Source organism: Rattus norvegicus, chromosome 7 (assembly GCF_021556685.1).
Source record: "Rattus norvegicus strain SHRSP/BbbUtx chromosome 7, alternate assembly SHRSP_T2T, whole genome shotgun sequence".
Classification (NCBI taxonomy): Eukaryota; Metazoa; Chordata; class Mammalia; order Rodentia; family Muridae; genus Rattus; species Rattus norvegicus.
This window is the reverse complement of record NC_141540.1, coordinates 71,366,286-71,438,374: the sequence shown is the minus strand read 5'-3', so window position 1 is coordinate 71,438,374 and position 72,089 is coordinate 71,366,286. Positions and strand designations below refer to the sequence as shown.

The following is a 72,089-nucleotide window of genomic DNA, read 5'->3' as shown; positions in this document are numbered from 1 at the left end:
GAATCTTCTGCTCCTGATATTCTCTCTTCCATCTCTTGTATTCTGTTGGTGAAGCTTGTATCTACAGCTCCTTGTCTCTTCTTTTGGTTTTCTATATCCAGGGTTGTTTCCATGTGTTCTTTCTTGATTGCTTCTATTTCCATTTTTAATTCCTTCAACTGTTTGATTGTGTTTTCCTGGAATTCTTTCAGGGATTTTTGTGTTTCCTCTCTATGGTCTTCTACTTGTTTATTTATGTTTTCCTGGAATTCTTTCATGGATTTTTGTGTCTCCTCTCTATGGGCTTCTACTTGTTTATTTATGTTTTCCTGGAATTCTTTCAGGGATTTTTGCGAGTCTTTCAGGCATTTTTGCGATTCCTCTCTGTAGGCTTCTACTTGTTCTCTAAGGGAGTTCTTCACGTCTTTCTTGAAGTCCTCCAGCATCATGATCAAAAATGATTTTGGAACTAGATCTTGCTTTTCTGGTGTGTTTGGATATTCCATGTTTGTTTTGATGGGAGAATTGGGCTCCGATGGTGCCATGTAGTCTTGGTTTCTGTTGCTTGGGTTCCTGCGCTTGCCTCTCGCCATCAGATTATCTCTAGTGTTACTTTGTTCTGCTATTTCTGACAGTGGCTAGACTGTCCTATAAGCCTGTGTGTCAGGAGTGCTGTAGACCTGTTTTCCTCTCTTTCAGTCAGGTATGGGGACAGAGTGTTCTGCTTTCCGGCGTGTGGTTTTTCCTCTCTACAGGTCTTCAGCTGTTCCTGTGGGCCTGTGTCTTGAGTTCACCAGGCAGCTTTCTTGCAGCAGAAAAGTTGGTCTTACCTGTAGTCCCGAGGCTCAAGTTCGCTCATGGGGTGCTACCCACGGGCTCTCTGCAGCGGCAGCAACCAGGAATACCTGTGCCGCCCTTTCCGGGAGCTTCAGTGCACCAGGGTTCCAGATGGTCTTTGGCTTTTTCCTCTGGCGTCCGAGATGTGTGTGCAGAGAGCAGTCTCTTCTGGTTTCCCAGGCTTGTCTGCCTCTCTGAAGGTTCAGCTCTCCCTCCCACGGGATTTGGGTGCAGAGAACTGTTTATCCGGTCTGTTTCCTTCTGGTTCTGGTGGTGTCTTAGGCACAGGGGTCCTGCCGCTCCTGGGCCCTCCCCCACGGGAGCCCAGAGGCCTTATACAGTTTCCTCTTGGGCCAGGGATGTGGGCAGGGGTGAGCAGTGTTGGTGGTCTCTTCCTCTCTGCAGCCTCAGGAGTGCCCACCTGACCAGGCGGTTGGGTCTCTCTCTCACCATATGTGGCTCTTTTGAAGAGACAGACCATAGGCTCCTGTAAAGTTTCACAGAGCATTATAATCCCCGAGTATGTGAGGCACTTTATAACTGGAACACATGCTGTGTGTGTTGGTGTGTATGTGTGTGTTGTGGTGTGTGTGTGTGTGTGTGTGTGTGTGTGTGTACTGGGGTGTATTGTGTGTATTGGAATGTATGTGTGTGTGTTGGGGTGTATGTGTGTGTTTTGGGGTGTATGTGTGTGTGTTGGGGTGTATGTGTGTGTGTTGGGGTGTGTGCATGTGTTGGTATGTATGTGTGTGCATGTTGGAGTATATGTTTGCACGCTTATGTATATATGTATGTGTTGGAGTATATGTGTGTGTTGATGTATGTGTATGTTGGTATGTGTATGTGTGTGTTGAGGTGTATGTGTGTGTTGGTGTATGTGTGTATGTTTGGGTGTATGTGTGTATATTGGGGTGTATGTGTATTGGTGTATATGTATATTTTGGGGTGTGTATATGTGTGTTGGTGTGTGTGTAGGCACATGCACAGGCACGTGTATGCACACTCTTGAGGAGGTCAGAGGTCAATATTAAGTCTCCTTTGGTTCTCTCACTATTTTCTAAGGCAAGATCTTTCACTGAACTCATCAGTTTGGTCTGACTAGCTGGTCAGCAAACCCCAGGGCTCCCCCAGTCTTCCCCATAGCAATATTGTTACAGACCATCACCTGGGTGCTGAGGACCTGAACTCCTGTCTTCATTCCTGTCCTTGGGGTGCACTTCACAGTCTGGCTCATCTCGTCCGCCCTGGTAAGTGGTACTGTTAATAGTGATTGACAAGACTCAGAAAACAAGATGAAGAGCAGAGTAGACGTTACGTTTACCAAACCTGTGTGGTTACTGGTACTCAGCCCCCAGGTTAGCTCCTCAGAAAAGGGAGCCTTGGTCAGTATCTTAACTTTTATTTCTGATCAGAGGAATTGTAACTCCCCCTCAGCAGCAACCTTTTTCAGGTTTGAAATTTTAGAACTTCCTCACAGCTGAGACGGGGGCACACTGAGGGGGACATACTGAGGGAGGTGCACTGAAGAGAGAACACACTGAGGAGGACACTGAGAACACACTGAGGAGAGCACACTGAGGAGAGAACACACTGAGGAGAGCACACTGAGAAGAGAGCACACTGAGGAGAGAGCACACTGAGGAGAGATCATTGAGGAGGGCATACTGAGGAGAGAACACACTGAGGAGGGCACACTGAGGAGAGAGCACACTGAGGAGGGCACACTGAGGAGAGAGCACACTGAGGAGAGAGCACACTGAAGAGAGAGCACACTGAGGAGAGAGCACACTGAGAAGAGAGCACACTGAAGAGAGAGCACACTGAGGAGAGAGCACACTGAGGAGAGAGCACACTGAGGAGAGAGCACACTGAGAAGAGAGCACACTGAAGAGAGAGCACACTGAGGAGAGAGCACACTGAGGAGAGATCACACTGAGGAGAGAGCACACTGAGGAGAGAGCACACTGAAGAGAGAGCACACTGAGGAGGGCACACTGAGGAGAGAGCACACTGAGGAGAGATCATTGAGGAGGGCACACTGAGGAGAGAGCACACTGAGGAGGGAACACTGAGGAGGAAACACTGAAGAGAGCAGGGTGAGGGTTCTGAGTCAGTCTTCATCAACAGCCTTCTTAACAGGATGGTGTTAGATTCAGTCAAAATTACTATAGAGTAATTCAAAGAATTAAAAATTTTAAACTGCTACACTGGAGAACTGCCTTCATGATTTGCTTCCAAGCTCAAACACTCCCCACCCCCCCAGGAATCCCTGGGTGATACTGCTGTTATTCCTCTGTGGATGCAGAAAGGTCTGGTCTCTCAGTGAACTTTACCTTTGTTATTCAATGGGGCCTCTGATAGCCCTACTTCCTCTGCTAACTGCTGGCTTAATGCACAGCAATGCATGTTTTAGTTGTTTCAAAACTCTACCATTGTCTTGAGTACAAATTTTAAAGGCAGAACATTTTGGGCTTACACTTCCCATTTTTAATGTGTTATTTCTTAAAGTCATTCTTTCCTTGCATCCTTAGAGAGAATGTCTTTACAGAAACCCAGGCCACAGATCTGATGGTGAGAATCCCATGCCTCACATCTCATGGTGAGGATCCCACTTTTCCACAGCTCAAACCAGATCAGGTCCTTTTGAATTTTGGGCCACAAGTCATGACACACATTTAAATAACAGTCTTACCTGGTAATTTAAAAAGTCAGTGAATGCACAGTGGTTCTTTTTGAGAGGAAGAACCAGAGAAGCATTGCATCCCCTGCCTGTGCCTAAGGACACAGTTAATAACGGGCCCTGGGGATATTTTCTTAAAATGTACTGTAAATGTAGAAAAAGGAATGCATAGCAAGGGGTTACGTGTGTGTGTGTGTGTGTGTGTGTGTGTGTGTGTGTGTGTGTGTGTATGGTGGAATTCTCCTAATATAAAACCAGGTGATAGGAGGCCTCTGAGAATTCACGGAAATGCAAAGTTAGGTTCACATTACTTAAATTTCTAGACATTAAATATTTAAGAGGGTAATACATATACTTCACGAAGTGTAACATACAGAAATGGGAAAAGCAGGACTGCAAAGAGGAAAAGATGTGTAGCTTACTACGAGGAGATATGTGTTTCCAGACTAATTTTGTGAGAGCCAGGGACACTTTTGAGATGTTAAGAAGACAGGAGTAATAGCAGTTAATCATGGCATACTGAACATTGTTGTATTTCACAGAGTGATCTCAAGCCATATCTGGATATAAAGGATACAGCAGCTATCCACTGTGTCCCCTGGGTGAGAGTATTGTATTATATCATTATTTTATATATTGCCTATTTTATTAAATATATTTATATTAAAATACCAAAATATATGATAATGTGTAAATATGCATATATATGCATTCATGTATATTGTAAATCTGTACGTATGCATGTGTTTTATGGATGGACTTGGGATCTGTGAGGGCTTCACACATGCTTGCCAAGTGCTGCAACTCTGGCTGTTCTGTACTAAGGCTGTTTTATATGATGGATTCTGTGTAGAAAACTTAAATCGCATTCTTCTTTTACTGGTGTAGTTAAAACAGAACAGAGAATCCTTGTGACTTTAAGGTTAACCTGGGTGACATAGTAGGTCAGCTTGGGCTGCCGTGTGAAATCTACTTCAAAAAACAAAGTTAAAAACCAAAAGTTAGTGGATCCCATTTTCATCTAAATGAGCATACATTTTCATGTAGCTACTAAGACCTGGAAGGAAAACTGCGAGAGAGAGCAAATGTGGTCAGAAGGGTGGGAGTTAGGGCATGTGTAGATTATGATACAGGAGGCTCTGAAAATTATGCACTGGTGGGCAAATTAGCATGAGTCTTACCTTGAAAAGAGAAAAATAAAAAAATTCCTTGCTTAACTTACACCAGAAAGGAATATTCTATTCTGTGGGCCCCACAAAAGTACGAAAAAGGAGCAAATACACGCAGGGTTTAATAGAAAATACAGAATATATCAGTAGAAATTGGTTTTGTAAAAAAAAAAGAAAGAAAGAAAGAAAGAAAAAAAAAGGAAAGAAAAAAGACATCAAAATTCACCAAGTCTGTGCTTACATACAATGTCCAGCAATGTGTTGGATATTGAAGACAAACAATATTAGAATAAAAGTCTGTTCCCCAATTGCTTCTGAGCCATGTGCTTGATATTAAACAAAAACAAAACAAAACAGCTTTACAAGAGGCAAAGAAGGGCGAAAGCTACAGGATTTGTAGAGCCCAGGAGCACAATCATGTAGGGTACAGCCTGGCAAGATATAGAACAACCCGTTGTGAGTGAGAGAAGCAACAGACAGGAAGTGGAGCAATAGGCAGGAAGTACTGGGATTAGGGAGAGCATTGGTCTTAAAGGATGCTCAAGGGATTAGGATGGCTACAGACGGATAAGCAGACATGACACAGGCCATGATCCTGTCTGTTCATTCGAGGTTCACAAGAAAAATTAAGGCAAGGGAGTGGGTAAGAAACAGAGCTGTGAGGATCAGCTGCTTGGTCTACATTTCTGCTTTTTCATTTAAAAATGGTATGTGTGCACATAATATGTGTGCAAGTTTGTGTGTGTACAAGTTGTGTGCAAATACAGGTACGTGTACCATGGCACATACATAGAGAAAACAGGACAACCTCAACTGCCCTTCCTGTCTGCTACCACATTTGGGCGTCAGACATTTTGTTTTCCTCTTCTTACACTAGGAAGTTCCCCCCAGAGCTCCCAAGGACTCTCGCATCGTCTGTCTGATCTCACCATAGGAGCCCTGGGCATACAGAAGCACACAGTCGATTTTACATGGCGACTCGGGGTTCTAAGTCACATCCTTGCATCTGTGCAGTGAGGTCTTTACCCACTGACCATTTCTCCAGCCCCTCCTCCACTTTAAAATGACAACCAAGGCCTCTATTATTAGGACCATACCAGAACGGTATCAAAGACCAGATGTAAATTGTTTAGACTAGTGTTGCCCTGTGACAGCTGAAAGAGAGGAGCCTACTTGTGCACGCTCGGATGAAGATCTATTTTCATCTTTCTGGCAATGTCTGCCGCCTTTCTTTCCATTCTGCTGTGTATATAGTTCTGAACCATAACTTTATTTCTCGAAACGCTCTTGCCATTTCCCCAGTATTTTAGAAATTTGCAATTGTGTAGAAGGATGCCAGATGCCAGAGGTATTTTCTCAGTGTGGAGAATATACTTTTTCCTTTTTCCTGCATCTTCCCTTGAATTCCAAGAATTTGGGTGTTTGCATCGTGGTTAACCTGCAACCTGGGAGACCTCTCGGTCTGCATGTGGCTTCTCTCTCTAGGTTCATTTTTGTTCAGATATTGTGTTCTAAGAATTGTTCTTTGGTGTTGCAGGAGTGTGGGAGGAGGCTTGTGTGTATGAGAAGCACCCCCCCCCGTGTGTGTGTGTATGTGTGTGTGTGTGTGTGTGTGTGTGTGTATAGAGGGCCTGGTTAACTCCATTGTTCTTTTGTTTCTTTTTGGTTTTGGTTTTCTGAGACAAGGCTTCACAGGGTATCTTTGGCTGGCCTGAACTCACAGAGATCAGCCTACTTGGTGTTCTACCATGCCTGGCCAACTCCATAGTTCTTTGAGTTATTGTTTCTTTGTTTGATTGATTGATTACATCTTGTTTGCCTTTTGGAGTTTTTGCTTTTTAAGTATGACAACTCTTTGCTTTAGAAAACGGTCATTACAGTTTATTTATTTGTGCAAATAGGTAGCATGTGTGCGTTCCTTCACCCTCACAGGTGCACGAGTCAGCAGGCAACATGCTATCTTTGGCTCTTTGCTCCTACAATGTGGGCTCTGTGCATGGGGCTTAGGCTATCAGGTTTGGGTGCCAAGCGTTTGAGGTCAAGTGCCTTCCTGTTGAGCCAGAAACACAGAGCATGAGGATTCTTCAGCTCTCTCTCTTTTCATTTGGTAACTTTTTTCTTTACTCAGAATCAGCTTGTCTCCTTCCTTATGACTTTGGTTCTCATAATAAATATTGATGTTCTTCATGGCACGTGGAAACATAATTTTAATGTCTATAAAGTTAAATGAGTCCATTTCTTCCTGTATCAAACAATCCTTCCTGCTGTAATTTAGGATATAAGATTGCTCTCTGTTGTGTTTTATTGGGTTCAAGTGTCTCCTTTCAGCTGCCTACTTAGTTTTTATCTGTCCTCTTTCCAGTGTTAGTTTTGGAGGGTGTTAACATACTGTTTGTATTCGTGTGAACTGTCCCCATAGCGCCTTTTCTTCTCTCCAAACAACTTTAAGGCTTCTCTTTGAAAACAGTGCTCACTTGAATTTTCCTCTCTTGCTTCAGTCCATCAGTCATTTGATGTGAGCTGTCTATCTGCTGCAAGCTCATACATTTTCAAAGAACTGAGGTGTGTCTTTGTTATGCAGTTCTTTTTTTCCCTGTCTTTCTCCCTTGTCCTCCTTGTTTATTCTGTTCTCCATTTTTCTCCTTTTGTTTCTTCTCCACTCTTCCCCTCCCCTCCCTTCCTCTCCTCCACCCTCCCCTCCATTCCTTTCCTCTTCTTCTCCTCCCTCCTCCCCTCCTCCCCTCCGTTTCCTTCTCCCCTCCTCTCTCCTTTTCTCCTCTCCTCTGCCCTCCTAAGCCACCCTCCCTCCCCACCCTACCCCTTCTTTTTCTTTCTGGTTTTCCATTCATTTGCAATGTGTGATTTTGCAAAGTAATTATCTTTCAGTTTTTCAAACGTATGTTTAGTCTTTCCTCATTTTAAAAGATGAATAAAAGATATCTTTGTATGTCTCTGTGCAATATACAGTACGTAAGAAGTCTTTGTCCCCTCCCCCTTCACATAGCTTTGTAGCAATGGACTCTTTAAAATACAGCATACTTTTTACACCCTGCATTTTTCCATGGGTACAAATGTGTTAATTCTTTAAGGGTCAGCTCAATCGTCATTCTTTCTATGATGAAAGTTTCCCTTTAAGAAACTTTCTGACTTTCCTCTCAAGACTTAAATCAACCAGAAGATCCTTGGATCATCTACCTGCGTGCTTTATAACATTCCCCAATGACATTGTAACTGTTAGTTTTGCTGTGTGTCTCTCCAGGCCATGATGGCCCTTTTACTGACGAGAACCATATCTTCAGTGTTTCATTTGGAGAGTAGAGTGTAGCACCCGCCACAAGCTTGATAACACTTGGTAAATAGATGTGGGCATCACAAGACAGGACATTTGTATAAAATGTGTGGCTCCCTTTGTGGGAATCTGGTAGTTATAAACAATATAAAGGACACAGCGATCGCTCTCTCACTGTGCACAGTCCTTGCACTGCGAGCATATGGAACACTTAGGAAGTACCTGAGGTAGGACAGACAGATATTCTCAATGCATCCCCTTAGAATAAGAAAGATTCTTGGAGTTCATTATAAACCAGGGAGGTTGCTGTGACAGTGATGCAGTCTAACGCAGAGGTAGGAACTCACTGCATTCCAGAGGGACAGACTCAAAACAGCCTTAAGTGACTAGTTCTCTAAGAGCAACCATGGGGTTTGCCTAATAAAAAAACAATTGTGATTTTGTTTATGAACTCCTTTTGTCTCGAGTCAACTGATCTTGCATTTAAGTTACAAGACATTATCACGGGGCCCTGTGGAGGATTCTCACAAATCTGAAACACTCAGGAATGTTATAATGTTCCACCCCAGTCACATAACTGATATCTGGTTAGCAATGCTTCCGCTGAGCGAGTTACATTCGTAGTATGTTAGCAGCATGTTTCCTTTTGCCCTAGAAGGGAAGAATTCCAAATGATTCCGACTTGGCTTTAAGTCGTTAAGATCATAGTCTAATGGAACTGCTGTCCTACTGAGTTGTTTTCTAAGCAAATGAAGCATGCTGCCTGTCCCTCCAACCCCTGTGCTCTGGTTTCAAACACACTGCAGCTGCTGTTGCCTCATCGCGGACAGCAAGGATCCCCTCCCTGAGGTAATTAGTGTTACACATCCCATTTACAACTCCAGACACACTGCATGGCAACTATGCTCCACTCTCAAGGAAACGAGGCTCACTGATTTCTAGACTGAATCCAAACGGAGGGGCAGGATCTAAAATTGCCAAAGTAGAAAGGAAATTTTTGGGAGGACGATATCACTTCAAGTTGAGTAAGACATCCAAGTACTGCACTTCAGAGTGTTCATCTCATGTGGCTACAAAAATATAGCCACATGCAAACACATGGTTTTGCATGTATGATAGTGTGCATGCAATGCATGGAAATTACTCACTTATTCATGCTTACAGCGCTGTATTATGCAAACTAGCCATCCACTTTAGAGTAAAGTGATGAGATGTGTCATCAAAATTTAAATGGACGGGTGAATAACTAAACACTATGTTGTCTCATCTCCACCTTCTCAAATTCCCAATTAACTTCAGTGGTATCAGTTGGCACCCCTTCCCTGCCCCACTCCTTCCTACCACCTTCTAAGCCTTTGAAATTCTACTCTCTCTAAAGGAGGCGGGATGCCCTCTGCTTACATGCTTCCCTGGTGAGGTGAGACAGATTCCTCTTCCTTTGTTCACCGACTGAATGGCCTCAAGTGTACAAAGAGGTGCTGGGGGTTTCAGCGATGGCTTGCTTTAAGCCTTTCTTCACACCTGACATCAGATAAAAACTTTCTTAACAAAAAAAAAGAGAAGTGTGTGATCAGTTTTCCATTCACCTGACTAATAGCTTGGTAAATACCGAAAATCTCCTTACCTGCCTTTCCTTCTTCACAGGAGAGCACTGTAAGATGCTTGGGAACAAGGACTAGAACGCGGAAGATACTGTTAGTCTGTCCTCAGCATAGCAAGACTGCAGTGCTGAACTTGCAGGAGGGGAGTTGGGAAGGAGGCCATTTTGCCTAGTTTGCCTTCTAATTCCTAGTCCTCAGTAAGAAGATTGGACAACTGATTTTTCTTTCTTCTGAGTATGTGTAGACACAGAGCATGTGTGTGTGAGTGTGTGTCTGAGTGTGTAAGTATGAGTGTGTAAGTGCATGAGTGTGTGTGTGTGTGTGTGTGTATGCACATGTGCATTTGGAGGTCAGAGGTTGACGTTAGTATCTTCCTCTGTTGCTCTTCACCGTGGGTTGTTTTTTTTTTTTTTTTTTTTTTGAGACAGGGTCTCTCTCTGAACCTGAGTTTGACATTTTGGCTGGCTAGAAATCTCCTGAGATCCACCAGCCTCTGCTCCTTATAGCACAGGAGTATCAATACCAGTAACCCTAGCTTTTTGTGGGGTCTTAGGATCCAAATTCAGTTAATTTATTTGTACAACAAATATTTTACTCACTGAGCTAGCTCCTGGGGAAAACAAAACACTAACTTTTTTTTTTTGGCATAGCTTCATTAAAAGAACAAAGTCTTTGGAAGGGATGATTGAAATTCTTTAGTGAGTTTGAGTTTCTAACTCATTCTTAATTGTTCTCATAAATATGGTTCACTTTCTATCTGTGGATAAAAAGCTATGAACCTTTAGAACAATTTATGTATTTTGGAAACCAAGTTTAGAAGCACTAACATATTAAATACAATTTTCCAACTGCTTCCAACCTAGATGTAGTAACAGAGACTGAGGTTACCCTGTCATGTGTGGTAATCAGACGTCATCGCTGTGCATTAGCAGTGATGGATGGTGATTCCCCAGGGTGCTAGTGAGAATCCTGGGAGAGGCTCGTGGATCCCCTGATCAGTGAGACAGAGCTGAGGTTACGAGATGAGATTTTTAAAAGTCTGTGCTTAAGGAAACAAGTGCTAGGTGGGAAAAAGTTTGGAGACTGAGGAAAATCTTATGGCAGTTTTTTAGCAGAGCTCTGAGTGAGTACACACACACAGTCACACACATGCACACACATATGCACACATACTCTAACACACAAACATGCACATATACTCACACACACTTTACACTCTCACACACTCAAACACACACTCACAAATATGCATACATTCACACACACACACACACACACACACACACACACACACACACACACACACAGTGTGGTAGGAATCTTCAGTTCTTACTAGACCCAAAGGCATCATAATTTATAGGCACTGGACTTCAGAAATATCAGTGAGGAATATGAGCATTAGGTAAAACATGCTTCTGCCCTCACTAGTGTGTCTTAAATAGAAAGACTGAGAAAGAACAAATGCTTTTCATGTGACTTAATTGTAACCCAGAACAAAGCACTCAAATTTTCTACAAGAAACTAAATTCAGTGCCTGACTTGATAAAATTTGTTGTCCCTGGAATCAATCAAATGCTACCAGGCATACAAAGACACAGATACATATTACCAATAATGAGGAGAGAAATTAATTAGTGCAAAGCAACTGAGAATTAGCAAACAGATATTGAGATAGCTATTGCGATTATATTACCCATGCTTGAAAAGTTTAGATAGAAAATTCATTATTACACAAGCTGAACCTCTATGGTGGAAAACCACAGTATACACCCTTCCACTTTTTTGCTGTTTGCTTTACCCGCCCAACTTTTTTTTCCACATAGAAAATAAAATATACAATTTCTGAAAAATAAAAAAAACATATGAAATATAATTCACAGATTAGTTTTTGCAGAGGAAATATTTGTAAACCCAAAGCCAAGTTTACCTGCTGTACCCCCCCAAACACACTCATACAGAGAAGGGGGGAGGGAGAGACAGAGAGAGAGAGAGAGAGAGAGAGAGAGAGAGAGGGTGGGTGGGAGGGAGAGATAAGGTGGGGGAAGGAGATAGAGAGCACAGGGTAGGGATATAGATTAGTAGCTCAGTGATTGATCACTTGCCAATCATGTACAAACCCCCAAGTTTGATCTATATATAGCACCATGGGAAGAACAAGTACAGAATATCCCAACCGTTCATTATTAAGCTATGGGACAAAGTCAAGTCCTAATTATACAGTGAAGTCCCAGAAGGGAGAAAAGCAAACCTTCAAAGAAATAGACACTGAGATATTTCCTAAGCAGGTGAAAGCTTGAACTAACCACAAAAGGCAATAAACACTGGAGCATAAAACCTGAAAACAAACGCAACGAGGCGTGGTACCCTAAGGACAATTAAGTTGAGCTAGACATGCATGCAGATGATAGATGGATGGATGAATGGATGGATGGGTGGGTGGGTGGATGGATGGATGGATGGATAGATAGATGATTGATTGATTGATTGATAAAAGATGATAGCTAGCTAGATCATAGATAGATATATACATAGATAGATAATAGATGGTAGATAGATCATAGATACATACATTGATTAATAGATGAGAGATAGATCATAGATACATACATACCAAATAGAACATAGAAAATGAATTTAAAACTGTCTCTGATAAATGATCTCTCTGAAAGCAATGCAAATTAGTGGAGGAACTCACAGGATTGCAAGGATAAAAAGACAAATACATATTTACAATGAGATTTTAATATTTTCTCTCAATATCTGAATCAAAAAGTACAAAAGAGCATGGGTGACTTAAACAATATTGTCAACCAACTTAACAGTTGGCATTCACAGACCAACAGTGAAATAAATACTATTTTCATGTTCACAGAGAACACTTGGCAGGCTAGAGTATATACTCTGGGTGATCAGACAAGTCTCCATACACAAAGTTATCTGAAAAATTCATAAATAATTATAGACCAAATAACAGATTGCTAAATAATTAATGGGGTGCAGAAGGAATTAAAAGAGAATTATTGTTCTCAATGAAAATTAAATTAAATGCTGCCACGGTTTAAAGCAAGAGAAGAAGGAGAAGGAGAAGAAGAAGAAAAAGAAGAAGAAGAAGAAGAAGAAGAAGAAGAAGAAGAAGAAGAAGAAGAAGAAGAAGAAGAAGAAGAAGAAGAAGAAGAAGAAGGAGAAGAAGAAGGAGAAGAAGAAGAAGAAGAAGAAGAAGAAGAAGAAGAAGAAGAAGAAGATCAACAACAACAACTTAAAATTAAAGTAAGGAAAAGAAAGAGAATAAGAAAGGTCATAGAAAGATCCTGTTGAAAGTCAGTCAGCGGTGACACATGCCTTTAATCCTATCACTTAAGAGGCAGAGGAAGGCAAATCTCTGAATTTGAGGCCAGCCTGGTCTGAAGAGCAAGTTCCAGGACAAATAGGGCTACACAGAGAAAGCCAGTCTTGAACCCCACCCCCCAAAAATCCAAACCAAACCAAAAACCGAAAAATAATGTTGAATTTAGGAACAAAAAAGCAACAGAGGAAAACTAATGATATTGGAAGCTGGTTCTTTGTGAAGACCAAGAAAGTTTATAAAGTCCTAGTCCAAGTGACAGTAGAAAGGCAGATGGCACACGAGTCTGTAGGAAGAGTAAAAGGTGACGTCATTGCAGTGTGTTCAAGTATTGAACAGATAGCTATATGGAAATAACTCCAGGAACCTCAGATGAAATGGATGGGGTCCTTCTCAGACGCAGACCGCCAAGGCTCACCCATGAAGAAATAAAACGTTTAATGGCCCTCTGTGTAAGAAAGGAATTGAATTTGTGGTTAAAAAACTTTTCACACCAAAAGCCTTAACTGACTTTTCCGAACCTTACAGAATAAGATAATAAAACTTTAAAGGAACTTGGAAAATTTGAGAGATCAATCTACTAACTCATTCTGTGAGGCTTGTGATGGGCATTCCTGGCTGTCAGCTTGACTACATCTGGAATGAACTACAACCCAGAAATAGAGGGCTCACCTGTGATCCAGTTCTTGAGGCTTAGTAGCCATGAAAAGCTTAGACCCAGGCAGGCAGTACACAACATTAATTCCAGGAGACTGAGGCAAGCAGATCTCAGAGCTTAAGGACAGCCTGGGACAAAGCAAGTCCCAGATCCAGCAATGGTTGTACACACCTTAATCTGGGCTCCATCTTCTCCTGGACGCCTACATAAGGACAATGGAAGAAGGACGCTCACTCTTCTTTGCCTGCTTGCCCTTGCTTACCAGCACTACTTCTTCAGGATTCCAGCTCCTACAGACCAGGTGAGAAACCCAACCTTGTAGGACTGAGCAGCTACTAGATCCTTGGACTTCCCATTCAAAGCTGCCCATCATTGGGTTAGTTGGGCTGCAGACGGTAAATCATTATAATAAATTCCCTTCAGTTCTATGACCCTAGAGAACCTGCACCAATACAGGGCTGTTATTTAACCTAATTCTCACAATGAAGACATTATGACTATGACACCACCTATCAAGTCCAAGGATGATTTTCTGGATCTCCTAGCATGTAGGTTTCAAGAACTGAAGTCTCATCATCAGGCTTGGTGGTAAGCCCCTCTGATCACTGAGCTGTCCTGTCAGTCCACAGTCTCTTTTTAAAGAAATTAAACAAATCAAGCCAGTTGCTTTAAGTGAAAGATGATTAAACAGAGTTATCACAGAAAGTGTTGCTTTAATCTTAACCCTAAATTATCATATACAAATTAATTGAAAAGTATGCTTTTTTTGTTTGTTTGTGGACATGCAGTGTCTCTCCCTAAAGGTGGGACTTAAGAGATCAGCAGTAGGTATGGGGAAGATAAGGTTCTTACAGCTCAGGAATAGAGGTTTCCAGATGGGGTATCTTACAGGCAAATGGGGTTATAGCAGCAGAACATACAGTTAGTCATAACAACCTCCTGAAACAAAGATGTTTGCAACGTGGTCATAACAAGATGGCCATACCAAGTTGGTCTTAACTAGTTGGTCTAGCAAGTTGGTTGTAGCAAGTTAGTTGGTTGTAGCAAGTTGGTCATAATAAACTTTTGAAACAGACATGGCTGCCTTTTTCTTTAACAGGCAGTATAGAACCATTTGTAGTTAAGGTTACAGGTGGGGCGTAGCCCAATCCTTGAGAAGCAGATTGAGTCATAAACAGGAATGAACAGAGCTCATCTTCACTATAAGATGGCTTTCAAGCCTATGACAGAGGCAAGCTAGTTCATCATGAATGCCTGAACATCAATCTGTAATTTATTAGTTAACTAAAAATTATATGCTTTACTCAAGAGATCCTGCAGTAAAGCATCTTTAGAAAATCCAATGCTAATTCAGTAACATTCTCAATTAGAACAGAGGAGATGACCATCAAACCTGTAAACGTAATCTACCCAAACACCAAAGTTGGTTGTCACACTGCTGAAAGGCTGACTTATCAATACAGTGTAATCAAATCAAAACTCTAGCAGACTAGCTTTCTAAGAAGCATAGAAACTGATTAGAAAACTCATCTTAAAAGTGTGTGGAAATCAATAAAGTACAGTAGTAACTGATCTCCCCTTCTTCCTGGATGAGTGAGGAGATGATTAAATGTTGATGTCAGCATCCTTGAGCATATTCAGATGAGCTTCTGCTTCTGTTGAAAAGGATGCTGTGTTTGATTGTGGTCCGAAGCTTTGAAGCACTACTTGGCATCTCCTTCCTTGGAGGTCTCACTGTTTAAACATAACAGATTTGATAGCTTGTTGGTAAGGTGAGGTCCAGCTTGTCTCCACTAGGTCATCTTCATGTGAATCCGGTGGTTATACGGTTTTGTTCTAGGGATATTTCATTTTTTTAATAACGGTTTTAGCTGACATTCATGGAGAGAATGAATCCTTAGAACTGTGCCACTAGTGAAAGGAAATCCTGTCTAGAGTATGTTTCTTTACAAAGCTGTGTCACACCATCCTTTGGGCCCTCTGCTGGAAAAGTAGAATCAAGTCTCAAATAATGCCTTTTAAATTGTATCCTCTAGTATTATAGATGTAGGACAGTACTGTATCATACCTCTGTGAATGTAAAATAGCTTGTACCTGCTTTATGATACGTAGTAGTGACCGTGCTTTATCAGAGCTGTTTTTAATGATGTTGCTCAGAATGTTTTCCTTCCAGATGATGATTGAGAAGCTAATTTAAAAAAAAATGGTGCCAGGTACCACAAGAGTAACAGAACTGTGCTGTTTTCTTGGGTTTTGTTTTTTTACTTTTTTTTTTTAATGGAGTGTGCTGGATGTCTCTACAGTTTTGTTCAGATGACTGCAGAACCTGGAAAAGCTGTTGCTGCTGTTGATGCATAACACACTGCTATTATTGGTCTTTTTATATAAATATAAATATATATATACAGATATATAATTTGAATTTTTTGAAACTTTAGCTGTGCTGTCAACTTTGGAAAAAAGTATCCCCGTTTACTGTGTTGAGTTGGCACTGTACAGAAATTAACAGCCATATTGGTCTAGAAATGTTGAACTTAAGTTTTTTCCATTTGTACAGGGGTAACACACTGTATTAAATATGTAAGGTCTTATCTACGTGGGTTTGATTACAAAAACTAATAAAGTATTCTCTAAATTTAAAAAAAAAGATGTGGATCAAACAGTGACATAGTGCTAAAGAGAAATTTTTGGCTCATTTCTGCCTACTTTGATCCTAAATATTTCTTTTGCATCCTTTTTTGATCCTTCTTCAATATTCAGGCCAAATTCTGGGGTTTCACTGTTCATTATTTCCACTTTGTCTTAAGGCGTTGAGATACCTTAGGCAGGATGACTTGAGCAAAGCAAGTGAAATTTGACCCAACTTCTTGCTAATGAATGTATTTCACCACAACAGGACATTATTAATCTCTGTTGATATAGAGATGTGCTTAAACAATGGAAGTCAGGGTAAAAATACTTTGTGATAAATTATAAGGCCACTTAATTATAGACCAAGAGCTTATTTAATTCAATTTACTCATGAATACACTTCCTCCATTTATGTCTAATAAACCCTGATTATTTCATTTGTAGACACATACGTTTCAGATATTATTAAAAAAAAAGAAAGAAAGAAAAACCCAAACAGTTTACTGAGAGAGTAGATCCCACAATGGTTTTTAAATTTCTAAAACTTTTGTTATACTCACATTTCATCTAATAATTTATTGTAAATTTGTGTGATTAATAAATGTCTATTCTTACATCTAAAAAAAAAAGTGTGTGGAAATTACAGTTAGTCAGCTCTCTAAAGGACAATGGGATCACTTTAGTTACGTAACTCAATGGTTGGAACTGGAAAATATCATCTTGAGTGAGGTAACCCAATCACAGAAAAACACACATGGTATGCACTCATTGATAAGTGGCTATTAGCCCAAATGCTTGAATTACCCTAGATGCCTAGAACAAATGACACTCAGGACGGATGATCAAAATGTGAATGCTTCACTCCTTCTTTAAAAGGGGAACAAGAATACCCTTGGCAGGGAAGAGAGAGGCAAAGATTAAAACAGACACAGAAGGAACACCCATTCAGAGCCTGCCCCACATGTGGCCCATAAATATACAGCCATCTAATTAGACAAGATGGATGAAGCAAAGAAGTGCAGGCCGACAGGAGCCGGATGTAGATCGCTCCTGAGAGACACAGCCAGAATACAGCAAACACAGAGGTGAATGCCAGCAGCAAACCACTGAACTGAGAATAGGACCCCCGTTGAAGGAATCAGAGAAAGAATTGGAAGAGCTTGAAGGTGCTCGAGACCCCTTATGAACAACAATGCCAAGCAACCAGAGCTTCCAGGGACTAAGCCACTACCTAAAGACTATGGACTGACCCTGGACTCTGACCTCATAGGTAGCATTGAATATCCTAGTAAGATCACCAGTGTAAGGGGAAGCCCTGGGTCCTGCTAAGACTGAACCCCCAGTGAACGTGATTGTTGGGGGGAGGGCAGCAATGGGGGGAGGATGGGGAGTAAACACCGATAAGAAAGGGGAGGGGGGAGGGGGATGTTTGCCCGGAAACCGGGAAAGGGAATAACACTCAAAATGTATATAAGAAATACTCAAGTTAATAAAAAAAAAAGAAAGAAAGAAAGCATGCATGATATTAAATTCACGCTCAATGCCATTGTGCCTCAAAACAAACATCAAACATTTTAAATAATAAATTACATGTTATTTATGGCTAAAAAAAAAGATTGTAAAAGTATCTTTTATTTGCCTGATGTAATTGTCTTCTCTGAGGTTTACAGCTTAAGTCTGCTAACCTAGGCCTAGTCCTGGAAGCCTCCAGCCTAGAATCTTACCTAGGCCTAGAGTGTTTTCAGTCTCTGAGACTTGCTACTGAATAAGCTCGCCTCTTCCTAATTCTTTCTGATCTCTGGCTGGCTGGTTCAAACTCCTCACACACAAACACAGATGACTGATTCAGTCTGGCTTCTCTCTCTCTCTCTCTCTCTCTCTCTCTCTCTCTCTCTCTCTCTCTCTCTCTCTCTCTGGGCCTCTCCTGAATTGATTTGCTTGCCTTCATAGTAACTTTGGCTATCTGTTCTAATCTGACTCCTTAAGATTTTCTGGTTCATTCTGTCTTCATTTGTATCTAGTTTGTTCTCTCTTCAACCTGTCTCTGTAAAACTCTCCTGGTAAAACTGCCTGTCTCCTTTTCTCTCTCTGTGCTGCTTTCTCTTAAGCAGCCTCTCTTTCCTATCTATTCTCATGAGCGTTAGGTATATCCTATTCTGCCAAATCTTTCTCTGATTCATCGCTTTGCCGACCACTCGATTAAACATCACTTTCAGACTTGGCTGCTTCCTTCTACAAACGAACACTACCTTCATTATTTGGGATTAACATGTATACTAAGGGCTGAGCCACATCCCAACTAGAAATGGGTTTTTCCAGTAAACAACACAATCTTGGGGTTGACAATGTAATCAAATATCTTACACCTCAAGATTTATTGCAAAGCTCTAAGAGTCACATCATTGTAGTGTGGGTGTCAAGGTAAACATATGTCAATGGATGAGAACAGGAAAATTAGAAGTTGACCCACACTTCACTGGCCAACTAATTTCTAATAAAGGGGCAAAGGTAATACAGTTGTATATATATACAAATATATATATATATATATATATATGTATATATCTGTAATGACCTGGGTTTGACACCCAGCAGTGCTGTCTCTACTATTTCCAAATACATGGATGCTACTTGAGCAATTAGAGATTAAAATAAAATAAAATCCCAAGCCACAAACTCTGGAAAAACAAAAAAATCAAAAATGTACTTTTTGTTGTTTGTTTTGGCTGTTTTTTTTATTTTTATTTGTTTGCTTTACAAAAACACCTTTCACCCACATTGAGCACCAGACTGATAATGTCAAATGCATTGCTACAACTGTAAGCCTTTTAAAGAGAGGTATTGCAATTTTAAATTCAACAGCATTCTTAGATGCACCATTTTAAACAAAATGTCTTCTCACTGGACTTCTGATAAAAATGGGCCATGTGAATGGGAGAGAAACATTGCAAAGGACAAATGGAGGCATGAAAGAAACTGTAGTATCCCGTTAGTCCTGACAGAAAAGCGACTAAGCTCACTGTAGAGGCCTGTCAGAAGAACATGGATTCAAACACTTCTCTTACTAAATACTAGCCTCATGGCACATCTTAAAAACTTAACATATGCAGCTATTATAGTGTGATATACTCCTTCTCTTTCTGGGAATCTCCCCACACAAAGGAAAGCATATGTCCAAACATATACTTGAAACTTGTGTATTGTTTCTGTATTTTAGCCATATCTGCAATGGAAGCCAATTAGAAGCAGCCTGGATGTCCACCTATAGATGAATGGGTGGATCGTAGTATGTTCAGATGTGAGCACTCTTCTATTCTGCCCTACACTAACATACACTATTGGTATGGTAGAACGATCATGAACATGGGTGAATCTTGACATAACTGTGTGTGGTGGTCTGAATGAAAGTGACCTCCATAGACTCATCTGGAGTGACATTATTGGAGGTTTGGTCTTGTTGGAGGAAGTGTGTCACTATGGGTGGGCTCTGAGTTTTCAGAAACTCAAGCCAGGTCTACTTCTGCTGCCTGCTGATCTGAGATATCGAACTTTCAATTACTTCTCCAGCACCGTGCCTGTCTTTGTGTCTCCATGCTTCCTGCCATCATGATAATGGAGTAAAATGCTGAACTGTAAGCCAGCCCCAGTGAAAGGTTTTCCTTTCTAAGAGTTGCCTTGGTCACGTTGTCTTCACAGCAATAAAATACTGACTAAGACATTGTGTTAACGTAATGGAATGAGGCCACAAAGAGGAACCACCACACATTCTAAAATAAAGTATGAGATTCCATTTCTATAAAAGTTTATAATTAAAATTAGAAAATTAAGTGTTATTGAATAAAAAATATCATTTACTAAGTTTCATAGACATCGGGATGGTCTAGAATTCCTTTAAAAATAATTCACAGATTCAATCTTTGTTATTAATATTCTAAGAATTAATTGTTTGAATTTTTGGATTGTTTTGAATCTGGCTTGAAAGAAAATTAAACTTTTGTAGTCTTGAATGAAAATAAAACAAAGTAAAGTTTCAAATAGACTTTTAAAAAATTTTCCCAGGATAGTGTGTGTGTGTGGTGTGTGTGTGTGGTGTGTGTGTGTGTGTGTGGTGTGTGTGTGTGTGTGTGTCTGTGTGCACTATGTACAGGAATGTTTTGCTCACATGTGTGTCTGTACCATGTGCCTGGTACATGCAGAGACCAGAAGGGGGCAAATGGACCCTTTGGAAAATCAAGTCACTGTGGACAATTGTGACCTGCTGTGGGGGTGCTGAGAATTGAATCTTGGTCCTCTGCAAAAATAAGTGCTCTTAACCGCTGGTGATACCACTGGGCAGAAGGACAAACGTTCTCTCTGGCTAATAAAATGTCTTATGGGCTATAATTTTTAACGGTCCAAGCTCACGTTTTAAGAAACAATGACCAACAGGTTTTACTGATGATGAATATGGTAACACCTGAGGTATCTAGAGAGACTGGTTAAATAATCCTCATGACAAATTGGCCTTAGTCAGTCTCTCCGGCCGTGAAAGCCGATCCTGCTCACTAATTGCTGCAGCCTATGGGGTCCTTTGTTTTAGAGCCACGGAGGGACAGAAAGGATGAGGTTGACTTTCACGGGAAGAATGCTCTGGTCTTTCGTTCTTTCCGTATTTTTATTTTTAATGAGTTCCAATTGTGTTGGCTTCCAGCAGCGTGTGTAACTGCCTTTTGCCCTTCGTCTGAGTAAACTTCCACAATTCTACAACATGGAGATCACAGAACACATCTTCAAAGCTAATTAAATCAGCATGATGGGCTGCCACAGCTGCGGGCTTCATGTGGACGGCTTCCCAGTGCATAAGCCCGATGTGGGGATGAAACTCTTTGCTGCTTTTCCACTGTGGTCATACTCGCCATCCCCGTGTCTCTGCTGTTCACACTCACTCACCATCCCTACCATTCACACTCCTTCCCGTATCTTCACGTTTCATATTTGAAGGGCATGATTTAGTAAGGCAATGTTTTCTCTTCAGAAAAGGGATTCATCTGCCACTCTCCTACAGTACTGGTGGAATTCTCATAGAGTAAATAAAATGTCTTTTATGATAAAACTATAAACCAGTGATAGATTTTTACATTAATATTTAAAGGTTTTTAAGAATTAGTTGTGTCTAACCTATCTCCAGTGTTTATTATTATATTTACTATTTTATTGCTGTCTCTGCAATAATTCTATGAGGCATCTTGAACTTCACTTACCAAGGGAGGAAATAAAAACCAGAATAGCTTTTGGGAGTCCATTTTCTCCTACAGTGTGGGGTCTAGTGATGGAACCCATGTCATCAGGCTTGATGGCAGGATTGAGCTACCCCAGAGCAGAGAAAGAGAAATTAACAACTGCTTCTTTTGATTTTCACCTGAGCATACTATTGACTTTGGAAAATGACTGGTGTCTTCACTGACAGAATAGACAGCATTCTCCTAGCTTTAATACATTTCCTTTTTATATTTACTGATAGGATGTTTGCACGCAACTCATAGTCAAGTTGTCTTCCTCCTTCGTTTGACCAAAACAGAGGTCACATTCCTTATAACGAAAGGCTGGTGGATGGCTCAATTTGATTTCTGTGTTTCAGAAGCAAAAATACATTTCTTGGGTATGTCTGTGCAATACTGAATTCTTCTTATGTCACCAAAAGTGGGACAGGCAGGAGACCCTATGCAAGCAAAAAAGCAACTTGCACAAGACAGAAGATAAGTTGTTACTCCATTACTCCGAGTAAGCTCCATTTGTGCTTTTGATGAGCACTGCACTGTGATCATATGTATATGATATGCTACATACACAAGAACCACAAAGGCCTTGCCAGAGACAGAGCTGGATGGAGCCCAAGCCTGGAGCTGCATGAAGTGTTTTCTGTTTGAGAGCAGAGAACTCAGAGTCTTCTAACCATCTGGCTTTTATCAGAATATAGGCTGCTGTCAGCATCTAGTGAATAGGGGGTGGTTTCTCAGTCTGTGTCATCTGAGGGACACCAGTACTTTCTTTAAGTGATTCAAAAAGTTACATCTATTTATTAATGTGTTGCATGAGTGCATGTATACGTGCATGTGTATGTATGTATATGAATATGTGCATGTGTATGTGAATGTGTGCATGTGTGTGTATGCATGTGTGCATGCATGTACATGTATCTATGGATATGCATATGTGAATGTATGTGTGTGAATGTGAACATGTGTATATGTACATGTCTGTGTATGTATGTCTGTGAACGTGTACATGTGTATATATGTATATGCATGTGTGCTTGTGTCTGTCTGTGCCTGTGTGCATGTATCTATGTATGTGTGTATATATATGTGAATGTGTGCATGTATGTATGTAGGTATGTGTACATATATATGTGTGTTCATGCATGTATGCATGCTTGTGTGTATGTGTATGCATGTGTATATGTATGTGTATATGTGTGTATACATGTGCATGTATGTGTATTGAGTGTGCATGTGTATATATGTGCGTGTGTATGTGTGTACATGTATGCATGTATGTATGTAGGTATGTTTGTGTACATGTGTGCAGGTCAGAGAACAAGTTGCCTAAGTTTATTCTCTGCTTTCACTTTGGGTGTCACAGGCTTGATCTCGGATCATCAGCTATGGTAGCAAGCCTCTACCAACTGAGCCATTACCTCGAACCAAGGGATGCTATCCTTTAATGACTGAACTGGTTTAAGTTTTTATTTACCTACTAGAGTAACATGGTGACATGAAGAAATGCTTTCTGATATAGAGATGGCTCATTACCAGAGTCTCTTCAGACTCTGAAATTATCTAATTCAGAGTTACTTAAAACAGCTACCTTCCTCGTTGCCACTACCACCTTCACCATCCAAATTCATATCAGACTCTGAGAGCAATGTGAGATAGGCCCTTGACTGACAGGGCTGATAGGCATTTGACTCACATGCCATTAGAAATTAGGCATGTTGCTATCCATTTCATGTTAGAGACAGTGTGGCATAGCATGTAAGTACATGGATGCTGGAACAGGTTCCCTGGGCTGGAACCCTCACTCTGCCACTTCCTGTCCTGTGACATTGAACATGCCATTCCACCTATCTGTGACCTAGGATCCTCATCTGGAAAATGGGGACCCTCATAAAACCTGCTCCCATGTATTAAGAGGAAGAAATGAATGTAAAGGAATCTAATGAGAACACACACACACACACACGCACGCACACACACACACACACGCACGCACACACACACACACACACACACACACAGAGGGGGGGGAGAGAGATTGAGAGAGAGAGAGAGAGAAAGTAAGTCTGCTTTCGTGCTGCTATTTCTGTTATAAAAAGGACATAAAAGTTGCCTCAGTGTTCTCTTTGAGCATCTTTAATAACATTTAAACCAAAAGAAAATTTGACTTGTTAACCACCATTGTCAGAGTTACAAAGTATCTTAATATCCATATACTAAAGAAGAAAAAGACATGCAAATTCTTCTCAAGAAACCCTGGTAATTGGATATTTTGAGACCAAGAAGGAAGTAAGGTTACTTTTTAAACTAGATCCATTGGGGTTAGATGTAAATTCATTTCAAATTCTTTCAGAACACTCTACTTCCTCTATTTTAGTTACTTTCTTCCTACTTCCAAGAGAATATTCCCTCAGGGGGTGGGGAAGGGTTTTAAGAGTCACCCTCACTATTTCCTTACCGGAGTTGGACTTGGCCAGCAGAGATCTCCCGGGACACTCAGTCAATGTCAGGCTCTCTCCTGTCTTCCAGTCCTCTCACTGCCTCACTCCGCCCACCTGCTTCCTCCTTTTCTCTTCCCTTGGTCACCTGCAAATCAAAGTCCTTAACTGGAGCTGTTAAATTACAGCTTGGTTTTCACTTCCTTTGAAAAGACTTTCACTGATTTTCTGGGACATCCGGATCATTTTCACCTCATCTGCTTGTGCTGATTACAACTAACTATGAGACAAATCTGTATTTAATGTGTTTATCATGGTTAACTATGATGTCCTTGAAAACTTCCATCACACTGGCTTTGGTGTTGGCCGTCTTTGCCTCCTGCCACTGTGTGTCATACGGTCATTTCATAGGTATTATGTGGAAAAGTTATGTTGAATGCTCTACCTTCCCATTTGGGTTCACTTATTTCCAGATGCACGTGAAGAAAATGTTTCACTGGGACATATTATTGGAGTACATAAAGAAACTCAGTGGCCTCCATTTTTCTTTGAAATCGCCAACCTGTTGCTACCTGAATCTCTTGCAGATGAAGATGTAAAGTCTCTGTGCACTCTGATCTTGTACAGACATTATCAAGTTAAAAAGAAAAAGGAGAGGGGAGTAGCTGACATTTGTAGGAAGGGTTGGTTGATCTGAGGACGATTGATACACAGAGATGGCGAGCTCAAATTCAGCAGAATGCATGGCAGTGGCTCTCAGCCTTCCTATTGCGGTGACACTTCAATACAGTCCCTCATGTTGTGGTGACCCCCAACCATAAGATTATTTTCGTTGCTACTTCATAACTGTAATTTTGCTACTGTTATGCATCTCAGTGTAAATATCTGTTTTCTGCTGGTCTTAGGCAACCTTTGTCGTTGACAAAGACTTATTTGACCACCAAAGGAGTTGCAACCTAGAGGTTGAGAAACTCTGATTGAGCATGTTAATTAGAGGGGCCTTGATCAGTCAGGGCATGAGCAGGAGTCCTGGACACGCTGTCGGAATCCAAAGGTTGGTGGTGTTCTGTTAGCCTACTTGAATTGTGTTACTGTTCAGCTGAAATTTGGCCCAAGACTTAGCACCTAGAAAAGAGAGTTCTAAGTCACTCGGAGGCCACTCGGCATCTCCCTAACAATAGTTTAGTGGCACCACTGTAGCTATGTATGCAGCATGAAGCAGTCACTGCTCTTAGCAAAGCAAATTAGATTCAATAGTTGGTTTAAAGTTTAAATGTTTATAATAATTAAACCCAAATAAGAGATTCTTTCTTGTTATTTCTTAACTCTGCTGGGCAGAATGGCTCAGAAAGCCATTCCACCCACACACAGTCCACCATTCATGTTTGGATCTCTAAAAGTAGCTGCTATAGGGATCACTGGCTTTACAAACCCAGCCTGTCTCACTGTTAAATTATTTGCAGACTGGCAAACAGTATTCATGTTGGAGGGGTCGGGGTCGGAGGTCTCAGAACTGCACCGCCCCCTTCTCTGCTGGAAAGAGCTACTCATACATGAAAAACGGCGTTTAAGCAAGGTTTAATTTCTTTCAGAAGTTACTTCCGGCACTAAACCATACCTGTAGCTGTAAGTTACTCCACAATGTTTGCGGCCAGAATCATCCATCTTTGTCATATCCTCTGGGCTGGCATTTAGTTGTGTTAAGACATCCTGTGAAGAGGTTCAAGCATATAGTCCCACATTCCATGATCCCATGATCAGCATTTGTGGTACTAACTCCTGATTCTTCTCTTTTGTTACTGTTTTTTATTTTTATTTATTTATTTTTTTATTTTGGGGTGTTGTGGAACAAATCTCCCTGTGTGGCACAGGTTTGCCTTGAAATAATGGTCCTGAAATGTCTTCTGACCTTTCCCCTTTCACCCACTCTCACATCTGAGAGTCCCGAGCAGCCAGGATCAATTTTCTTTGAGTACTGCTTTAAGTTTCTCACCTTTATTATTATTATTATTATTATTATTATTATTATTATTATTATTATTATTGAGATACAAAGGCCTCTTCCTTCTATAATATCACCACTCTGGGGACTGATTCCCACACTGTAGGTTACACCCCGAGACACACCCCATCTTGTATCCTCCATTTTGTCTCCACAGAGCCCATTCTGACTTCCTTTACTCCATCTCCACTGCCTTTGCTCACCCTGAGTACATGTGTCTCATTCTGTCTGCTTGGACACTCACTCGTCTTTCCTCGATTTCCTGGGAAGGTTACAATACTGAGCTCAATACTGTGTTACTGGTATCTGAATCATTGGAGACTTTTCAATATTCAATGTGTTTTAAAGGTTTCCAGTGTAGCTTCATCAATCCATTGATCAGTTACAGAGCTCTGTTCAACACAGTCTGGAAAGCATTGATTGTAAAGATCACAAAATAATCATAAAAGACAATTTGGGCCCTTGATTTACAAGTTTTATAGAATTATAAGTTAGTGTTGATGGTGAGTGTAGTGGCAATAGCCCGCAAATTGAGAAATAAATGACAGAACTCGATGTTTTGAGGACATCATCCTAAACTTAAGGATAGTCAGTCTTGCAAGCAATTTCTTCCCACTAGGTTACCAGAGTCTTTCCTTCAGATTTCTGGTTTTAGTTCCATATGGGAGCCATTAGCCACACAGGCCTCTGCAGCCCTCAGAATGCGACCTGTGTGACCGAGGAGCAGAAACAATTGCGTTTAGTTCTAATTCACCTCTACTCCAATTTAAAAGCAAATATTCTGTTTAACTATTGGAAAATTTACATATGTCTGGAACAACTTGAGCTTATGAACCTATTTTTTTTCTCCAGCTATAAAGTTTGCAAATCTAAATACAGGTCATGAATGAATAGTGAACATTTAACATCTGAATCCTTTGAGTGTAAGATATGGAGTAGGTAGTAACAGCAGTGTGGGCAAAGACTGGAAAATGTGTATTAATTTGTTTCTATTGGTTATTTTTTGAACTGACAATATTTTGGATTTAGTGGGTTCAATAAGACATGAGTTTTAGCTCCTTGATATTACCTTAAAAATTACAATTACTAGAAACATTTAAGTAACATATACAAGTGCTGCATTGTTTTATTAGCTAGCTCCCCTCTAGATGAGCAAGGTCTAACCTAGATTCCCATGTGTCCCTGGGACTCAAGGCCAGAGACTCCTGCACTGTTCTGTTTCCCCCAAATTAAGAACACTGCCCTTTGGGGTTTTGATTGTATCAGTGGAGTTCTAGGTTGTTTTAAAAACAGTTCTGTGTTGTCACATGCTGCTAGAAGGAATTACAGACCTTTGTCCATATGACCTACTACAGGCACTTAATGGAACCCATTGCAGGCACATGTACACGTGCTGGTTGGTGGTATCAGCTTGACAGTTTCTGGAATTCCTTGGGAGATGGGCTTCCGTATATGTCTATGGGGAATTATCTTCATTACGTTCATTGAGGAGGGGAGACTCAATTGATTGTGAACATTTCTGTCCTCTTAGGGTGGTGTGAACATTTCTGTCCTCTTAGGGTGGTGTGAACAGTTCTGTCCTTCTAGGGTGGTGTGAACAGTTCTGTCCTTCTAGGGTGGTGTGAACAGTTCTGTCCTTCTAGGGTGGTGTGAACAGTTCTGTCCTCTTAGGGTGGAGTGTCAACTGTCTAAGATGCAGGACATAAACTGAGCCCTAGGAAGCTTTTGAGGCTCTCAGGCACTTGGACTGGTGAGAGGAGCAGCAGTTTCAAGCTCCTGCTGCCTCCACTCAACTTCTGAACCATGAACCAGGAAACTAAATAAACCGTTTATGCTCGAAGTAGATTTGGAGGGGTCATTTTAGCATAGCAGCATGAAAAGATACCAAGACAATGCCTTATGGTTCCCTCTTTCTATCCGTATTTTTGTTCTATCTTGTCTACTCTCTGCTGAGTTTGCTGCAATGGCTTCTTCGATCTCTTTTGTAGGGCCTCGTCTTCCTCAATCTTCTCTGGAAAATAAAACAAAACAAAACAAAACATCAGTCCCATTCTGGATTTAGTTTCATGGCATAAGCAAGTTTTCTGTAACAACTTGCTTAAGGCTAGGCTTGGGTCTGTCCTCCTGGCTCTAACCCATTCCCTACCATTCAGTTAAAGGGGATGAGAGGAAACCTCAGGGAACGAGACAGGGTCAATGAGTACAGGTCTAAGCAACATGTTCTCTGTTCAGATCAGCCTACAGTGCTTATGGATTTGGGCTCTAGGCTTCTTTCTGGTTGTTAAATTATTTGTTCCTAGTTTAAAAAGCCATGTTGTTATCACTAACCCATCAGTCCTCACTAATTATATTTGGATCCAGATTGCCACTTTCTCTAGGTAATTCTTCTCTTATTTGGGAGGTGAAATTCAAAGTGCTTGTCTTATTGTGACCTCTAACTTATCACTAGTGACTTAATCTACTAGTTCATCCTGCTTTTGATTGTTTTTCTTCCATGATCCTACTAACATTGTTTACTTTTTCCTTGGGGTTTTAGGGTGGTGAGGTGACTAAGGTAACTAAGGTGAGTTTTGGATTCAGAGTCTTATGAATGCTAAGCAGGTGCCCAGTGCCTGGTATCAATGCTTCACACCACCTCCTTAAGCAATCTTTCAGATTCTCAGATAAATGGAGAGAGCCATTTAGTTTGACTCAAGTTTTTGAGGCTTCAACAACAGTGAAAAAAAGAAGAGTTGCTATTGATGATGTGGAGCCGAGTATGTGTGAGGCAATGTTTAAACACTCTTCTATCCATCCATCATCTGCTTCATCTGTGTACCTTCTATTTATCTATCCATCTATATCATCTATCTATCTGTCTGTCTGTCTGTCTATGTATCTCCTATCCATCATCTATGTATGTATGTATAAATGTATGGATAATCTATATCATCTGTATGTGTATTATGTATGTATTTATGTATGTATCTATCATCTATTACCTATATATCTTTTATCTCTATCATCTATCTACCTGCTATCTATGTATTTATCATCTACCTACTTATCATTTACCTATTTATCATCTATCATCTATCCATCATCTATGTATGTATGTATATATGTATCATCTATATCATTTATGTATGTATTATCTATCATCTACCTATCATCTATCATCTATCTACCATCTATCTACCATCTTTCTATCTATCTATCTATCTATCTATCTATCTATCTATCTATCTATCTATCTATCTATCTATCTATCCCCACTTCATATTCTCTTGATATCCCACAAAGAAGCACTATTATTATTTCAGCAAACAAAAGAACATATTGTTAAAGTGAAAGAACTTAAAGTTATTGAAAGAACTCCAGGCAACATATACAGGGTAAAGACACAAGGAACCAGAGAGGTGATTGTACAAGTTGTACAAGCCATTCAGGTGAGGTTCTTCTGAAAGGAGAAACTTAACAATGAAAAGCAACCCATGAAAAGGTGTGGGAAGGCTGGCATCTGTGGGTTGAAGGAGTAGCATATTCTGAGCCCCAGCAGTAGGGAGAGCTTTATCTTAACCTCAATGATCCATGAGTCTCCCTGGATCAAAGACAGTTTTATGACCCATCTACTACTGTCTTAGTTCTGCTTTCACTGCAAGCAAAACCACACAAATTTATTAAAATAACCCACAATTAGAATAAGAGATCTCATGCCTGCCATTTAGAAGAAAGTATGTTATTCTATCTTTGAAAAGGCTTTTATATAATTTAATTTATGCATATGCATATTTGCCTGCCTGTATGTATGTATACCATATGTGCCCCTGGAACTAGAGGAGGTCAGAAGAGGGCGTTGGATCCCCTGAAATGAGTTACGGATGGTTGCAGCAAGTGACCTAAACTGCTGAACCAACTCTCCAGTCCCAACTCTGTTAATCATTAACTACTATGGCATGTCTTTTTAAAAATCCAAGATATTTGTAGAAGTCTAGATGCCTCATGCATCCATGACTAGACCTTTGAATGTCTGCTACAAAGTTTCTGCACCCCATGTTTCTCAAGTCCAGTCCAAGCTCAGATTCTTGCTGTGTGTGTGTGTGAACAGTTCTGTCCTCTTAGGGTGGAGGCAATATATATAAGCTCTCTGGATTTAAATGTATTAATTAACAAAACAAGGGAATAGATCTGTACTTGAATGCTGCTGTGCAATTGATTTTGAAAGCTTGTGCCACTGTGTCTTGCCAGAGAGTATTCAAATATCACTCATAATTTCATAATCTGTGTATAGGTGAATAATTCTGACTACTCATATTTATTGTGAAGTTTGGAATTTCATGGCCTACAAGAACTTCCTTGTTTGGGGTAGTGGTGTATGTCTATAATCTCAGGATTTGGGAGGCAGAGCCGAAGTTCAGAAGTTCAAAGCTAGCCTCAGGTACATAGTTTCAGACTGGCCTGTGCTACTATAAGACCCTCTGTCAAAATGAAATCTGAGAAATCAAGAAGGTAAAGGAGAAGAAAGAGGGAGAGGAAAACAGGAAGAGGAGAAGGGGGAGAGGGAGAGGAGGAGGAGGAGGAAGGGTTGTTTTCAGCATTCCCACCTCAGGTTACTCTCACAACAATCCTATGGGATAGCTGGTGGTTTGAATAAGAATGGCCGCATGGCCCCCTCCTTAGTCATCAGGGAGTAACATTACTTGAGAAGGATTAGGAGGTATGGCCTTGTTGGGGGAAGTAAGTCACTGTGAATGAACTTTGAGTTTTCTAAAGTCCATGCCTCTCTCTCTTGCTGTCAGTGTCTATGGATATAAAACTCTCTGTCTATGGATATAAAACCAGCACCATGTCTGCCTGTGCACCACCATGCTTCCTGCCATGAAAATAATGGACTATACCCCCGAACTCTAAGCCAGCCCCAGTGAAATGTTTTTCTTTATAAGAGTTGCTGTGGTCATGGTGTCCCTCCAGAAGTATGGCAGTGACTAGGGCAGGACTTTGTGCTTGAAGGACAAGGAGGAGATTGATAGACACTTGCTCAGTGTCACAAAGCCAGAGACAAACCCAGCAGAGGGTCAGGTTTCAAACAAGCTTTGGAGCTTGACCTCTAAAATATGTTTGTTTTTCTAGAGAAAAACAAATCAAAAGCAGATCTTTTCAGGTAAGGAGTGTGAGGGCAATAGGTGTTGTGGGATGGAGTCTGAAGCCCAGAGAATGGGTGTGGTGGCTCATGGAGAACAAAATACCATCTCTTTCGAGTGACCTCTGTGGAGAGTAAGGCTGCTTTTCAGAAAAAAAAAAGCAAAAATGACAAAGTGGTTATTAAGGTATACAGCTTGTTATATGAAAACCCAGGCTGTGTATCACATAAGGGACTTGCACATCAATTTACTGTCAAACAGATAGCAGCATGTAAATTTCCAAGAATCCACTTGGCATCACTGGAGAAACATCCCCCTGAGACTGGGGTATCGTAGAGAATTCCACAGCAGCTGAATCATAAAGACTTTTATAGATCAATAACCCTCAACCTTGCTTCATTAAAAACCATCTTCATCAACAAAGAGAGTTTCAGGGAGACACAGAAGCACAGCGGGATTATTAGAGCAGGTGGGCCTTTGCATATATGACTGGCATTTATTTCCAGCAAGGTCATTGCTGTACAGTGATGATTTAACCAGGATTTAATCTTAATATTTCAACATAATATCATAAAATAATATAACATCTCCATATATACTACAGTATTTCTCCATCTCAGGTAATGCAATGGTTCTTTCTCTCATACATCCTCAAATATTAAAGATCCAAATGCAGCTGGTTTTGGACAACAGTACATTCTGCGGTGGTTTTTATTTGCTTGACGCAGGCTGTTGATATATAGCCCTGGCTGGTTTGGAATTGGCAGTCCTCCAGTCTTAGCCTACCAGAGCTTGGATTTCAGGCACGCACTCCTGTTCTATTTAGGTTTCTATTGCTCGAATAAAACACTGATATAACCCACCTTGGAAAAGGAAGTGTTTCGTTGTCAATCATTGAGGGAAATCAGGGCTGGGACACAAGCAGGGCAGAGGTGGGAGCACAGATGGAAACTACTTAATGTCTTGCTTTGTGGGTTCATATCCAGCTATCTTCCTTATACTTACAAGGACACTGCTCATAGTAGGCTGCTCCCCACCCTGCACATCAATCATTAATTAAGACAGTGCCCCAACAGACTTACCTACCAGATAATTTGATGGAGACATTTTCCCAATGGGATTCCCTCTTCCCTAACGACCCTAGTGTATGTCAAGTTCACAAAAAACCACTATCATGCCTAGCCCTATGCTCTTATCTTTATGGCGTATTCCAACCTGAGTGTCTTCATTTACAAATGGGGATATAAGAATAAACATTTCATATGGTACTTAATGTCCAAAGTGCACATCTCATGGACTTACTCCCTTCAGCAAACATGAGAAATCAAGCTGTCTTTTTAAAAAATCATCTTTTTCTTTTTAGATGTTAACCAAATCAAATTATTTTCCTTTTCCTCCTTTCAAACTCTCACATATACCCCTCCTTGATCTCTTCTAATTTCATGACCTCTTTTCCATTTATTATTATAGGAATTTTTACACACATACTCACACACGCGCACACACACACACGCACACACAAACGTGTGGGTTTCTAATATATATCTTTTGTCATGTTGAGGTATGTTTCCTCTATCCCTACAAACTCTGGGACGTTTATCACGAACGTCATTTTAGATTTTATCAAACGCTTTTTCTGCTTCTGTTGCTTTCTGATCCATGCGATTTGGGAGGTGGGGGTGAGCCAGTGGAACCATTTCACCAGACAGAAAAACTGGCAAGGTCGAGCAGATTAAGGAACCCCAGCAATTTTCATAATTGAGAATGGTAGGCGTTTGAATCTGCTCCCCACCAGATTCCAGTTCTGGCCCACGTGACCAGGACATCCCATGAAGAGGACCATGACAACTGGTCACATAGCATAGAGCCCAGAGTTCTCCTGGCACTCACCCTGAGCTAAGTCTTACTCCCCCTCCCACACCACTCATGCAGGACCTCTCCTCCTCAACTCCTCAAGGTTCCCAGCTGTATCTGAGTGCACAGGAGTTTGGGAATTACAGCCTGGGCTCCAGGCTGTGTCATTTCACACCCGGACTGGAAACCTCATCTTAGGCTGGGTTCTTAGGCCTCTCCTGGGAGGGTATCTGTGTCCCCAAAGCCCGGCACCCTGGTGGCAATGAGGAAGGAATGTAGCCTAGAGGCCCTGTGTGCAGATCCACAATTTTTGTCTTTAGGTCCACTTATATGGCTTACTTATTGATTCTTCTGTGTTGAGCTATCCCTGAATTTCAGAAATGAAGCCAACTTGAGCATGGTGGATAATCTTTTTGATGCATGTTTGTAATCTGTCTGCAAGTTTTTTATTGGGCATTCTTGATTCTGTGCTCATCAAAAATGTTGACCTAGAGTTTTCTTTTTTCTTATTATTGCTTCATCTCAACTCAATTTTGGTGTTATGATTTGGCTTTGTAGAAAGAGTTTGAGAGTGCTCTGTCTCTGTTTTGCTTTCTTTGTTTTGGGTTTTTTTGTTGTTCGTGGTGGTGGTCTTGAATAGTTTATGGCTTGGCTATGGGTCTTTGAATGTCTGGTAGAATTCTGCTATGAGTCATCAGGACCTTCCATTTCTTTGTAGGTAGAAAGATCTTTATTACTATTTCAATCTCCTCACTTGTTATGGCTCTGTGTAGGTTATTGACTTCTTGGTTTAAGTTTACTTGTTCAGTTCAATCTAGAAATTTAGCCTTTTCTTTTTGGCTTTCCAGCTTATAGATTTAGAGGCTTTTGCTTGTTTGTTTCCTTGCTTGCTTGCTTTTGTTGTTTTTTTATTCCTTTACAATACTCCAAATTTCTTTGGCGTCTGTAGTAATGTTTCTCTGCTCATTTCTGATCCTGATAATTCAGACGCTCTTTTTCTTTAATTTGGATAGCTGGGCCAAGAGTCTGTTTATCTTTTCAAAGAAACAACTGTTTTATTCATTGATTCTTAGTATTTTTTTTTGTTTTTATTTCATTGACTTTTTTCTTCTGCTCTTATTACTTTTTGATGTGGGCTTGGTTTGGATTTGTGATTTGTTTGTCCTTGTTTTTGAGTTATATCAATAAGTCATGATGAACTTGAGTTTAGAAATTCACTTGCCTGTGCCTCTCAAGGGCTGGAAGGCTGGGATTAAAGGCATATGCCACCAGCACCTGCCTTTTTCATTTTTTTAATGTAGGCACTTAGAGCTAAAGATTTCTTTAATAGGACAGTGTTTAATGTGCTTTGCTGCATTGTGTCTTCATTTTCATTTAATTCTAATAAGTTTTTTTCTTTTTTTTTCTTGATTTCTTTTTTGACCCATTCATCATTCAGTAATGACTTGTTTAGTCTTCAGTAAATTGTGAATTTACTAGAACATTGTTTGCTGTTGATTTTAAGTCGTATTGTGTTGTAGTCAGATAGCATATAAGGAGCTATTTCAGACTTTCTGAATTTGTAAAGGTTTGTTTGTGTGCAAGGATGTGCTATATTTTAGAAGAGCTTCAATGTGCTACTGAATAGATCGTGTGCTTTTTGCTATTTCAGTAGAATATCATGAAGACCTCTGTTACGTCCGTTTGATATATGATGTCTTTCATCCTGATGTTTCTTTGTTTATGTTTTGTCCAGATCATTTCCCTATCTCATTGGTGGGACTCCATCTGGCTTAGACCTGTGCAGGCTCTGTGCTTCCTGCCATAGTCTGTATGTGTTCATATGTATATTTCGTATGTGTATTTCACATTTGTATTTTATATGTGTCTTAGTCCTGTTGTGTCTGGAAGATAGTATTTCCTTGATGTCCTCTATCACCCCTGGCTTTTACAATTGTTCCCGTCTCTTCCACATAACTCCTTGAGTCCTGAAGGTTGGGGTTTGCTGAAGACATCTCATTTAGGACTGACTGTTCCAAAGTCCTCACTCTATGCACAGTCTTCAGTTCTGAGTTTCTCTGTGAACGTTCCTCTACTGCAAGAGGAACTTCCTTTGATGTTTGAGTGAGACACTGGTCTATGGGTTTAGCATAATGCCATTAGGAGTAATTGTATTGTGATGGTCCTTTAGCAGAACAGTTGCGTTTGGTTTTCCCCCTAGACCCAAGGCCCGTCTAATCTCAGGTTCTGTGTTACTTGAGTAATGCCAGGCATAGATTCCATCTTCTGAAGTGGGATGTAAATCCACGCAGAGCATGGTTGGTTACTCTGACAATGTCTGTACCACTGTTGCACCAGTATGCTATGCAGGCAGGTCACTGTTTTTTTAGATCTCAGTTTGTAGCTGAGCTACTGTTTACCTTTCTCATCTGATAGCCTTCAGCGTATCTTCCAGTACTGGGGACACTTGTTGGTAGGAGGTGAAGGCTCTAAATAGGCACCAACTTGACCTCATCACACTGGATGAATATTGGGGTATTTTTATTTATCCTTTCACTTTAAGGTGATGTCTATCTTTAAAGTTTAGATGTGTCCCTTGTAGATAACAGATAGGTGGATTTTATTGATCCATTCAGTCAGCCTGTGTCTTCTGATTGGAGAAGTAAAACCACTGATATTTAAAGTTAGTATTGCAGTGCGGGCCTCAGTTGTACAGTTATCACTTCCTTCATTTTTCCTTATGCTATCTATGTTCTCAGTGGCTTTGTATTTCTGCCCACAGTTTCTTTGGCCCCAAACACTACTTTTTGTATTTTCTTTAGGTTTGTTGAATTTAACTTTTTAAAGGCTGTTTATAATGTATGAAGTTGTTCTTTCTCTTTCAATTAAGGCAAATAATTTTGTTGGGTTTATTAATCTAGGCTGGCTATCATAGCCTTTTGGGATGTAGACTGCCTCACTCCAGGCTATTCTGGCTTTCAAAGCTTCTCTTGAGAAATCAGCTGCTTTTCTCATGGATCTTCCTTTATAATGTGACTCATGTTTTTTTCTCTTGCACCTTTCAAAATACTTTGTTATGTATACTTAATGTTTTAGGATATTCCACCTGGATTTTCTTTCTGGTCTTGTTGATCTGGTGTTATGTACATGAGTTGTATCTGTATAGGTTTGTCTTTCTTTAATTTGGAGAAGTTTTCTTCTCTGATCTTATTAAAGATCTTATTATGCCCTTGGCCTGGGATTCTCCTTCATCTACTGAGCCTACAATTTGAAGGGTTAAAGACAAACTCTGAATCAGAGCATATGTAGATGCTCCTAAAGGGGCTGGGTATCCTACTGCTTTCAAATCGTTCCTTTATCACAAGTCTTTCATTTACAAAGATGCTAAAGTGTGTCAACTCACTGTGTTCAAGCCATGGATAATCCAGTAGAGGAAACTGTAATGAAACCCAAAAATCTGCTGGTGTAAAATAAAGCATGAAAAAGTATTAGCTGTTATAAACCACATCACCAATTTTGTCACGGAGGTGAGAAGAAAGATAGACTCTAGAGTGGGATTTAAATGTTACCATCCTCATTTTCCATGCTGTATGCCAAATATATCTTAAATGTACCTGGTTTTAAAGGTTGTTTTCACTTCTTAAAAAAGAGACCTCCCAATATCTGAAATGTAACAGTTTTATCTTGCCTTGCACTCCAAATGCTTTTTCCACTGGGACTGAGAACTTTATTGTCCTCAACCTGGAACTCAGAAATTAAGGTGAAAATGAACTGACATGCAGGAAAATATAGAGTCAATGAGCTTTTCATTGGATCAGATGCCCGCTAATAGTCAAAACCAAGAATCTCTGAGTGTGTATTGCATTTTGTTCTGCATGTTATAATGAACATTGAAAAAAATAAAAGCCAGCAGGGCAAGCTCTTTGCTGGTAAATTGTGTTCCTTGGGGAAAATCCAACAGAGAGAGACCAATTTAGTCAGGGGAAATTATAATACACCAATCATGATGACGGATCCCTCGCAAGGGAACGCACATGGCAACAATTTAAATGTTATCCATGAAACTACTGCCCTCAGACCCCGGGGCATATTATTTGTCAGATCCTGTTCTCATAGACCCTGCAAGAATTCTTCCACTCTCACAAAGAATGTGGGCTTTGGGACATTCTTCCTCAGGTCTGAAGGTGGGAATTACAGGTTTATTCTTTGGTCTACTGCAACCTTAGTAGTGAGCAGTAGTATCATATATTTTATAATTTATTGGTATCGTCCCTGATAGGTTAGAAGTATTTGGATAATGAATTGCATTTAGCATGACACCCTCTAACCCATATCCTTTTCTTGTAGTTAAGTCAGGAAGGTAGAAATTCATTTAAAGATCTGTAGAAAATGTTATCCTTTGATGAGCTGGACATGGATTCTCTGATTTGAAGAGGGTACCTCTTTCTTGGAGTCACTTGAAGGCATGCATACTCATATTTCCCTCATACACAAGAAAGAAAAGTTAAACCTTAGTGAAGTTGTAGTAAGAAAATTCTTATGGTCTCTTTTACTTTCGTTTAATGCTCCTTCTTCCCAACGGTGGGATTTTGCTTGTGAGAAGGTAAAGGTACTGTAGTTTTGATGACGGTGTGTGGTGAAGGGATTATCTTATCTCTCAGGTCACCTGGGCTCTGATGCGAGCATTTCAGGTATATGTCAGACCGATTCTTACTATGAAGATTGTCAGAAACCCATGGTTGGATGAAAGAAAGGAAAACATTCTTCTTCACTGCTAGTAGAAAGACCTATTTGTTGTGATCATTCAGCTAAATCAACCTGTTGGGAACTCTTACAGAACTCAGACCCCAAGAGCATGAGCATTTATGTGTTCTTCACTCAGTTTTACGTTTAGATTCTGGCTCCTTGCTGACTGGTCTAGGATTGCCCAATTCCATTTTCCCCTCAAAAATGAGAATACTGCTCTTCTTTCATAGAGTCATAGAATGTTCCTAAATGATTGATTTAATAACCATAATGCTTTACACTAGCAGCCCACATTTAAACTCATAACAAATCCAGATATCATCTATGTCTGGATGCAAAAATCCATAATTGTATATGGGAGACACAGAGAGGGGCATGCTTTCTATCATGGAGTCTGAGAAGACTGGTGATTCTTAGGCATGAACTGTCTGTCCTTGGCATAAGCTGTCTGTCCAAGACCTGAGCTGTCTGTCCAAGGCCTCAGCTATCTGTCCAAGGCATGAGCTGTCTGTCCAAGGCCTGAGCTGTCTGTCCAAGACCTGAGCTGTCTGTCCTAGGCCTGAGCTGTCTGTCCAAGGCATGAGCTGTCTGTCCAAGGCCTGAGTTGTCTGTCCAAGACATGAGCTGCCTATCTCCGGCATGAGCTTTCTATATCATGTTCCTGTCATTTCTTGTTTCCATCATTCATATTTCTGTCTCTTCAGCAATTCCCTGTCTCTGTTTTCTCTTTGTGTATTCTTTTCCCCCTCACAATGAGACACTCCTTTTGCTATCTAATAATTTCCTTCTTGATCTTTGGACATGCTGCTCTTTCTGACAGGAATGGTTTTCTCTAACTCCACTGAATTTGAAGCCACCATAGGTGTTACTTTGGTAAATCTTTCCAAAGTCACTTACCGGCTATTCTTGATTTTTTTTCCCCTGATCACCAGTAGGATTCAGAACCAGCCTTAAACAATTTCTTAAACTTTATATTCCTACCAAATTTTATATTCTGAATCATGACCTATGGGATGTGGTAAGCCAAAAAGGGGCTCTATCAGATAATGAGTTATCTTCTTAGGAATTAAATTTTTCAGAGAATTTCATTTCCTGTACTGTGGTACATCATCCAAAGCCAGGAGTTTTGAGCTGTACCCAGCTCTCAGTTCCCAGTTCTTCTTCAGAAATACAGTTTGCCTGGATTCCTCTTGCAGATGATTTCATAAAATGAGAAAAATTATATTTGCTTAGCAATATGTGAATCTTCGGTGTATTTTGTTAGCTACCTTTTCTCCACTGAGCTTTTTCCATGAAACACACTCTTCCTTGAGACTAATATGTGGTGGACACCACACCCACTCCCTCAGTCCCTGATAAATGAGAGTCTAGGAGGTAAATACATGCTTTTGGTGTCTTAGCTCACAGTGCAACTCTTCCTAGAGGAACACACAGCGGGCTCTGCCTCTCTGCTGAAGTTAATCTATCTAGCAATCTAGCAAGAGAGCACATTCTTATCTTTACCTCACATCTCATTTCTCTGATCTCAGTGGACCTCTGGGTCCATCTATGGTCTACCCTATGTCTTTCCACATTTCTGCCTACATTTGTGCCTTGTCCTGGCTTCTTAGATTGAGTCAACTCCTTTTCCTACTCCAATCCATTCTTTGATTCCAATGAAAGCTCTTTTAAGATCCAATAATTACACACCACTATCCTATGGAAACACTGTCAGTGACCCTTCTTCTTCTCACTGGTTCTGATACTGTTTCCTCTGCAGTGATGTGCCTAGACTATGTTTTCTAGCTCCCCTCCAAGTGCTGGTTTTTACTAAGTAGATGTACCCATGGTTCCCCAAACAACACACTCATTCAGAGCTCTCGACATTTCTCCATGCTGTTTCCTGCCAAGAATGCTTTGCTCTGAGTCCCCACAACTCTTCACACAACTAGTCTCCCTTTAATGATTTGTTTAGATTAGGTTCAAATGAAATCTTCTCCTACAGATTTCTGGGTGTCTGTGACTCTTGGATTGTATACATTCCAGGATATCTCACATTGAATCCCAGGAACGTGCAGAGCTCTTCCTCCCCCTATAATCCTTTCTTTTCTCACACGTCAACAGCTCAACAGCCAGAGCAGTGTCTGTTATACACCATGTGCTCCATTCTTTTTTTAAACTTAAACTGAACAGACACATGAGACTATCCAATTTAAATTAGACATTTAAATGCTTCAAATAAGTTCGAAAACATTTATTTTCCTTTTTTTTAGCATTTCCAATTATTTAATTAGGTTTAGAAAAGAAAACCTTCAAATATTCTGTTTACTGTTTACTCTGAACTGGCAAATTCGTCTCATAAAAGTTCATCTTTCTCTGTGATCACTTTCAGAATCGCTCAAAACGTTTTCATCTGGAACCAAAGTAGAACGGCTTCTCTTACAGAAGTTTTCCGTTATTTTAAAGCATGAGTTGCTGACATGAGGCCAGCTAAATGATCTCTTCTTTTAAAGGTATAAGACATGATGTTCTTAAGTCCAGAACATTAACAAAAGTATAAAACAGTCGCATATACAATGCACTTTTAGAAGCGTAAAGTCTGTCTGTTTGGAAAGCAGGTCAGCAGACATTCTATTCACTAGTGAGGTGGAATTTTTTTTCACTGAATTAAAATGCTCTTCTTTTGCTTCTCCTCTCTTTTAAGCTCCTCAGTGTCCCTAGAGCTACAGTGGGAATTAGTTAAGATATACACATATGTGCTCTCCTAGTTGCTTTGCCCTTGAGACCTGAATTATCATTTTACTAGTACCTTAAATATCATATGAAATTCTATGTCCTGCTGCTGCTTTCCAGGGTCTAATGGAGAAAACAGCCAAGACCTGAGTCCTTTAGTTGAGACAAATCATGGAAACGTCTCATAGTTATTTTATGTATAGTTGGTTTAACTAAAATTAAAAAAAAAAACTTTTGTTGTTACCTTATTAATTTCTTCTTCCCTTGGGCAACAAGATTATCAGTCAGAGGTGAGGACTCATTTTTTATAATTTATTTTTATTTTTTGTATATTTATGTTTTGCCTACATGTGTGAGGAAGTCAGATCCCCTGGAACAGGAGTTAAATGCAACTTTCCACTGTCGTGTGGTTGCTGAGAACTGAACTCAGGACCTCTGGAAGAGCAGACAGTGTTCTTAACCACAGAGCCAACTTTCCAAGCTCTGAGCACTCCTTTACATACAGACTCATTTTTCTTCTCAGTGAAAACAAAGTTTATTTAAATTTTAGTTTAGCATTTTAAGATTTGTAGAAACTACATTTTTAATTCCCAACATTAGTTTTTCACTGCTCTGATGTTGGGCAAAAATGAAGAGGTGTGGACAAAGAGAGAACTGCTGAGCCTGCATTAAATAACTGTGCTCCTCCCCTCCCCCACTTTGAGCCAAATTGATGACCTCCCATTTGGGGTGAGATCAAATATCAGTAAAAAGACTTTCTAATTTGTGCCTTTACAAAGGTTCTTTCAGGGACACCGAGAGAAGACCTTCCTTTTCTGACATGCATTGGCAAAAAAAGGAACCACAAAAGTATTTAGGGCCATGTGTTGCATAAAGAATCTTTAGCTTTGTCACAGTGCCCTGCTAAAATGGCACTTTTGAGCTTTTAGCTGTGAGTGAGTGGTGGTGTCCACAGCGAGAGCCACCATTTCCATGTGTCACATAGACAGCATTTGTCTCCTTCATTCCCTCCTGGTGACCACTCACCTGTCCTTCTGCTTTCCTTTCTGAAATGTCTCTAAAACACAGCGTTCCATCTCATGCAGGAGTTCCTCATCTCCATACCGTCAGCCTGTAGAGCATCCATCTGCATGCTTCTCTTCAGCATCCCCCAAGCGGACACAGTTCTGTCTCCTTTTCAGAATGCTCCTTGGGCGATGGATCCCATGGTTCACACTCAGTTTCGTTTCTTACTCCTCTTTGAAACCTACTCGCGGATTCCCTATCTTGCGGGTCATTGGTTTGAGCATGTGCTCTGGTGTCTGAACCGTTTGCTGAAACACAGCAAACCAAAGTAGGTCGCTCATTGCTACTTTCTCCCTCTGTTTAGACATTTGCCTTTCAAAAAGAATTCCCTCAGATAACTCTTTCCATTGTTATTAATTTATTATCGTGCAATTGCATACATGTGCAGACTACATTCCAGTCAGACTCACCCTCTCCCTTACTCCTTTCCCGCTTCCACCAACCCTGGTCCCAACACCTCCTAGGATTGAATCTTCTTGTTTGTAAGCCACTGTTTAATCAGGTCCATTCATCTTCATGAGCGAGGGTGTGGAGCTGTCCCCCCAAAGCATGGAGAACTCTGCAATGCCTACATTACACCACTAAGGACAATGCCTCATCTACCCTGCCATTAGCTCCCCTGAGAAGGGCCGTCAACCCCATGATCTCTTCCCTTTCATGGGACTGAATGTTGACAGGTCCGGTCTTGTGTGGGTCCAATGTTAGCAACCACAGCTTCTTTGAGTCATAAGTGCAACAGCTATATCACACCCAGAAGATATTTGTTAGGGCCTCTTCTCCATAGTCCAGCTATTACATTCTTTTTGCTTAATCTTCTGTGATGGTTTCGAAGCCTTGGAAGGGGTGATATGGACGCTGAAACACACTGTACTCCCTTATCCTCAGCACATTAACCAGCCACGAGTCTCCATTAACTGGCATTTACTGCAAAAGAAAGCTTCTTTGACCAAATTGGAAGTGGGGAGGCACTCTTCTATGGGTATGAGCATGCATTTTTAGTAGGTGTTTTAATAGCTATTCCTGGTTATCAAGTTGACTATATCTGGAATTAACTACAACCCAGAATTGGAGGGCTCACCTGTGATCCAGATCTTAAGGCTGGAAGACATAAGTTTCTGACCTGGATATTGGCATGGAGATCTTGAGGCATAGTGGCTATGAAAAGCTTAGGCCCAGGCAAGGTAGTACATACCTTTAATCTCAGGAGACTAAGGCATGGATATCTCTGAGATCAAAGTCAGCATGGGACAAAGCAAGTCCCAGATCCAGGTGTGGTGGCACATACCTTTAGTCTAGGCCACACCTTCTGCTGGAGACCTACATAAGGACATTGGAAGAAGGAAGATTCATTCTTTACCAGCATGGACTTGGCAACACATCTCCTGGAACCTACAGAAGACCAGTTGAAACAACTAGCCTCATGGGCCCTACTAGATTCTTGGATTTCTCATTCACAGCTGACCATTGTTGGGGTAGTTGGACTATAGACTGTAAGTCATCACAGCAAATTCCATTAGTATATAGATATTCTATAAGTTCTGTGATTCTAGAGAACCCTAACTAATACAGGTGGTTTGACAACGTATCTATTAAGCAAAACCTAGGTCCTATGATCTCTCTAGCTGCTGACTTTTGATCAGGTCCACAGAACCAGGCATGAAACAGGCATCAGATCCACTGAGAACACAGTTGGTTACTCCCACAGGATGGTTGGGTTTATCCTCATCAACCTGTCATAACATAGAATGACCTCAAGAAGCCAGTCCCAATGAGACTCAGTCTAGATAATGTTGAGTAGAATGGGAACACCTGTCCTGAATATAGGCAGCACCATTTTATGGTCTGGGTCCTGGAATGAATGAACTGTAGAGGGCTAGTTGAGCATTGTTGTGTGTATATGAATTCATTGCTCTCTGCTTTGACTGTTGATGTATTATGAAGAGCTGCTTCAGGTTCTTGCCGCTTTACCTTCCCCACAGTGATGGACTGTCACCTGGAGTTGTGAGCCAAAGACTCCTTAAGTTGCTGTATTTTATCAGAACATTAGAAACAAAGCTAAGATGCCATATTACAATCATGCCACTATTGCACGGGTATGCACATCTTGTTCAGTGGATTGGTATTGGAGCAAACAAGTTTGCAGCTGGATGAGGCCCACTGGTAACTTTCTTCCCTGACTTGGTTGACTAGCAATTTCAACAGTATGGAAGCTAGGCAGCAAGGAAGAAACTTCTTGTGCCTCAAGTGTGAGATATGACTAGCAAGAGGGTTTTACCATCTAGTTCTGGGAGGCAACCAAGAACAATGGCTTAATGGTAACTTGCAATTTTTTTTAAAGGTTTCTGGTGACTTCTTGGGCAACAACTCACAGAGAGATTTCATTTACTAGTCCATGCCTTCTGAATTTGGCATTATGTACTCTGCAGTGAACTGCTGACCAAAGTGCTTTAAATTATATTTTTATTTAGCTCATAAAGAGAACGTCCATATGGCTTCTTCATACTCCTTAGTTTTAGATAACCTCCCCCTCTTCCTTCCTCTATCCTGAGCGTCTACCTTCATTCTTATTTAAACCTTGTCATCTCTAATTTCCCTTCTCTACTTCCATCATTTCTGCTCTACTGCTTGGCGCCCATGTAAGGTCCCATCCCTCCTCCACACACTGTGGCCCTTTCTAGCATCCAGATGACTCTTTCCTGTTTGGATGTGGGAAAGCCTGAACCACTTACCTTTGTGTCTTCAGCTTTACTTTAACGCACAGGGAGGAAAAGGCCTCTCTTGCATGTGGGATCCATTTACCTGTCCACTTGAGTTGCTTTCTGACTAGCTGATTTCAAGAATAGTCTGAGCTCCCCAGAGGCAGAGATCATCTTAATCCTTTACAGTGGCATAGAGAGATCATGGGCTTCTACAACCTGGATGCTGCTTGTAGGTAAGAATGGTAGCTGGTGGAGAGGTCTAAGTTCCCTTCAGCTTAAACACTTGGTGTGCTAAACCTGGGGGGAAGGGTAAGAGCTTCAGTTCTGAGCTCTGCCATCAGTTTTGCTTTTCTTTAAGCCCATTTCACGGGTGGTCATGATGCGCAGACTCCCTAGCTGATGTGAAGATAGAACACAGAAAGTACCTGCCACAGTAACTCATTGATGAAGGTGCCAACTTGGTAGTGTCCTGCATCTCTCCTCACTCTGGATATAGAAAGGCTTGGGATTATGTATTAGATTATCAGTTATTTAAGGACATTCAGATCCTATATAACATTCTTAATCGTGGTTTAACTTAATCATAAAATGTGAATTGATTGGGTTCAAGTTTGACTTCACTACTTGATAGCTGATCAAACTAATAGATGCGTATTGTTTAACTTTTGAAGTGAGAAGTCCTATACAGATTTTACTTGTGAAACTTAAATGAAGTCATATGTGACAAAGGCTAGCCAGTATATACCACAGAGTGAATGTCACTTCTTAATAATATTCCTGCTAAGGGGATCCTGACCCTGCTGGTGTTCAGTGCTTCTTAACTCAAGAGACCCACATTGGAAGCTGGGAGAATCCATTGTCTGACATGGCTGCGTGTGGGCTGTCTTAGCTTCCTGTTCTTCGGCTTCCTTTTGTGGGTCTTTTTTTGTTTTTGTTTGAGAAGGACACACACACACACACACACACACACACACACACACACACACACAGAGAGAGAGACAGAGAGAGACAGAGACAGAGACAGAGAGACAGAGACAGAGAGACAGACAGAGACATAGAGACAGACAGAGACAGAAACAGAGACAGAGAGACAGACAGAGACATAGAGACAGACAGAGACAGAGACAGAGACAGAGAGACAGACAGAGACATAGAGACAGACAGAGACAGAGACAGAGACAGAGAGACAGACAGACATAGAGACAGACAGAGACAGAGACAGAGACAGAGAGACAGAGATGAATCTGAGGGGTAGGGAAGTGGAAGGGATCAGGAAGAGGAAAGCCCAACCAAATATATTTTATAAGAAAAAGCATGAATTTAAAAAAAAGCTTTGGATATCTAATGTTGCAGTTACATGTCTCAGTACTCGGAATCTTCATCTGGATTTTTGAACAATTGTGGGCGTGTTTATATTATTTCTGTTGTGCGTATTGTAAGCTCAAAGTCCAATAAGAATTATAAGAGATACTTACGTAGGTCAGTCATTTCCCCAAGTGCTCTCGTGTGTGTCTTATTAGATTCCAAGTCATCTTATCTTTGTAGAGAGTGAAACTGTTGAATGAAGTGCTCCAATCTGCATCATAAAGCAGATCTAGTGAAACATGAATATTTGTTTCTTGACACAGAGTTTCATATTTATTTAATACATGACTCTCCCTAGATATCATCTAATCTCTAACTGGTCTAACCTTCAAAGTGCAGTTTATGTAATTCTTACAGAAACATGTTATGTTAATATATATCTTAAAGCATGCGGGCATCTCATGTGGTTCTTACAAAAGCCCTCAAGAGAACTTAGCTTCTCTTTTAGAGGTGAAATAAATGAAGGATCAGACAAGCTAAGTAGTGTGCCAAATCTTCCCAGTCAGTAAAGTGTCAGCAGTATTGCATTCCTTCATGTTTTTAAACACTCAACCCTGCTGCTGACTTGAAACAGTCAGATAATTCAGTTGTTGTGTTTTATAGAAGAGTCTGGCAACTGAAGAATCATATCAAGAACATGGTCGTGGGGACTAAGAGCACTGACTGCTCTTCCAGAGGTCCTGAGTTCAATTCCTGGCAACCACATGGTGGTTCACAACCATCTCTAATGGGATCACATGCCCCCTTCTGGTGCGTCTGAAGAGTTCGACAGTGTACTCAAATACATAAAACAAACAAATCACTTAGCTGCTTCCCTCTCACCTCTTTGCAGAGATGGGGACAATGAGATGACTGAACCCAACCTTAGGCCCTTCAGTTCATAAGTGACCTCAGTGACATATGACCTCAGAGACATAAGAGCTCCCATATCATACCCCGGCTCACAGGATGCAGAGGACCTGGGCAAAGGCCTGGCTCTGTATGACCTCTGTACACAGGCTCTTTATTTGGTTTCTGGGCATGGTGATGCAGGCTGGTGACCCCAGCTCTTAGGAGGTTGAAGCAGGAGGATGTCAAGGTCATCCCCAGTTACCCGGTAAATGACCAGACTGAACCACAGGAGCGTTCCAGGAAATGAAAAGCAAAGAGAGATCCACTCTCAGCAGTGTACTCATACAAATAAAATAAATAAATTAAAAAAAAAAAAAAAAAAGAACAGGGTCACCATAAAGTCACATTTGGAAATGGATGTATTTTAAGGAGATTGAAAAGATTCATTCTAAGCTCTATTCAAAAATTTAGTTACAATAGTAGGCATTTAAGCTAATCAGTAAAAAGTAGTTGGTCATTTTCTTGTTGTTACAAAACAAAGGACTTGTTCTGCTGACTTCAAGTACCAGGTAACTCAAAGAAGCATCGGCATTAGTTAGGGTTTTTGTTGAGCACGGGTGAAACGTATATTCCTCCACTAATTAATTACTTCTTTCATTCATTAACATTTGCTGCAGTAATGATCACAAAGGAAAACGTGAGATACTTCTGCGAATAAGGCCACAGCAAAAGCAGAGGTGGCCAGTCCAGCCTCCCTGTACCAAGGATCGGACTTCCTGCCATCCTGCGATCGCTCCACAGGGCAGTCATTTAGCAGCATCGAGGTTTCCATTCACCCAGGAGAAGGAGACAATATGTTCAGTTTGAGTTTTGATAGTCCTCGGTGTTACTTCATGCTCTTTCAACATGGCTATGTGTGGGTGCGTGACTAATTGGCATTTATTTTATTTTTTATTATTTAAGAAGCCCTTCTCTTCTTCTTTTTTTAACTCCATATTGGGCTTGCTTTCTTGTTTCCCCAAAGATCAGTTTACCAGCAACTTGACACAAGTTGTCACTGAACATATTTCTCATATAGACCCTCTTAGACAAAGTGATTTTTTTAAAAATTTGTTTTCAAGAGGAGGGATTATGTAACTAGATGCCTCTCTGTTCTTTCTTCTGCTTAAATGTATTTTAAAATCATTCTATGATAGTGTTAGTTATTAACATGGGAATTGTTCTGCTGTACATAAAATAAAGTGTGATTTTAAGAATTTAAAATATATAATAAAAAGTAAGGAAAAGTAAAATAGTTTTGTTCTGCATCCTACGTCGAATGATAAAGATGAACAATCAATGAAGTCGTATTAGAAATTACTTCCATATTGTGGCTCTGGAGGTTTGGAATTTGTTTTTCTTTAAGGAGCATTATATTTGCATTTGTTTGTTTGTTGTCTCTCTCTGTATGTGATACTAAGTACATGTATTTGCATTATGTGTGTGAAGGAACTGGGGGCCATCAGAGAGGTGTCAGATACACCGTTACTGTAGTTAGAGATGATTGGGAGCTGTCATTTGGGTGCTGGGAACTGAACCCAGGTCCTCTGCAAGAGCAACCAGTGCTCTTAATTGCTGAGCCACCATATCTCCGCACCCTAGAATTTGACTTATTAAGGACATGAAGCGAATATTTGGCCCATATGCCATGTTAAACTACGGACCTAGACAAAACCAGAGCTGTCCAAGTTAGCCAAATGAACGCCTGCCAAGGGCAGAGGGCAGTGTATCTCAGCTACTCCAGAAGGTGAGGTCACTTGAGCTCAGAAGGTGGGGACCAGCATGGGTACCATAGCAAGACACCATTTCAAAAGAAAGAAAAAAGAAAGAAGGAGAGAGGGGAGGAGGGGGAGGGGAGAGAGAGCCTGAGCTAAACAGAGATCCATGTTGCTCACTTTCAACCCAGCTCATCTTGCTGGCTCAAAGCATCTTTTGCTTTCCTGAACTCTCCTCTGCCTCTCTGGTAGAAACTGGCTCCTGTCCAGGGAGGAACTGAATCCACCACAGCAGGACATGCAGGGAAAAAAAACAAAGTCTGAGGCAAGTCCTCACCTGCCTCAGGAAGCAGTGTCTTTGTCCACGTGCTCAGGATCCAGGCTCTTCTCCTCCATGTTCCGGACCCAGGCTATCCAGGCTCTTCTCCTCCCTGTGAATTCTTCCCAAGCGTTTATCGCTGATGTGAGAATTCTGCTTTCCCACTCTTGGCCATGAAACAACCCGGTTTTGGTTGGGCAGATCAGGCTATCTTTGAGGTTTTTCATGAACAGGAAATTTTACCTGTGGCAGTGGAAGATTCTTTTCCACACAGTACTCGTGGTTGGCTGGATGTATGTAACACTGTATAAACCAAAAGCGGGTAAGAAAACATGCCCACGACCCAGCACAACACTCTCTTTTTTTATGAGAGGATATTTCTCCTTTGACTATAACTTTAATTAAACTCTATTAACTTTAATTTAATTTAAGCTGTTTAAATAGTTCAGATGCTATTAAATGCAAAGAACACATTTTTTTAAAAGGTATTTAGTTTCTGGGCATTTTCCCTCGATCTCACACAGTTTTAATTATGCTCCACTTATTGTTAAGTATATCATAAAATAAAATATAATGTAAAGATCACATTAGTCGCCATAAGTAAACTTGAGGCCAAGCCATGAACTAGCCTAAATCAGAGGTACAATAAAGAAGCCAAGGGCATTGGACATCTTCAGACTTGGACCTCTGCGGATGCTGAGCAAATATCATTGTATTCTTCTATACACCCATAAAAATCAAGAGTGGGCATTTCTATGTACCACGAGCCATTATATAATATTCCCATCCGATTATGTTATTTTTTTTGTCTTTTTTCCCTCTGCTGTATTTTAATGTCTTTTCTCCAAAGCGGAGCCTCTCTGTATCTAGAGTAATTCTCCTAAGCTTGCCAAGTCATATATTTTCCTTTCATAATTACTTGGGTAATTGCAGCACCCTGGCACATATTAGTAACTAGGGAAACAGAGCTATTTAATTATATCCTAATGAACATTTGCAATTATATAATTTTTAAAATCCATAGAAAATTAAGAAAAGGCTCTCCATTAAGCAGAGCACTGCCTGAATTTCATTTTCAAGAATCTTCAACTAAGTCGACTCTCTCTAAAAATACAGTTTCCATGTCATAAATGCTATATACTTTAACCTTTGGAACACAGAGCCTGCATTTCTTTGGAAGCAATTCTGGACGTATTCAAGTTCATTTTTCCCCTGCTATGGCTCACTAACAGATGTTTTATTAAACTTTTTTTCTAATTTGCAGTACAAACTCGTTAATGAGAATTTGCTCAAATATCTCCTGGGACGTTGTATTTACCTTCTGTTCTGATGCCGAACAGTGCTAATGATTAACAGGTACCACTGAACCTGCTAATGTGTGCAAGGCACTCTTGAAAATTTGACAAAGAATATAACGTTTGAGTTAAACTTTACTTTTGTACATAGGGTGCCAACCTAAAGTAATGGACATAGCAATTCTACATGAAGAAAATGGCGTCGCTGGACTCTAATATAAGAACTGTCCACCAAGTAGAGGGTTCCACGCACTCAATAGCTAGGTAACTGATCCAGTTATGTACTCAGGTGGTGGCGGGGTAGGCTGTGGGGGGAGGGAACAGTCCAGGCCACATTCCATAGCTGGCACTTTGACCTTTGACACTTTCAGCTCCACAAGCTGGATCTCTTTGACTTTGTACCTGAACTTTCCCTTCTGCCCAGCCACTTTTGATTGACAAGAAAAAAAGTGGTTGGTCAGTTCCCAGAGGCTTTCGTGTTGGCCCAAACTATCAACTCTTTGTCTTACAGTTCATGGGGAAGTAGTCCTCACCTCAGCTTTTCAAGACAGAGTAGTCCGGCTCAGGCGCCAGTCATCCAAGGCTCAGTGCAGGGATGGTTAGAGACAGGTACATAGGTCATGGGGATTAGTTAGTGACAGACATTTGAAAGGGTCCATTAAGAATTAGAATGTCCCAAAAGTACAACAATGTCAAGCAACCAGAGCTTCCAGGGACTAAGCCACTACCTAAATACTATACATGGACTGACCCTGGACTCTGACCCCATAGGTAGCAATGAATATCCTAGTAAGAGCACCAGTGGAAGGGGAAGCCCTGGGTCCTGCTAAGACTGAACCCCCAGTGAACTAGACTATGGGGGGAGGGCGGCAATGGGGGGAGGGTTGGGAGGGGGACTCCCATAAGGAAGGGGAGGGGGGAGGGGGATGTTTGCCCGGAAACCGGGAAAGGGAATAACACTTGAAATGTATATAAGAAATACTCAAGTTAAAAAAAAAAGAATTAGAATGTCCTTCTGATGACTGCAGGAACTACCTACCGATCTCCTCAAAGGTGGGGGTTACCTTGAGCATTCAGAAGTTCACAGCAAACCACCTGATGGCAGATAAAAGTTAGTCTTTACCGGTAAGGTAATAATCATGAAAATTGTTGTGCTCGTGTAGCTAACCAGCAAGAGCACCTGAGAAAGGTAAAATATAAATATCTCAACAAAACCTTTTTGATATTGTGTTTTTGGGGGAAACAATATATTCAAATAATATAATGTTGCAAAACCAAATAAAGGTGATTTGAATATATCATAAAAAGAAAACTACCATATTCAAGATGATTCCATGATTTCTTTTCTACTTTATACTATTAATTTTAATCTTAAAAAAGAAAGAAAGAAATCAGTGGGCCTTATGTATGTGAGCGCAGACCTATCTTTCAGACTCTGAAGGACTACTTCCTGAATCTGTGGCTTTATTCCATGGGCCCCCAGGGACACATAGGACATGGAATGAAAGCCAAATGATAATGAAACATGCAAACAGACACTTAACATGCAAAGACCACAACACACATACATTCTTCAGCTCTCAGAAGCACTCTGTGGGATTTATGCTATCATGCTTTTGGTTTTTGTGTGAGGAGATGAACTTGCAAGGAGTAAAGAATTTCCCCTGGATACAGAGCTATCTGTGGCAAAGCCAGGGTTCAAGGTCGAGCCTCTTTGTCTTGAGGGTCTCTATAACTAGGTAGTGATGTTGCTTGGGTACCAGAAATGTGTCTGCACATTTGGTGAGAAAGTTCAGGGTGGCCAAATGAAACACTGGACTCAAAGCCACCACCGCTCTCCTCAGGTGGGGCTGGTTGATGTGTCCACTGTGCTGGTCTACCCTTCCCCCATGCTAACCTTGACGTGCGGAGGAAGGGAACAAGGAAGAAAAGATTTCATTTCCATTTCCAGTAACAACCACTGAGTTCATCTTTAGGCTGAGCTCTTGGGGGTTTCCCCCATCAACACAGTGCTTTAAAGTGAGCCTCCTGCAGCACCGCGGCTGCTCAGACACCAAACACAGCACAGCCTTACCTCCTTCCGTACAAGACCCCTTCTCGTTACTAATCTGCTTTGTCTGAGTGGAAGCAAGGGTAGTCACAAGTTTCAGTTACAATAAATTATAACAGCTTCAATGGAAATAATGCAGATGAGAAACAATTAAAATGCTGCATGAGTTAGGAAGGAAGAAGGTATTATCTTATTGGGTCAGTAGACTTTTTGATATAAAAAATATGTTGGCATACTTTCTAGATATTAATAGCAGTTGCGCTTGAAGAAAGTAAATTTGATGAGGAAATAATGTTCAGACTGAAGGACTAATGCTCCTTCATCATCTAAACCAGGACATAGAGTAAAGGAAGCAGTTTCTCATAATTATACCAACACGACAGGCAAGACTGGGATTGACCTAGGTAAACCATGAGAAGGATAGCCTAATGGTTTGCTTCATCGGAAGGGGGAAACAATGAAACCTAAAGTTATAGGAATAAACAGAGTATATTATAGAGGACACTGTGTGGCAGGCAGCATTTTACAAAGTCTGGTCTTTGATATTCGAGAATACTTCAGTGAAGATATAAGCAGACCTGTTTTTCAGAGAAATGAATTTGACAGGAGAGAGGGAGACGAAGGGTGGAGGGCAAGCCTGGGAAACACTGAGTGTATCCACACCATTGCTTCTCTCAGTAAGCCTTGCTTTGAGAAAGCCTTTCTTGCTCACTGTATAAATAAGGACAGCTCTAAGCGGTATGTATTCTTATTGTTCCTGGGCACATCTGATAAAAGCAAGGGAAGACAAAAGACTTTTGCTCCTCCAACAGGATGTTTTCCTCTCAGAACCTTGGACTAGGGACAAGAGATTGAGCTGTTGAGCTATGGGAATCCATCCTTCTGAAATGCTTGAGGTGAACGTTGAGCTGGAGGACAGGGGATGGATTTAGTATGGGATTTCTGTGAGGAGGAAGAAGAGTTCGGTGAATGTGCAAGTGAAGCACCTGCAGACATGTGTACAGGGAGAGGTGACACACGTAAGGAGGGGCAGAGAGCGAAAAGATGGGAGATTCAGGTGTGGCTTTGGGTTTTATTCTCCATATGACCGCTTCTCTCTAACTTACTCTGCTTATTTTTCTTGAGAGCAACTGTGCTGATTTTAAGATAGACTATGAAGTATCCCCCAATACATTTTGCTTTCCAGTGCCAGCTCTGTATTTTAAACAATTCAAGAGAAGCCTTCTTACAGCAGCCCTTCAAGTATTTCCAGACAGATGTCCTTTCCTACAAATTCTTTTTCTTCAGGCTAATTTTTTTTTCTCCTGTGCAGCACCTGTCCTGTCATGTGTTTCTTGTGAAGACAGAAACTCAAAATTGAGTACTTTATTTCAAGAGTATCTAGGCTATCATAAACAAAATAAAACAAAACGAAAATCAATAAAAATACCAGAAAAAATTTATAACCTTCTCTTTTCCTTGCATCTCTTACCTACGAAGGCAAGAAAGTGAATGTTTTCTAAACCCACCTCTCCACAGCTGTGGGGAAGCTGGGGGTGGGCAGAACTTCCAGCACATTCCTAAACAGTAATATGCATGCAGATGTTTCTATCAACATCTCTACCTGAAGAAAAAGGTGCAAACTTACTAGGAGAGGATTATTTATCCTACATTTGTCTAGGTGGATGACAAGATTCTTGAAAGTGTAGAACCTTCCATGTGACCATGAAGATGTGCCAAGGATGCTGACACCAGGAAACAGGAGTTTGTTCTTAGATGGTACTGCTTAGATGTAGTAGTCTATGGTAGACCATAGACTTACATCACTGCTCTGCTTGCTTCGTGGGAGAGGAAAAGCTCTTGTGTTTATAGCAATATAGCACATATTTCTGTTTGCATGCTAATCTCAATAGATATTAGCTATTAAATTCTACATATATGTAGCACCCTTTAAACACTTTTATTGCACTTTGGTGTAGCACACACATGCCATTGCATACATATGGAAGTCAGAGGACAGCTTGTGGGAGTTGATTCCCTCCTTCCACTGTATGTGTCTCTGGGATGGAACTCAAATCTGCAAGCTTTGCAATAGATGCCCTTTACCAGCGGAGCCATCTCACTACCCCTAGGTATTATGATTTTATAAATATAATTTAAGCTTATATTGGCTTTAAGCCATTCCTACTACCCAACCTCTGTAATTCACTCAGTCTTAGTGGAATTAACCCTAATCCCCAAATAGTCATTTATTAACATTCATAGTTTCTAGCTCCAACACACAAGTGATAGCTTCTTTCTTAATCCAGGCTCAATCTTTATACATTTCTTCTTCTGAAAGAGCTAAAGAAGAAAAAAGTCAGTACTGAATAATTGAACATAGGAAAATGTGGCAGATTTTCAAGTTTTGAAGAGTACTTTGTAAAGTAGGATAATCTGGAAAGTTAGCCACAGTTTGAACACATCTTTCTTCTAGTGGGGACAGTGTTTCCTCAAATAGGCAAAACATAACGTATCATAAACACAAGCATGCTTTGACTGACCTGATTGTTTCTGGATGGTTGAGAATCTTGTCTAACAGTGACATGGAATGACTCCAGAAAGGCAGAAATGACATTAGTGACTTACGTGTACTTGATTTGTAAGAGTTCATGATGACCCTTTCCCAACTCTGGTTTCCTATGGGTTGTGCATGGTATTTGGGACATGAAGAAATCCCAGTGTCCAGAGAGGTGAGCCAAAAGGCAAAACTGACAGTTATCAGTTAGGCCATGGACAACTAAGTATATCAGAGCCAGGGAAGCAACCGTTGGCAATGATATAGGGGAGAAAATAGCCTTCACCTAAAGATTATGAGAAATGGCATAGCTTAGAACAGAGCTGAAGAGGGTAGAGAGGTGAGGGATCTCTCTGGTTAGGTATCCATGATGGTTTTGTTTGTTTATTTGTTTGTTTAGCCATTTCTTACTGCTCTAAAGCTACCTGGGCAGAAAGAAGAAGGGAAGGATGGAAGGATAAAGAAGAAAACAAGATCCTCTGAATTGATCAGGTCGATCTGCAGGAAATTAAGCTTTAAACAAAGTTTATTGTGTGTATATGTGTTATCTAGAATGGGCATTTTTCAAAGAAATTCTCCTTTGTGGCTTATAATGAAAGTTGCATTTCTCAATGTAATTATATCTAGTATACAATCTGGTTTAAGCTTCTTTAAGTGCTGGATACTTGATGTGCAGATTTTCTCCGAGTGTTCTAATCAGAAGATTTCCACTTAACACTATGAGATGAAGAGTCGGAATTTTGAACAAAATGATGAAAGATGTGCGTGATTTTAATGAGAGAGAAAGAAAATGGTAGGGAGGAATACTTTCTTTTAGAAATGGCGGCCGGGTTAGAAGAAACAGCATAGTGCATGAAGAGCGAGTGAATGTTCCGTCGGCTGTGCTAGATTCTTATCAGTTGACTGAACTGTGACATTTTCCAATGGGAAAGGAGGTGTTCTTTTCTCACTCACTTTTCCTATCTCACAAGTGAATTGAGTGGAGCATAAGGATGGGGTAGGTAACAGCTCTATCACTCTCAAGCTGACAGTGCTGCCTTCCCAGCCACAGGGGTAAACCCTGTTCTCTAAGACTGTCTTCAAGGGCTACTGAGGACAGGACCTCTGTGCAGGCTGCCATGGTCCTGGCTGTGGGAGATACTGAGCATCATGGAGGAGAGGATTCTAATTCATAGGGTTATTGAAGGCTAGAGAAACATCCCAGAACAGGAGGCTACGTAAACAGCAGAGCGATCATTTGGGGAAGGACAGAATCAGGGCGTAGCTCTTGGACTATAGCTTGGGTTATTTCTGGTGTGTCCTCATGCCTTCTAGATGTGCCAAGGGATTCTTGAATGAACTCTTTAATGAATGAGTCAACTAATGGGGAGTTATCAAGCACCGGGTGTCTGTCTGTCTGTTGCAGGAAGTTTCACCACAAACATGTTTTAAGACCTTTGATACCATGTGATCATTGAACTTGGAAGAAGCGTTGAGTTAATTTGGAACTATAGAGTTTAGCACACTAGGATGGCCTACATGTAAATTCTCACCCAGGCAATGAGAAAATAAGTTTGGAGCTAGGAGTGAGATAAGAATGCAGATTTATAGAGTCGAGGGGGAGGGGAGACAGAAAAAAAAACACAATGCAAATTATCTCAAAGCTTATCAGTCCTCTTCAAAGTGGACTGAACCTTCTAGTGGAAACACGGGATCTCTTTCTGACATGTGTACTAACCTCTGTTTTATTTTGAGTTTTGTGTGCTTACTTGATTTTTAATTTTTTTTAAAGATTTTTTATTTTTCTGGGGCTCTGGGCTTGAACTCAGCAGTTAGATTCTAAAACTGAGGAGCGTGTGGGTGTGGCGCTGTTTACCGGAACAAGTGGTTTGTTTTATTGCCTAAATTTCAAGTCCTTTAGTATGTTTCCTAAGAAGTCATCTGGTTTGGAAAGCTATCTCCATAACTAATACTGGAGGGCAAGAACCAAGCCCACGTCAGAGTTGAAGTGAAGGAATAAGTAACTGATATTCACGAACACACCCAGTAATAGAAGATCGGTGTCTACTAATTTATAGTCGCTATGTGTTGAAAACAATATTTAAGTGGGTAGTTTGAAGGGAAGCCAGCTTTGTAGCCTGCGGGTCTCAGTCCTGTCGGTAATAGGAAGAATGAAGTGAAATAGATCCCAGAAAGAGGGTTCAAGGAAAGGTCTGGTTTTATACGTATTTTAAAGGGAGACCTCACACTAGCAACATTACAGTTCTTTCAATTCCCAGACAGTGAGTGCATGAAGGCCGCTTGGCAGGGCAGCTGACCTTAGCTGCAGATCACCCCAGCCCCTGGATAAGCTGGGAGCTTTCACAGATCATCCTTTGAGAAGCGCCAGTCCGATGGCATCAGCGCTGACCTCCACATCACGGGACTTGCATTCTTGTTATGGCTCTGTCTGTGGCTAACCAAATGTCCCCGGGAAAGTCATTGAGCGTCTGCTCTGGTTTCCTGTCTGAATACCTGACCCTCCTGCCTTATGGGGGTGCTGCAGAAATGAATGAAGAGAAGGTATGAGAGGATGCTTTGTCCTCTCCCAAGACGCGTGCTCTGGGATTCAGAAGGATTATTATTAATACACCCAGACTGAAAACCATAAACTATGCAGAACAATAAACAGACTGGTTGAAATTATCCATAGTCTCCCTGTCAGCTGCTGTTAGCACCTAATGATGCCCGCACTTACTCCAAATGTTTAATCAATAATCTTATGGGATCGATGGATTGGTAATGCTGAAAACAAAACAAAACAACAAAAACAGAACAAAACAAAAATCCTGTATAGAGATAAAAGTAATGTGACCCAGGGACAGGTTGATCCAAGGTTTGTGTTTGCTTTTATGATTTAGAACAGAATTTTACAAACTCATACCACCGTGACCAGCACCCACCTAAGTAAGCAATGGGGAGCTGCTGAGAACCCCCATATGGTGCATTGCTGAGCTTAACACTAAGGTCTACTGTCAGCCAGAAATGATGAGTCCTCAGAGGGCCACGGTGTCCTTTGGCCAATCTTAAATTTGTGGTGAGTGGCCGAGTCTATCTCCTGCAATTCCTAAGCTGGGAAATCTGAGAAAATAAACACATGAGAGGTTGAGACCTCAAAAGAAATGTGGGCAACCTGAGCCCTCGGTACTTAAGTTTGTATTTAACAGCGATTAAGTAGCAGGATCATGGAGCGGGCTGTAATTTCATCAGGAGGCATAAAATAGTGATTTTTCTCTTGCCTGACTGAATAAAAAGATTTACTGGGTTTGCTTGCTGTTTGTTTGTTTGCTCGTTTGTTGTTGTTTTTCCCAGTCCTGGAGATTGACTCTGGGGCACTCATGCAAGGCCATGTATTCAATGTTTTTCTGAGAAAGAAAGAAGAAATCAAACTGTTAGGAAAGCCACAAATCTAGTTGATGAATGGCGGACCGGGTAGAAACTGATGATAAAATAATTGTACTGGGTAGTGCTGGCATTTCTGCTGAGGTGTGAAGAGTGGCAATCCTGAGACTAGGAACGGAGTGCTATCCCTTCAGGGAGTCCAGTCACCATCACCCAGGAGAATCTTAGGCTGACACCATCTCTGTGTCCCTGGGGTGACCTCATCTTTCCCTGTCTGTAAAGGGCTGCTGGCTTGGGGAAAACTATATCCTTGTGGCCTCTTCTTTGCAGATGTCTGGGAACAGACTCTCTCCAACCCTGCTGTGTCACTGTGAGCTTTTGTCTTTGCCCTTTTGGTTTTGTGCATCTCTCTTAATGTTTACCCGTTACTGTATTGGGCTAGACCTTGCCTTTTAGGGTGGTTCTTTTTCTCTACCTCTGACACAGAAACTTCCTTTCTTAGTGGTAACCTTTTCTCTTCTGATGAGACACGCCCAGTATCTCAAGCTTTGGGCATCCCCCCTTTTCCCTAGTGTCCTTTGGCGCATTGTGACTTAGTGTCACTCCCAAATGAAGTCCTTTGCTTTAATCCACTTTTACTGTGATCTCCAGGTCTGGCCCAAGTTCTGGCCCCATCACATCATGAAGCAATACAACACTATAGAAACACTCAAAATGCACCTTGAGATTAAGAGACCATAATCCCAGTAGGAAAGGGGCAGAGGTGAACCAGGCAGTAGCTAGCTTAATCAATCGCTAATTGAAATGTTCACATATTTTTTTTGTTTTTTTTTTTGTTTTGTTTTTAAGAAAGAACTCTCCTAAGACTGAACCATAGCCATTTTCTTAGGATTCCCAGAGACACGCTTTCCCAAAGTCAGCAGGAAGTAGCTAAAGATCATGACGACCCTATTCCTACTTCACCATTACCTCTTTCTAATCTTTCTAATTTTTCCTTTTTTGATTAAACCAAAGTGGGGGAATGTTGGCATTTTTGTCTAGGCTCCACCCCACAGTTACCTGGCAACAGACAGGCGTGCCAGGTAAAAGGGCTGCTGGGCCTCTCCCCAGTTTGTATGGACACTGTGGGTTCCTCTTGCTCTTCTTACTCTCTTCCCTCTCTGTCCCTTCTCTCCCCATCTCCCTCTCCTTCTCTCCATGTGTCCATGGCCAGCCTCTACTCCTCTACTCTCTCTCTCTGTTTCTTTCCCCCTCTTTTTGTCTCTGCCTGCCTCTCTCTCTCATTCTCTCTCTCTGCCTTTTTCTGTCTCTACTCCCCCCTTAATTCCCCTCCCCATGCCCTAAATAAACTCTATTCTACACTATACTGTCATGTTTGGTTGGTACCTCAGTGGAAAAGGTTGCCTCAGCATGGGCCACCTTTTCCCTACACCATACTGCACCTCCACCAAATATATCCTTGGCTTCTTTTTCTTTTTTATAAAACACAACAATATTCGCCTTGGCATCTACAGGACTCGATATAACTTCTCATATATCATATATTCTTACTAAATACAAAATCAATAAACTATATGGAAATTACAGATCTACTACATGCCATCCCTTTGATCTTTTAGCCAGAAGCTGAGGTAACTTTATTCTTTGGCTAAGGCAAAGTAGGCTTATTGACAAGGAAGACTCACAATATAGTTATGTAACAATGGGGGTATGTTCTGAGAAATGAGGCATTAGGTCACCTTATCACTGTGTGGACACTGTGGATTCTGACTGTGTAAATGAAGATGTTCTTGACATCATCAAATGATATACCCTATGGAAACTGTGCCATTGACTGTCAATAAAAATCCCTGTTGGATGGTACTATAGCTTTGTCTGTTCAGATCGAAGAACAGTACAGTGGCAACCAACAGCTCCATGAAACCTTCCCTAGAGACCCACTATGATTACGTCATACAGCGGGCTCCTCCTCCTCCTCTTTCTCTTCTTCCTCCTCTTCATTCATTCTCTCTCTCTCTCTCTCTCTCTCTCTCTCTCTCTCTCTCTCTCTCCTTTGTCTACTTCTAGTGATAGACTGACCTCTCAATTTTCCACTGAGGAAATTCGAATGTGACTCTAAGTGCAGATCTCTTGCCTGTTGAACTACAGGACAGACTCTCCCATTCTGAACCCTTACACCTTTAATGTCACCCACAATGTCTACGGCACATTGGATACCCAGTATGTGACTGAGAGTGAATACTGACCACCAGTGTTTTTATCTGCTGCGACTCTTGCCCCAGATCTCCCTCACCCGCTGGGTCACCCATTGGTAAATCTCTTCCATGTAGCAATGGCCCCTAGCATCTTGCCCACACATGTCTGAACTCTGTGCAGTACATCTGGTACATCTGGCTGTGGTTCCCCAGTCCAGTAAGCAGTGTGAGTTTAGCTTTAAGGCCTGGGGCTTCGTGCCAATGGCTAGCTATCTCCATTCCCTAATTGCCCACACTGCCTCATGAACTTCTCCTGGTTTTGATAGTGTTTTTATGATGCTTGCAGCTCTTGGCATCTTCTTAGCCATTGTCTGAATGGAACAGCCTTTAGTAGGTCCACAGGAAGCACAGCAGGTGAGGGCTGGGCTTCAGCCCTCCAGGAGCCTGTTTTCATATATGCTTCATGACTCTGGCCTATTTAAATAGGAACCCGTGCTTTTAAATGTGCGAATTTGAACTGGGGGTTAAGATTAAATAATAAGAAATTCAAGCCAGCACTACTTCTTAATTATCATTCTGGGCTGAAGCAAGTTTTTAAATGTGAGGCAAAGTCAATTTAGGATTTCACATACACCTCGGAGAGTCAGGATTCTAGGAGACTCCTCTCCCTCCCACTCTCCCTCCAAGCTGTTCCAAGCTAAAGTGAGCGTAGTTGTTGTGATGCCTATTTTGATATAATGTTTAGATCTCTTCTAATTTCATTAAAGTACCACCACCCCCCTCCACCCCATAAGTATACACTGCTAGCCCTGGGGCTCTGGCCATATTCCAGTTTGAGCAATTAATTGCATTTCAATGCTTAGCCCTTCCTGCAATTTCAGTCAGAGAAGGTGAGCTCTTTGTTTTCCCTTGCCAGTAACTGCAGGCTGATGAGGTGTCTGTTGCTGCCTCCCCCAAGGAGACAGGGAGCTGAGTTGGGGGAATGCTTTCCTCTCTTTGGGGGGGAAGCAAGTGACATGATCTGGGACAAAAGGCATCACTGGGGATGTGGAGCTTGTGGAGGATTTTTTCTTTTAACTACAACAGATTCCGAGCCATCCATCACTCCCCTTTTGAACTCTGGGCTGAACCCGGAACAGAATGGAAAGGGGTTGTGCTTTCTCCAAGAGCTGTTCCGAGAAAGCCTTGGCTTCCTTTGAAGCCCTGCAAAGGAGATGTTTTTATTTTGTTTTTGTTGTTTTGAAATCCCCTCTGTTTGTCTCACCTCCTCCAAGATCTCACACCACAGCCAGACCTCATACCGGCTGCCTAAATGGCTGCTGTCACAGTTCACAAGGACAAAGACCAACAGATGCAGATCACTGTAATGGGTTCACCCTGAAAGGGTGAAGTGAGCTCTTCTTTCAAACAGCAAAAGCAGCTAATGTTCCTTTGGAAAGTGAGGAGGTAAGAATGAAGCACCCACACTCACCAGTAGAGATCTCCTGTGCGGTGACATGATCCGACAAGACAGAAATTCTACCAATGTGGTTATGACCTTTGAGTAAGTCTGAGACACACGGAGCGTCTTCATCTCTAGATTCACGCTATGCTTGCTTTGGCCCAGACGAGGTAATTGGATGCTGATGAAAAACATCAGTCATCATTTCATTGTGACTTGAGTTACATTTATTTAATGTGAAGCTTTAAATTGTGAAATGAACCATCCAGGTTGTGTTTCTTGAAGTCCATGTATGCAGCAGGTCGGAGTCATTCATGTATCAATGTAGCTTATTGAAAATTGCAGGATTACTCTCCCGAGTTTGAGGCATTTGTCACGTAAGACAAAACAGAAAAAAGCCCCTTTCAAGTAGCAGTCTTTAAGCTGTCTTCCTGAAAGTTCTGGGCTCTTGGTGGGGCCCTGTGGCTAATGTTTGCAGGGTCAAAGCTCCAGATATGTTTGCATTTAGCAGATCATCCTTATGGCTCTGAGATCAATCACTTCTGTGTTCATTTCTCAAAGGCAATATTGGTCTTGCTAACGTCTCCACAGGCAGACAGCTGGCCATTCTTGTCCCCAAAGGGTGGCCCTCAGGTAAGAGAACAGAGTCTCCTTATTGGCTCACTCTTCCCTCCGGGGTCAACCCTTCCCCGAGGCAGGGTTCAGGGGCTAGAGCTGATTCAGTGGATGAGGCAATTGCTTCATGTATAAACAGCTCATGCTGAGGAAGCAGAGATCCCTGGGGCTCCATGTCTAGTTAGCCTAGCCACGAGGTAAGTTTCTGGTTCCAGTGAGAGACTCTTGTTTCGGAAAATAAGGTAGAGGGCAATTGAGGAAGATGCTCAATGTTATCTCCTGGCTTTCACACCCGGGAACACAAACACATGCGCACAGGAGCACACAGGCACAAGTACATGCACGGACACAGATCATTTACACACACACACACACACACACACACACACACACACACACACACACACACCCTGAAAATTCAAGCTGTTTTTTTCTAAATTTTTATGTTTTACGAAGTGTTTTAAAATCTGTCTGTGCGTGAGTACTGTTTTAGGATTACCACTTCTGTGAAATACCAGGAACGAGGCAATTTGGAGAGGAAAGGGTTTGTTTGACTTACACCTCGATAACCCGGTTCATCATCAAAGGAAGTCAGGACAGGAACTCAAGCAGGGCAGGAGCCTGGAGGCAGGAGTTGATACAGAGGCCATGGAGGGTGCTGCTTACTGGCTTGCTCCCATATCTTGCTCAGCTTATAGAACCCAGGACTAGAAGCCCAGGATGGCACGACCTCCCACCCCTGATCACTAGTTGAGAAAACGCCTTACAGCTGGATCTCCTGGAGACATTTCCTCAGCTGAGGCTCTTTCCTCTGATGACCTAACTGGTGACAAGTTATCCTATCAGTAACTATCATAAGTGCTTTGCCTGCACGCATGTATTGTGTCTCTTGCCTATAAGGAGCCAGAAAGGGTGTCAGGTATCCTGGAATTGTAGTTCCAGATAGTTGTGAGCTGCCATGTGGGTGGGTATTGGGAATCAAACCTCGGTCTGCTGGAAAAACTGCCTAACCTTTGAGGCATTTTTTCAGTCTTCTGAAAATGTAATTATTTTTATGTGGAAGGTCAAAGGCTGCTGGGTATATGTATGACACAGTCTCCCATGTCAACCAAATGCAGAGCAAGAACATTTTAGACATTATTAACAAGGAGCTGAGTACAAAAAAAAAAAAAAAAAAAAAAAAAAAAAAAAAAAAAGCCCAACTTCTAGAGACGATTGGGTGCCCGTAAACTCTGTCATGTCTGTAGATGCATGTTATGAAGCTCTCCATCCCATAATATGTTAGACCTAGTTCCATCTGGGAGTTTTCACGAAGGCTGCTGAATCATTTTCGACTGTTTCTGCACCAAACCTAAACCTTAATACTTTGAAAAAGCAAAGTCAAAAGCACAGGTAACATTGGAAGAATGCAGCTCCTGTCCTTGTGTCCCCCGCAGGACTGCATAATACACGATGCCTCATAATAAATATGATATTTTTCAATTTTCAATCAGTCCCTTCACCATAGTGCACTTGCAGTTATAGGCAGAATGGATTTGTTTAGAGAAAACAGCTCACAAAAGATTCATCTTTTATTTAGGCTCCGTGTACCCAGAAACATTTTGCACGACTAAACTAAGACTTTATTTACATACTTATATAATTTTCTTTCATCTGGGGTTTCAGAGAGCTTTGTAATGTTGCCTGTTGAGTTGATTAAGACTCACGGCTTCACTAAACACTGCATGACAGTATCACAGATGAACCAGAAGAAGAGGCAGGATTTCGATTTTTATTTTATAACCATTCTCTTGGTGCTTGAGATTGCTTAATAAAGAGAGTTGCCTTATACATTGGTTTGCTATTTAATGGAAATTTTATTTTGCAATTATTTTAGGTTGTTAAGAGCTTGTACGGTGTTCCCACACCTTCCCTCTAGTTGCTCCTAGTGTTAAGCATTGGTGAGCCATGATGCACTTGCCCATACTGAGAAGTAGGCACCGGTAGCTTACTCTTACTCTTTTTTGGTTCTTTTTTTTTTCGGAGCTGGGGACCGAACCCAGGGCCTTGCGCTTCCTAGGCAAGCGCTCTACCACTGAGCTAAATCCCCAACCCCGGTAGCTTACTCTTAACCAATCTATAGACCGTTTGCCCTCCATCCTTTCTCACGATATCCTTTCTGTGTCCCAGGATTCATCTTACAATTTCCCACTGTAATTACTCCTTGTGTCTTCTCCGTGTCCTTGTGCTCTGGGATAGCTACGGAGGAGAAACCCTAGCTCTGCAGATCCCCAACAACCACCTAAGAATCTGGGCTTCCATTGCTGTTTCCAGGACTTGCTTTCAGAAGTTGCATTCTGAGGCAGCCTTCCTACTCATGTGGTCTTTGTGACTTCCACCATGAAGGTGATGGTGCAGCCCATCAACCTTATCTTCAGATACTTGCAAATTAGATGTCAAATTCAGGTGTGGCTGTATGAACAAGTGAATATGCAGATAGCGGGCTGTATTATTGGCTTTGATGAGTACATAAACCTCGTATTAGATGATGCAGAAGAAATTCATTCTAAAACAAAGTCAAGAAAAAAAAACTAGGTCAGATTATGCTAAAAGGAGATAATATTACTCTGCTCCTAAGTGTTTCACTAAGTGCTCCTAAGTGTTTTCACTTCGTGAAAACTAGCCATGGTCAAGCATGGGAGAGGTTGAGAAGGCAGCTCAGTGCTTTTAAAGGGCTCTTCTGCTGGGAGCTACATTTACTCATCTTGTTTCACTTGTACATTATCATTAGGTGGCAATAAATGTTGTAGGGTTGTTTTGTTACAGAAAAAGAAGAAGAAGAAGAAGAAGAAGAAGAAGAAGAAGAAGAAGAAGAAGGAGAAGGAGAAGGAGAAGGAGAAGGAGAAGGAGAAGGAGAAGGAGAAGGAGAAGGAGAAGGAGAAGGAGCAGGAGAAGCAGAAGAAGCAGAAGAAGCAGAAGAAGCAGAAGAAGCAGAAGAAGCAGTAGCAGCAGCTGGACTCACGGCCAGGTAGCCCTATAGCCGGGGAAGTAGAGAAACATGGTGGATCCCTGGAATTCACTGACCAGCTAGCCCAGTTCAGTCAGCAAGAGAAACCCTGCCTCAAAGAGATGTTGAAGAAGTCATCCAACATCTACCTCTAGCCTTCACTCCTGTGCACATACATGTGTATCAAGATACCCACAATAACATATATACTCTACAGGTGGGGTGGTGAGAGAAGAAGAGAGAAGAGAAGGGAGGAGGGAGAAGGGAGGGAGGAGAAGGGAGAGAGAGAGGATATAATATTGCTCATTGGCATTTGCCTCATGCCTTTCTTGCGGTTGGGCTAAGACATGGAATATAGGGGTAAGTTCCACAGACACGGCATGTATCCATCATAGTAGGAGAGAACTGAGAGTAGCTGAAAACATCACTGGTTAGGTCACCTGGTCCACACCTGTCTTTACCTAGGTTTCCCATTACGAAGTCACTGTGTTTCTCCTTGTCCTACTGTAGTGCTGAAGAGTTCTTAAATCCTAAATCCAGCCAACAAACACTAAGCTGGGAGGAAGCTCTCAGCCTGCTGTAAAAAGTATCGGTTTATATTATTAGGAAATCTCTCATAAAGGGATTTGTTCCTCGGTTTATTTATTTACTCCACCATTGTTTCTGTCAGTAGAGACCAATTCATATTCATTTTATACTTTGGGTGTTAGCCTAATAACACTTTATTTATTGTATTGCTCAAATTGTTCTGGATTTGAGAATTGGGGAGTTTTTTTCAAATTGACTCCAACACGAAATCTTATTTTTAAATCATTTCTTCTTTCAAAAATATATACACCTCAGTGTACTGTTATATAATGATATGGTTTGTCAATATTTTGAAGGCTTTGACAAAGGCAAAAGGACTGTGCCAAGAAAATATCCACCCAGATTTATTGAGGCACTATTTGCTAGGCATTTATAGATATCATCCCATTTTTGAATCTTTGAAGCTACCCTAGATGGTACTGTTAAATCCCTTTAAGAGATGACATAACTAAATTTCAGGGAATTCAGCATAAGATCTATACACAAGTGCATCCTCTGTAGGTGACAACCAACCAACATCCTCTGTAGGTGACAGCCAGCATCCTTTGTTAGGTGGCAACCAGCTTCCTTTGTTAGGTGACAACCAGCTTCCTTTGTAAGTATTAACCAGCATCCTTTGTTGGTGACCACCATCACCCTTTGTAGGTGACAGCCAGCATCCTTTGTGTGTGACAACCAGCATCTCTAGTTGGAACAGGGTCTTACCAGAATCTAAGACTATGGTAAGAGAAATGCAGGGGAAGTTCACCCTGCATCAAGGAAACTGGGATCCTGCAGTTGACAGGAATTCCATTGGGTATCGTCCAAGTTGTTTCTGGTATACTTTCATAGCTTCTCGTTATACTAATAATGAGAGGGAAGGGGGTCCACATCGTTTGTTGCATAGTTTATTATCTTTCCGGTAAATTTGGTTGGAATTTTTGTCCTATGGTTCTATGCTTCACACAGTTTCACACACACACACACACACACACACACACACACACACACACACACACACACACAGACATACTTTTTCAGTGAAGAATGCACTGTCACTTCCCAACATCCCTTTCTTTTTTAAGAATGATCTTTTTTAAGAATGAATAGTGATTTCTAACTTCTAGGATTGTTTTTTTTAGATGAATTAAGTTAATTAACCTTCTATTTCTGTTTAACAATAACACACACACACACACACACACACACACACACACACTACAACTGAAGCTATTTTTTTTAACCAACAACAGTTTTAGTTGAGTTACAAAGGGAAGGTCAAACCAAATACAAGAGTTGATAGGAGCTCTGGATATAGAACACATGCTTAGCATGTACGAGGTCAAAGGTCAAAAGTCAAAAATTCCTATTATCCAAAGGGAAACAGAAACAATCAATAGGCAAATATCATACAGAGGAGAGGACTGATAAGTCAGTGTGTGCTTTGTTCAGGAATATGCTAGTAAAAGCATGACATATATTAAAGCAGGAGTGGTTTCCACTCGATGTAAGTAAAGAATCTGTTATAGATCACAGAGATTGAAATGAACAAACAAATTAATAAACAAAAAATACCCATAATGATGATCAGCTGCCATCCAAAACATTTAAAAATTGACAACTCTAGTACAATAGATAAATAGGACCATTGATTATATATAAAAACCTTTATTAGAAATTTGTTTCTAAGAAAATGAGGTTTTTGAAGAGTTAGAGACTCAAGAAAGCCATGCCGTTTGGACCTGCGTCTTAGCCTTTGTGTAATTGCTGTGCTCCACACTCGTCTTCAGTCACTGTGGAGGGAGAAAGTACAGTAAGAACACAGGCCACACATATCAATGCCCAGGCACATTAGGACACGAGGGCCTCTTACATGAGGTCATTACTGGCCACTATTCATGGTCTGAGGACTTGTCCCGGACAGACACTGGCATTTCTATATGAGTGACAGAGAATTGATACCCATGGTCCAACTTTCCATTTGCCTACTGTAGGGAAGATACTGTCAGACGTGAGACTGTGGCAAATGTCATGGTTAATAGAAAGTGGAGCAGTTGTGACAATGATATCCACTCCATAGCAATATATATAAAGGACGACCAGCCCTCTCTGAAATGCTCACGGATCAATGTGGGATTTCTGTCTTTCATGTGAACACCCACAATACAGCGACTTGGAAAAACTGACTTTGGAAGTCCCTTTTAACTCCCTGACTTTAGAATTTAAACTTTTTTTTTCTTTCATTCTCAATCTGTTTTCAAAATGTATAAAACATGATTGAAGTTTGAAAGGGAATTCAGCAAAAGGCTTTCTGGCTTTCAGAATAAATAAAGAAGATAGACTTACAGTAACAAAATGGACTGTGTACAAAACAATGATTTTAAGTGTATTTATCCAGATGTTTAATCCCAGTCCTCAAGAGGCAGAGTCGTACAGAGATCTGAGTTTGAGGAGAGCATGGTCTGCACAGCAAGTCCCAGGGTAGCAGAGTTACCACCTGAGACCTCGTCCAACGAAATAAAACAAAAGAGAGAATTGCATATACTATGAAGTAGCGTGCAGTCTAGTGGTTTGCAACCTTCATCGAGCTGTGACTCTAATGCAGTGCCTCCTGTTGTAGTGACCCCCAACCATAAAATTATTTTTTGTTGCTGCTTCATAACTGTAATCTTGCTACTGTTTTGAATCGTAATGTAAATATCTTATATGCGGGATAGCTGATATGTGACCCCTGTGAAAGGGTCGTTCCACTCACAAAGGAGTTGCGACCCACAGGCTGAGAACTACTGCCTGCCGTAGACAATGCTCTTCTGGAAAGAACTCTGCAGAATTCCGTCGTGTTGATGACATTTCTCTGCAAATGGAATTGAGTGCTCTGTGTCTTATTTGGGTCTTAAGCCGAACCGATTGATATTGTGGCTGTTTACCAATTGCTGGGCTAGAACATTTCTTCAGGAGGGAAAGAGTGCAGCTTGGCCGTAATCTCCTGGAACTTGTCCAGAGCAGGCTAGCCAGCCTCCTTGCAGGCCTGCTTGCTCTTGTTGCCTTGTTTCCTATTTACGTTTTCCAAGCCAAGAGTTTATTCAATTAAGCTATGTTACACCATGGAATCATTGGCAGTTAAGTCTTGGATGCTGTGCATTTTGCTTTAATAACCAGTATCTGAGGCCAGGCCATTATGCCAGGCCAGCACAGACAGGCTTCTCACTAGCCATGCATTTTAAAGGGAAATGCCCTATGTGCTGAGCTAACCAAACTTCCTTCACTGAGTTTTGCAGCAAAACCAGCCTGAAAGAGGCCTCAAGGGGACCTCTGTTTCAGATTTGATTAAAGTTCATCAACTACATATTATGCAGATACGTAAAAATAGATTAAGAATCATAAAAGAATGAGTCATGTTTATTACCTTGAAGAGTAATTGCATTTAAAAAAACCCACCAGGAACATTGTTAAATCTTCATAAAGTTGAAGAGAACTACTTCACTTGTAGTGTGTGTGTGTGTGTGTTTGTGTGTGTGATATGTGTGTGTGTGATATTGTTGCATCTTTATGTAAGACTTTGTTACATTTATGTTTTAATGTCTGTCAAAGTCAAGTGTAGGAAAACGATCACACTACAGAATTTTTGTGGTCATAGCAGCCAAGAGCCAAGTGATATACTGTCCTAAGTAAAACCCTGAGGCATTATGGAGAACAGAGTTGACAGCAGCAGAAGGAGCACAAGCTGCAGGCCCTTTGCAGATAAGCAGAGCTGAGCACTGCTCAATTTTATGAGGTAGAGCCCCATTCCTCAATCACCTCAGGACTTGGCTATGCTGGGAAACAGTCTTTACTGAGATAGTTAAATGACAGGGAGGTCTGGAGGGTGGATCATAGGTAACACAATTGAGCCTAATCCAGGTCAAAGAGAAGATTTGCATGCACACATAGTGCGCTCACTCTATCTCTGTCTCTCTGTGTCTGTCTCTTGTCTCTGTCATGTCTTTGTCTCTCGGTCTCTGTCTGTCTGTCTCTGTCTCCCCGCCCCCCTCTCTCTGTCTCTGGAGAACAATATAGGAAGACAAAGGGAAAGGTGTCCCAGCTAGCTACAGAAAAAAGAGAATGGGGTGGGGATTGGATCAATGTTGTCTTCTCATCTCTCAAACGAAGGCAACCCTGATAAACAGCCTGTTCTCAGCCTAGCCACCTCCACAGGGTGGCGAGATACATTTCTCTTGGTTGACCTACGAAGTCTCTGCCCTTTGGTTAGCTTTAGTAAACTAAGTAAGAATACCTGAAAATCGGCTTCTGTCTGTCACCTACTTGCTCCTACCTTTTGAGAGTAGGCTATGCCTACTGGGAAAGCATGGAAGTCTACATAAAACTTAGAAGAAAACTCTAGCTATCTGGCCAGCCAGGCTATGGCTTAGCATAAATGGGATACATTGTTGCATAGTGAAACATTATTTCCTAGTCATTTAAATATTTACCAACTACACGTAAGCCAGCATTTCAAGCTGCAAAATACAATGCATTATCTTTTGTATTGAAATAATTTTTTAACTACAATAATTTTAAGATAGATTCTGCTGTGGCTTACCAGTGACTGAAATAGGCAAAATGAATTTAACTATTACCCTGTGGGTTGCCCATGTGTTTAGGAGATGGGCTTACAAAATCTGTGGTAATAAAATGGAAACACACATAATGTATCAATTATGAAATCTATTTGTTCCTCACTTCAGTGCTGCCATTAGTCATATGATTTCCTTCTGATTTATGTTCTTTCGTAATTAATTTTAAAGCATACAGAATTTTGGTATCTTCACAACATAAATTAAATAATATGTGATTATTTTCTCAGTGTACATCAGTGTATATAATTGAATAGATTAACACAAGAAGCACTAAGTGAACTAGGGTGTAAAAAATTCATTTTTATGTTTTTCTAAAATATGGAGTATCCATTGCACATAGTGTGTGTGTGTGTGTGTGTGTGTGTGTGTGTGTGTGTGTGTGTGTACAACGTGAAACTAGTTAGCTTAAAAATTTTTGAGAAAGGGGCTGGGGATTTAGCTCAGTGGTAGAGCGCTTACCTAGGAAGCGCAAGGCCCTGGGTTCGGTCCCCAGCTCCGAAAAAAAAGAACCAAAAAAAATTTTTTTTGAGAAAAAAAATAAATCAAAGAGGATTACTATAGTCCCCTGGTCTAACTTCCCTGTAAGCATTGAAAGGCTTGCTTTTAAACTACCTGAAATGGAGTAATCCCGTCCGGTCCTGGGAACTTGCAGTGATGCTAGGCAAGTTTGAAGTCTACCCACATTCCCCCAGATTCTAAATACACTGTGATAATAAATGAAACACCTGTGGTGGGGGTGAGGTGGGGTCTGTGTGAGTGGAGGTCAGAGAGCAGCTTCCGGCATCTGCCTCTTCCCTTCTATCACTTGGATACTAGGAGCTGAATTCAAGTCAGCCTTAATGGCAGGGGCCTTTACATAAGGAGCTCCCATGACACTCCCTCCTTTTTCAGACTGCAGAACTCTCCCATAGCAGATTCACATCATTCATTCTCGGTGTCTTGGTGACCATCGCTGCCATCGCAGCTGGCCCCTACCTTCTTTGTCAGGTCAGTTGTGATTGTGATTGGGATAGAGACAAGGCTGTTGTCTTCTCCTTCGAGCAAAACCTTGGAAACAAACACAGAGTCTAGAAGGCTTGCGCCCACTTATTCTCCACTTAGCAAGGTTCAAAAACACGATTAATACAGTTTTCTGTAAAAGAAAGGGAATTCAGTTAGATTAGAATCCGTCTTAGTTAGGGTGTTACTTCTGTGAACAGACACCGTGACCAAGACAACTCTTATAAGGACAACATTTAATTAGGGCTGGCTCATTAGAGGCAAAGTCCTTTATCATCAAGGTGGGAGCATGGCAGCATCCAGACAGCCATAGTGCAGGAGGAGCTGAGAGTTCTACTTCTTGCTACAGAGGCAAACAGGAGAAGACTGGCTTAAAGGTAGCTAGAACAAGGGTCTTAAAGCCCACACCCACAATGGCAGACTTCCTCCAACAAGGCCACACCTCCGAATAGTGTCATTCCTTGGGCCAAGCATATTCAAATCACCACAGGATCCAAATTTGTTTTTTTTATTCTGGTGAGGAAGACATAAACAGAAGGTTAAAGGGTGGCTTCCAGTCTGCCCATACCACACCTACGTATTCTGTAGAACTTTTCTCCCCATACTTTAATTATAATGAATATCTGGTGAATATTTCATATGTTTAATGATTGAGTGTTTTCACTTGGAAACCCAGTCGAAATCTATTAACATCTTTACCTGCCCCACTCCTTTACTCAGGTAGAGTCGAGCTCTCTTGGAACTGCTTCCTAGAGCTTCGTCATTTACATGGTCATATCAAGACATCACATACCACATATCATATATCACATATTGCATATACATTAAATATATATACTATATGATAGCAGATTATTAGTAATTTAATGTATATGATAAAATATAAAATGTTAATAAAAAGCTTATTGGATGGCAAGCTTTATTAAATACTGGCCAGGGAGATGGGCAGGGGCCAGGTCCATACCTGGGATGCCCAGTGAACAGGGCTGATGTAGATTAGTAAGGTGCTTCTACAAGCAGTAAGCGTGTACTTCAATCAGAGTGGGAATTATAAAGAATCTAAGTATAGGAAAGAAACCTAGATCACTTTATCATTGTACTTT

General features: G+C 41.1%; 1 protein-coding gene across 1 annotated transcript; it reads left to right on the top strand.

Annotated features, from left to right (window-relative positions):
• Positions 1 to 36,838: 36,838 nt before the first annotated feature.
• On the top strand, positions 36,839 to 71,058 carry LOC148004727 (uncharacterized). Its single transcript, XM_087559488.1, has 8 exons — positions 36,839 to 37,019; positions 41,362 to 41,626; positions 48,260 to 48,470; positions 57,850 to 57,937; positions 61,765 to 61,836; positions 64,624 to 64,825; positions 67,366 to 67,501; positions 70,879 to 71,058. Exons 1-8 carry the CDS (start codon positions 36,839 to 36,841, stop codon positions 71,056 to 71,058), a joined length of 1,335 nt encoding a protein of 444 aa, XP_087415614.1.
• Positions 71,059 to 72,089: the final 1,031 nt, after the last annotated feature.

Coding starts and splice junctions, on each gene's coding strand:
- LOC148004727 (XM_087559488.1), top strand. CDS start 36,839: ATGATGACGGATCCCTCGCAAGGGAACGCACATGGCAACAATTTAAAT. Junction 37,020..41,361: donor ATTCTTCCTCAGGTCTGAAG/GTGGGAATTACA, acceptor TCTAAAACACAG/CGTTCCATCTCATGCAGGAG. Junction 48,471..57,849: donor CCCAAGCGTTTATCGCTGAT/GTGAGAATTCTG, acceptor CTGTCTGTAAAG/GGCTGCTGGCTTGGGGAAAA.